The sequence below is a fragment of the Rhinatrema bivittatum genome, chromosome 12 (assembly GCF_901001135.1).
Source record: "Rhinatrema bivittatum chromosome 12, aRhiBiv1.1, whole genome shotgun sequence".
In the NCBI taxonomy this organism is placed as follows: Eukaryota; Metazoa; Chordata; class Amphibia; order Gymnophiona; family Rhinatrematidae; genus Rhinatrema; species Rhinatrema bivittatum.
In genome coordinates, this window is record NC_042626.1 from 86,041,226 (window position 1) to 86,113,314 (window position 72,089).

Genomic DNA, 72,089 nt, shown 5'->3' on the forward strand with positions numbered 1-72,089 from the left:
TTTTTCTTCTCCCCTGCCGTTGAAGCAGGGAGCTATGCTGGATATGCGTGACGTATAAGTCTTCTCCCATGCCGTTGAAGCAGAGAGCCATGCTGGATGTGCATCGAAAGTGAAGTATCAGGCCCATTTGGTTTGGGGTAGTAACCGCCGTAACAAGCCAGCTACTCCCCGCTTTGTGAGTGCGAACCCTCTTTTCTTCTCCCCTGCCGTTGAATCAGAGAACTATGCTGTATATGCATTGAAAGTGAAGTATCAGGCTTATTTGATTTGGGGTAGTAACCGCCGTAACAAGCCAGCTACTCCCCTCTTTGTGAGTGTGAATCCTTTTTTCCACATTTCCTCTTGCTGTTGAAGCTTAGAGCGATGTTGGAGTCAAGCCTGTGTATGTTTATTTAATAAGGGTATTGACTCCAGGCAGTAGCCATCATTCTGGCGAGTCACCCATTCTTCATTGGCAGCCTCTTGACTTTATGGATCCACAGTGTTTATCCCACGCCCCTTTGAAGTCCTTCACAGTTCTGGTCTTCACCACATCCTCCGGAAGGGCATTCCAGGCATCCACCACCCTCTCCGTGAAGAAATACTTCCTGACATTGGTTCTGAATCTTCCTCCCTGGAGCTTCAAATCGTGACCCCTGGTTCTGCTGATTTTTTTCCTTAGGAAAAGGTTTGTCGTTGTCTTTTGATTATTAACACCTTTCAAGTATCTGAAAGTCTGTATCATATCACCTCTGCTCCTCCTTTCCTCCAGGGTGTACATATTTAGATTCTTCAATCTCTCCTCGTACGTCATCCGATGAAGATCCTCCACCTTCCTGGTCGCCCTTCTCTGTACCTCCTCCATCTTGTCTTTGTCTTTTTGAAGGTACGGTCTCCAGAACTGAACACAGTACTCCAGGTGAGGCCTCACCAAGGACCTGTACAAGGGAATAATCACTTCCCTTTTCTTACTCGATATTCCTCTCTCTATGCAGCCCAGCATTCTTCTGGCTTTAGCTATCGCCTTGTCGCATTGTTTCGCCGACTTCAGATCATTAGACACCATCACCCCAAGGTCCCTCTCCTGCTCCGTGCACATCAGCCTTTCCCCCCCCATTAAATACAGTTCATTTGGATTTCCACAATAATGAAGGAGTTCAAAAGAGCAAAACTTCTGGGGAGGAAAGGAGGGGAGGGGAGAGGCAGGTAAGAGGAAAGTTATTGTGGGGTTTCTTAGGTGAAAGTTATTGTAGATGTTTCTTAGGTGCCAACAATAATGTTTCTAGTACTATAGAAAACAGGTGGTAGTTGTACTCTAGTTCATCCTCTGTGTTCCCATAGTTTACAGAGGCACTGTGTAAACTATAAAGTCAACATAGGTTGATATTGTAGATTTGGACTTGAGTAGTAGTTTTCTTATTCCTGAGAGCACTTCAAGTTCCTTTGTTATCAGCTGAAGTGCATAAGTGCAGTTAATAGCTTCTGGGTATTCACTAGATGCCAACGGAACCACCACACTCTAGGGGCCAACCCATGTCAGGGAGCCCTTTCCTGCGCAAAGGAAAGGGAATTCTCCCCGCCGACCCATGCTGAACTAGAACTGCTGTTCACATGGAAATCTCCTCCGCTTCGGCCTATCTCTTAGTACCCGTTGACCCATGTTGAACTAGAAATGCTGTTCACATGAAAACCTCCTCCACATCGACTCGCCACACTTGAAGGCTCGTGCTCCACTCTAGGGGCCAACCCATTCTAGGGAGCCCTTTCCTGCGCAAAGGAAAGGGAAGTCTCCCCGGGTGCAGCCAGCCTATCTCTTAGCGCCCTCTGACCCATGTTGAACCGCTGTTCATATGTAAACCTCCTCCGCCTTTAATATTCTCATTTGTATATCTGCTACATCCACTAGATTTTAAAAGACCAACGAGAGCTCACTAGACGCCAATGGAAACACCCCACTCTAGGGGTGAACCCATTCTAGGGAGCCCTTTACTGTGCAAAGGAAAGGGAACTCTCCCCGGGGCCAGCCTGTCTTGCCCCTATCAACTTTCTGCCACTCTGCCTTGCTGCCATACACCAAATGACTCACTCAACTCCTTGTGTTGTTCTTGCCACTATCATGGTTCCTCAGAGTGTTGGTGCTAGTCTTTCTGCTTGCTATGTTCCCCGTTCATTGTGCTGTAGGATGTTGATGCCATTTGTCTTGCCACTTTGCCTGTCGTGCTGCCTTCCAGGGTTCATACAACTGTTATTGGTGCTCTCTTTTGAAGCTATGGAAAAAAATCAGCAGAACCAGGGGTCACGAGCTGAGGCTCCGGGGAGGAAGACTAAGAACCAATGTCAGGAAGTATTTCTTCACGGAAAGGGTGGTGGATGCCTGGAATGCCCTTCCGGAGGAAGTGGTGAAGTCTAAAACTGTGAAGGACTTCAAAGGGGAGTGGGATAAACACTGTGGATCCATCAAGTCTAGTGGGCATAAATAGAGAGGAGGCAGCAAACACTGCACGGAGCGGCAGTAGCCACAGAGGCACTCACAGAGCGGGATGCCAGTGGCCAGTGGTTGGTGTTCCACCTTCATGGAGCGGAAGGATGGAGGGCTGCCATCTCAAAAAAATTAAAAAAAAAACAAACAAGCAAACAAAACGGGTGGGTAAGGGGCAGGGGTGTGGCCTGCTGGTTGCGGCGGTTGCTACCCCTGATTGAGCTGGATGTTCACTAGGATGGCGCTGCTCTCTGCATTGGTGGAGGGGTGGAAGGGAATTGGGGCCGGAGGGTGCTGGAAGCCAATAGAAATGGGTGGGAGGGAGAAAAAAGGGGGGAAAAATGGATAAACTGCATAGCTTGCTGGGGAGACTGGATGGGCCGTTGGTCTTCTTCTGCCGTCACTTCTATGTTTCTATGTTTCTATGCTTTGCACCTCTGCTAAAGCACTCTTGCCACTCCTGGTACCCCTTTGCCCCTTTACAGTGCCTTAGGCTACTCATGCCACTTTGGTGCCACTTTGCCACAGTCTAAGTACCTTTGAGCTCTTTTCTCGTTTTGATGATTGCTCCCCAGAAGTTTCATCAGAATTGATAAGAAAACTCCAATTCTGCAGCCAAAAATAGGCTGCAAATACTTCCCCCATTGACTTTAATAGGGAAACGGACAACGAATAAAACTTAACGAATTGGTTTTTCCCCCTATGAAATGAATGCAATGAATTTGGGTCCCGGTGAAACAAAAACTGAATCGAAACAAATTTTTTCCTTCTGCACATCCCTATTCCACGCCTTGAAAGAAGCCTTCTATACCGGTCCATGTCTACATCATCCGGATCCTAACCATCCCTTCATCGTCAAAGTCAACGCATCCGCCATTGGAGCAGGAGAGGTCTTGAGTCAATACTCCACTAAAGGAACCTTAGTACCATGCTCCTTCTATTCACATAAATTCTCCTCCACTGAACAAAATTATACTATAGGGGACCATTAACTCCTAGCAGTGAAACTAGCCCTCCAGGAATGGCACCCCTGGCTGGAAGGGGCACAACACATTCACAATATTTACTGACCATAAGAATCTAGAGCACCTAAAGGAGGCCCAGTTACTTAACCCCAGACAAGCCCGCTGGGCTCTGTTCTTTGAACGCTTCAACTTCGAGCTCTGATATCGCCCGGCAGCTAAGAACCTCTGGGCAGATGCACTCTCGCTCCGTCGAGCCAGAAGATACACCCGAGACTCCTAGGCACATCATCGATCCAGCTTGCATATCGATTGCAGTCACCACCACGGTACCATCCGGGAAGACGGTGGTCTCCTGTCATCTCCGGGCGTGCATGCTCCATTGGATCTACGATTCTAAGCTGGCCGGTCATCCCGGTCGAGCCCGGACTCTCGAGATGCTTCGAAGGCACTATTGGTGGCCTAGTATGATAAAGGACTCCCGCGAATACGTGGACTCCTGTCAAGTTTGCGCGCAGCAAAACCCCCCGACTGGCCGCCCATAGGGCCTCCTCCAACCTCTTCCTGTGCCCACCGAACCCTGGCCAAGTCTCTCCACTGCTTTTATTGTGGACCTGCCTCCATCAAAAGGAAATACTGTAATCTGGATCATTATTGACCGCTTCTCAAAAATGGCCCACTTTGTCCCATTACCTGGCCTCCCCTCAACTCCAGAACTCGCTAGGCTCTTCTTAACCATTGTATTTCGTCTGCATGGACTAGAAATGCATGGTCTGCATGCACAAGAAATTGTTTCCGAGCGAGGGCCTCAATTTGCTGCTAAATATTGGAGATCCCTTTGTAAAATGTTCAATATTACATTAAACTTAACCTCAGTCTATCATCCGCAAGTAAATGGCAAAGCCGAAAGGACAAATCGTTCCTTGAAAACATTCCTGTGATCATATGTCAACAACCAGCAAGATAACTGGGCTGACCTACTGCCATTGACCGAACTATCCCATAACACCCACATCGCCTCTGCCACTGATGACTCACCATTTGCAGTAGTCTTTGGCCACCAACCACGCCTACCCCTACCGGTTCCACTCAGTGTACCTTCACCTACAGCCCACTCTACAGCACAAACTATATGCAGGCTCTGGAACCAAGTAAAAGAGAGACTAAGCCGAGCGAGCCAAACGTTTTACGGATGTCCATCATCAGGCCGCACTGCTGTTCCGGCCAGGCCAGAAAGTCGGACTGAGTACAAAGCATATTTGACTACGACTGCTGTCTCAACGGCTAGCCCCCAGATTCATCAGTCCGTTCCCTATCCTTTGACGCATTGGAGCAGTCACTTACCAGCTACAACTCCCTGCCTCCATGGGAATCCACAACACATTCCACGTGTCATTACTTAAGCCTTTAGTCCTATCCTGGCCTTCCCAAAGACCGCCTCCTCCTAATCATTTATTTATTTATTTATTTATTTATTTTTAGATTTTTATATACCGGTGTTCCTATATGAAATAAAGATCACATCGGTTTACATTGAAACAGAACATGAAAATTGCCAAAAGGCATTACATAGAACAAGGTTATGAAACTTGGAACAGAGTACATAAGTTCAAAATTTAACAATAACGTTGTAACATTGATGACCAAAAGATAAAGGAAAGAAAAAGACTTAAACAATTAAGTTGACAGGTCTTATTGAGCATAAAAATTATAACGTATAAGTGAGAAAGTCTCAAGTGTCCTGCAGCAAGAGATTAGATACCGAAGTAGGTAGTGGTATGGAAAATGGGGGTTTGTGAAGAAGATATGCTCTTGCTGGTTGGAGGGGAAAAAATGATGATCATGGTCCTGGAAAAGCTTGGCTAAAGAGCCAGGTTTTAAGTTTTTTTTTGAATGAAGAGTGGCAGAGCTCAAGCCGAATGTCTGGTGGGAGCGCATTCCATTGAATGGGGCCTGCTGTAGATATGGCACGTTTATAATGCGAGGATTTTGTTGAAGGTACATAGAGTGTGCCTTTATATGCTCCTCTGATGGGTCTAGAGGAGGAGTGAGGGCGTAGTTGGTTACATAATTGAAGAGGAGAGATATTGTGAATGCATTTATGAATTACGGTGAGTACTTTATATAGGATCCTTTGCTTTATAGGCAGCCAGTGGAGGAGCTTGAGAATGGGGGTGATGTGATCTCTTTTATTCGTATTGGTAAGGATTCTGGCTGCAGAGTTCTGTAGCATTTGGAGGGGTTTGATGGATGAATATGGAAGGCCAAAGAGAAGCGAATTGCAATAGTCGACTTTTGATAGAATAATGGCTTGTAGGACCATCCGAAAATCATTGAAATAAAGAAGAGGCTTCAATTTTTTTAAGACTTGTAACTTATAAAAACAGTCTTTGGTGGTTGTGCTTATGAATTTTTTAAAATTGAGCTGATTGTCTAGCATGATACCTAGATCTCGAACATGTGGTGAGTGATTTAATATGGGAGTGGATGAGTTGAGTAGGTCAGCTGGGTTTAGAAGTTTGATGTTGATGTCTTGATTGATGATTAGGATCTCAGTTTTGTTATTGTTAAGAATGAGGCAAAGGCTGGAGAGAAGATGATTGATCTGTTGCAAACAATTGTTCCAGTGAGTCAAGGTTTTTTGTAAGGATTCTGAGATTGGGATGAGTATCTGGATGTCATCCGCGTAGAGATAGTGAGTTAGGTTTAGTTTAGTAAGTAGATGACATAGAGGTAAGAGGTAAATGTTGAAGAGGGTAGGGGAAAGGGAGGAACCCTGAGGGACCCCCCGGTTGGAAGGGATCGGTTGTGATTCTTTGTTGTTAATCTTTACTTTGAATTGTCTATTTGCTAAGAAGGATTTGAACCAGCTGAAGACTGTTCCTTTAATGCCTATATCTGCCAGACATTTTAATAGAGATGAATGATTGACAGTGTCAAAGGCTGCAGAGAGATCTAGTAGTATCAAAAGATGTGGTTGTTTTTTGTCCATATTAGATAGAATAGAATCGGTAAGAGAGATAAGGAGAGATTCAGTGCTTAACGAATTCCGAAAGCCATACTGGGAAGATACAAGAATGTTGTTTTCTTCCAAATATTCAGATAGTTGTTTACTGACTATCTTTTCCATAAGTTTGGCAATCAATGGCAGATTAGCTATTGGGCGGAAGTTAGCTGGATCTGTGGTTGGAAGGTTAGGTTTTTTAAGTAGAGGTTTGAGAATGGCTAATTTAAGTTGGTCAGGAACTAGACCCTGGGAGAGAGAGCAGTTAATGATGTCTGCAATTGGTTTTGATATGGAGTTTCTTATTGCGATGAGAAGGTTAGTAGGAATTGTGTCTAAGGGATGAGATGACGGTTTCATTTTTTTAAGTATGTTTTCTATCTCAAGTGCTGAAGTGGTCTCGAAAGTTTCCAGCGTTGTATTTAGTTGAGGTGAGGTAATGTGAGGGAATGGGGGATATGAAAAAGATGATGAGAAAGAGATAGTCAGTTTGTCAATTTTATCCTTAAAGTATTCTGCTAGTTCTGATGCTTTGTTGAGTGCTTGATCATCAGGAATGGTAGGAGGTGATGGTTTAGTGAGAGCTGAAACGTAGGAGAAAAGTGCTTTTGAATCAAATATGAAATGATGTTTTTTTTTTTAGAAAAAATCTCTCTTTGTTCTCAGTATGGTGATCCTATAAGCATTGAGGGAGGTTTTATAAATAGCTAATGTTGTGGGGGATGGGTTTCTCCTCCAAGTGTGTTCTTTATTTCTTAGCTCTTGTTTAAGCAGCTTCAGTTCTGGGGTGAACCAGGGTTTCCTGTTGTCTGGCGAAGGTTGTACTACTTTTGTGATGGAAGGGCAGGTAATGTCTGCAATCTTTTTGGTGATGTTGCACCATGAGGTGGTGGCTGTAGATGCGTTGGAGAGATCGAGATGTAATAATTCATTAGTGAACTGATTGATGAGAAGGTCTGTAGAACAAGGTTTCCTGAATTGAATAGTGTTTTTTGGGAACGAAAGTGGAGGATGTTGTGAAAGCTTGAAGGTCGTGTTGATGATTTGATGGTCCGACCAAGGGACAGGTGAACATGTGATTGTATTTGTGTTTGAGATGCACTGATTAATGAAAATAAGGTCTAAAGTGTGACCTGCTTTGTGGGTAGGGGTTTTTATAATTTGTGTGAAGCCCATGTAGTTGAGAGCTGAGAGTAGGGTAACACAATTTGGGGATTGTGGTGAAGCATCGACATGTAAGTTGAAATCACCCAGTAAGATGGCAGGTTTGTCTGGGTTGAAGTATTTGGCAGAGAGTTCAATGACTGGTGAAGGGTCAGAATCTAAAGATCCTGGTGGAGCGTAGATTAGGCCAATTTGTAAATGATCAGATTTAAAGAAAGAGAGCTCTAATTTTGATGTGGTATATGAATGTTGTAAAGTTATTCTTAGACCTTTCTTGGCTGCGAGAAGCAGACCTCCTCCCTTTCTTTTGGGTCTAGGTATGGAGAAAAAATCATAAAGCTGAGTTGGTAGTTGATTTAACAGAGCTAAATCTGAAGGTTTAAACCACGTTTCTGTGATTGCACAGATATCTGGGTTTACTTCAGTAAGGTAGTCGTTTAAGATATGAGTTTTTTTTGAAAGTGATTGAGCATTGAATAGAGTAAGAGATAACAGAGAAAGGCCGAGGAATTGTGTGATTGGTGAAATCATTATTGGAATTAGCCTTTGATGACGGTTGTAGTGTTGTGGGAGAGGCTTAGTTTGATGTTTACGTTGATTCTTGATGATTGGTATGGAGTATTCACCATGGCAAACATGGTGATGTATAGGGATAGGGAAACCAAGAAGCATGTTGATCTGTTTGTGTGGTATAGAGAGAATATTAGAGGCTTACTCGAGTGCTCCAAAGAAGATGAAGATTCAAGGGCCAGTAAACTGGTTTATTATTGACTCGAAGCTGGCTTTAGGAGCAGGGAACACTATCTGTTGAGGTTACAGGGTTTGTGGTGATTTTGGATTTCAATTTCAATTTGTTTTCCTGTTGATGAATAAAGCTTGGGATCTATTCGCGTCTCCCTTACACGAATCAGCTGACTTGAATCTTGTTGCCAATGTAATTTATAGATTTAAAGATGAGATGCTGAATTCTAATCAAGGTAAGAAAGGAGAATTAAGCAGATAATGAAATAGAGTATGATCTCAGGGGCTGCACGAAGGGGCGCACAAAGGGGCAAGCCCCTTTGTCGCGCGCCAAAGGCGCGCGACGCCGGAGAGATGTCAAATTTAAAAACCCTCTCGTCTCCCCGATTGGATGGTAAGTCTGGAGGGAGGGTCTTAGCTGTTGTGCTGTGATGCTGTCTGTGCGATCGCGGATCAGGCTCGCCGGGGGGGAAGGGAACAAAAAGGCCTTACCCCGACGGGTCTGGGCGCCGATCGCGCAGGCCTTCCTCTTGCAGCGGCAGCAGAAGCGGCAGCGGTAGCGTCAGCAGCAGCGGCGGCCTCAGGTTGTTATTGTCAGCGGCGCCGGAGAGAGGTGAAATTTAAAATCCCTCTCGTCTCCCCGATTGGATGGTAAGTCTGGAGATAGGGTCTTAGCTGTTGTGCTGTGATGCTGTCTGTGCGATCGCGGATCAGGCTCGCCGGGGGGAAGGGAACAAAAAGGCCTTACCCCGACGGGTCTGGGCGCCGATCGCGCAGGCCTTCCTCTTGCAGCGGCAGCAGAAGCGGCAGCGGTAGCGTCAGCAGCAGCGGCGGCCTCAGGTTGTTATTGTCAGCGGCGCCGGAGAGAGGTGAAATTTAAAATCCCTCTCGTCTCCCCGATTGGATGGTAAGTCTGGAGGGAGGGTCTTAGCTGTTGTGCTGTGATGCTGTCTGTGCGATCGCGGATCAGGCTCGCCGGGGGGAAGGGAACAAAAAGGCCTTACCCCGACGGGTCTGGGCGCCGATCGCGCAGGCCTTCCTCTTGCAGCGGCAGCAGAAGCGGCAGCGGTAGCGTCAGCAGCAGCGGCGGCCTCAGGTTGTTATTGTCAGCGGCGCCGGAGAGAGGTGAAATTTAAAATCCCTCTCGTCTCCCCGATTGGATGGTAAGTCTGGAGGGAGGGTCTTAGCTGTTGTGCTGTGATGCTGTCTGTGCGATCGCGGATCAGGCTCGCCGGGGGGAAGGGAACAAAAAGGCCTTACCCCGACGGGTCTGGGCGCCGATCGCGCAGGCCTTCCTCTTGCAGCGGCAGCAGAAGCGGCAGCGGTAGCGTCAGCAGCAGCGGCGGCCTCAGGTTGTTATTGTCAGCGGCGCCGGAGAGAGGTGAAATTTAAAATCCCTCTCGTCTCCCCGATTGGATGGTAAGTCTGGAGGGAGGGTCTTAGCTGTTGTGCTGTGATGCTGTCTGTGCGATCGCGGATCAGGCTCGCCGGGGGGAAGGGAACAAAAAGGCCTTACCCCGACGGGTCTGGGCGCCGATCGCGCAGGCCTTCCTCTTGCAGCGGCAGCAGAAGCGGCAGCGGTAGCGTCAGCAGCAGCGGCGGCCTCAGGTTGTTATTGTCAGCGGCGCCGGAGAGAGGTGAAATTTAAAATCCCTCTCGTCTCCCCGATTGGATGGTAAGTCTGGAGGGAGGGTCTTAGCTGTTGTGCTGTGATGCTGTCTGTGCGATCGCGGATCAGGCTCGCCGGGGGAAGGGAACAAAAAGGCCTTACCCCGACGGGTCTGGGCGCCGATCGCGCAGGCCTTCCTCTTGCAGCGGCAGCAGAAGCGGCAGCGGTAGCGTCAGCAGCAGCGGCGGCCTCAGGTTGTTATTGTCAGCGGCGCCGGAGAGAGGTGAAATTTAAAATCCCTCTCGTCTCCCCGATTGGATGGTAAGTCTGGAGGGAGGGTCTTAGCTGTTGTGCTGTGATGCTGTCTGTGCGATCGCGGATCAGGCTCGCCGGGGGGAAGGGAACAAAAAGGCCTTACCCCGACGGGTCTGGGCGCCGATCGCGCAGGCCTTCCTCTTGCAGCGGCAGCAGAAGCGGCAGCGGTAGCGTCAGCAGCAGCGGCGGCCTCAGGTTGTTATTGTCAGCGGCGCCGGAGAGAGGTGAAATTTAAAATCCCTCTCGTCTCCCCGATTGGATGGTAAGTCTGGAGGGAGGGTCTTAGCTGTTGTGCTGTGATGCTGTCTGTGCGATCGCGGATCAGGCTCGCCGGGGGGAAGGGAACAAAAAGGCCTTACCCCGACGGGTCTGGGCGCCGATCGCGCAGGCCTTCCTCTTGCAGCGGCAGCAGAAGCGGCAGCGGTAGCGTCAGCAGCAGCGGCGGCCTCAGGTTGTTATTGTCAGCGGCGCCGGAGAGAGGTGAAATTTAAAATCCCTCTCGTCTCCCCGATTGGATGGTAAGTCTGGAGGGAGGGTCTTAGCTGTTGTGCTGTGATGCTGTCTGTGCGATCGCGGATCAGGCTCGCCGGGGGGAAGGGAACAAAAAGGCCTTACCCCGACGGGTCTGGGCGCCGATCGCGCAGGCCTTCCTCTTGCAGCGGCAGCAGAAGCGGCAGCGGTAGCGTCAGCAGCAGCGGCGGCCTCAGGTTGTTATTGTCAGCGGCGCCGGAGAGAGGTGAAATTTAAAATCCCTCTCGTCTCCCCGATTGGATGGTAAGTCTGGAGGGAGGGTCTTAGCTGTTGTGCTGTGATGCTGTCTGTGCGATCGCGGATCAGGCTCGCCGGGGGGAAGGGAACAAAAAGGCCTTACCCCGACGGGTCTGGGCGCCGATCGCGCAGGCCTTCCTCTTGCAGCGGCAGCAGAAGCGGCAGCGGTAGCGTCAGCAGCAGCGGCGGCCTCAGGTTGTTATTGTCAGCGGCGCCGGAGAGAGGTGAAATTTAAAATCCCTCTCGTCTCCCCGATTGGATGGTAAGTCTGGAGGGAGGGTCTTAGCTGTTGTGCTGTGATGCTGTCTGTGCGATCGCGGATCAGGCTCGCCGGGGGGAAGGGAACAAAAAGGCCTTACCCCGACGGGTCTGGGCGCCGATCGCGCAGGCCTTCCTCTTGCAGCGGCAGCAGAAGCGGCAGCGGTAGCGTCAGCAGCAGCGGCGGCCTCAGGTTGTTATTGTCAGCGGCGCCGGAGAGAGGTGAAATTTAAAATCCCTCTCGTCTCCCCGATTGGATGGTAAGTCTGGAGGGAGGGTCTTAGCTGTTGTGCTGTGATGCTGTCTGTGCGATCGCGGATCAGGCTCGCCGGGGGGAAGGGAACAAAAAGGCCTTACCCCGACGGGTCTGGGCGCCGATCGCGCAGGCCTTCCTCTTGCAGCGGCAGCAGAAGCGGCAGCGGTAGCGTCAGCAGCAGCGGCGGCCTCAGGTTGTTATTGTCAGCGGCGCCGGAGAGAGGTGAAATTTAAAATCCCTCTCGTCTCCCCGATTGGATGGTAAGTCTGGAGGGAGGGTCTTAGCTGTTGTGCTGTGATGCTGTCTGTGCGATCGCGGATCAGGCTCGCCGGGGGGAAGGGAACAAAAAGGCCTTACCCCGACGGGTCTGGGCGCCGATCGCGCAGGCCTTCCTCTTGCAGCGGCAGCACAAGCGGCAGCGGTAGCGTCAGCAGCAGCGGCGGCCTCAGGTTGTTATTGTCAGCGGCGCCGGAGAGAGGTGAAATTTAAAATCCCTCTCGTCTCCCCGATTGGATGGTAAGTCTGGAGGGAGGGTCTTAGCTGTTGTGCTGTGATGCTGTCTGTGCGATCGCGGATCAGGCTCGCCGGGGGGAAGGGAACAAAAAGGCCTTACCCCGACGGGTCTGGGCGCCGATCGCGCAGGCCTTCCTCTTGCAGCGGCAGCAGAAGCGGCAGCGGTAGCGTCAGCAGCAGCGGCGGCCTCAGGTTGTTATTGTCAGCGGCGCCGGAGAGAGGTGAAATTTAAAATCCCTCTCGTCTCCCCGATTGGATGGTAAGTCTGGAGGGAGGGTCTTAGCTGTTGTGCTGTGATGCTGTCTGTGCGATCGCGGATCAGGCTCGCCGGGGGGGAAGGGAACAAAAAGGCCTTACCCCGACGGGTCTGGGCGCCGATCGCGCAGGCCTTCCTCTTGCAGCGGCAGCAGAAGCGGCAGCGGTAGCGTCAGCAGCAGCGGCGGCCTCAGGTTGTTATTGTCAGCGGCGCCGGAGAGAGGTGAAATTTAAAATCCCTCTCGTCTCCCCGATTGGATGGTAAGTCTGGAGGGAGGGTCTTAGCTGTTGTGCTGTGATGCTGTCTGTGCGATCGCGGATCAGGCTCGCCGGGGGGAGGGAACAAAAAGGCCTTACCCCGACGGGTCTGGGCGCCGATCGCGCAGGCCTTCCTCTTGCAGCGGCAGCAGAAGCGGCAGCGGTAGCGTCAGCAGCAGCGGCGGCCTCAGGTTGTTATTGTCAGCGGCGCCGGAGAGAGGTGAAATTTAAAATCCCTCTCGTCTCCCCGATTGGATGGTAAGTCTGGAGGGAGGGTCTTAGCTGTTGTGCTGTGATGCTGTCTGTGCGATCGCGGATCAGGCTCGCCAGGGGGAAGGGAACAAAAAGGCCTTACCCCGACGGGTCTGGGCGCCGATCGCGCAGGCCTTCCTCTTGCAGCGGCAGCAGAAGCGGCAGCGGTAGCGTCAGCAGCAGCGGCGGCCTCAGGTTGTTATTGTCAGCGGCGCCGGAGGGAGGTGAAATTTAAAATTTATTTATTTATTTATTTATTTATTAACTTTTATTTACCGACATTCGTGAAGCACATCATGCCGGTTTACAAAGAACTCAGGCGGGAAATACAATGAAACAATATAACAATATAACAATATAACAATAACACATTAATAACAGAACCAAAAATCTGCAATACAACGAGAACCAAAGGATCAATGATAACGGGGGGAGGAAGGGGGAGGGAGCAATGGAGGAGGATAGGCAGGGGGCAGGTTATGGGGAGGGAGGGAGGGTATTCACTAGGATATAGTTTATTTAAGGGGAAACTGGAGGGATACCTCCAGTTTCCCCTTAAATAAACTATATTTAAAGAAATAAACTATATTTAAAGAAACTATATTTAAAGAAATAAACTATATTTAAAGAAACTGGAGGAATCCCTCTCGTCTCCCCGATTGGATGGTAAGTCTGGAGGGAGGGTCTTAGCTGTTGTGCTGTGATGCTGTCTGTGCGATCGCGGATCAGGCTCGCCAGGGGGAAGGGAACAAAAAGGCCTTACCCCGACGGGTCTGGGCGCCGATCGCGCAGGCCTTCCTCTTGCAGCGGCAGCAGAAGCGGCAGCGGTAGCGTCAGCAGCAGCGGCGGCCTCAGGTTGTTATTGTCAGCGGCGCCGGAGAGAGGTGAAATTTAAAATCCCTCTCGTCTCCCCGATTGGATGGTAAGTCTGGAGGGAGGGTCTTAGCTGTTGTGCTGTGATGCTGTCTGTGCGATCGCGGATCAGGCTCGCCGGGGGGAAGGGAACAAAAAGGCCTTACCCCGACGGGTCTGGGCGCCGATCGCGCAGGCCTTCCTCTTGCAGCGGCAGCAGAAGCGGCAGCGGTAGCGTCAGCAGCAGCGGCGGCCTCAGGTTGTTATTGTCAGCGGCGCCGGAGAGAGGTGAAATTTAAAATCCCTCTCGTCTCCCCGATTGGATGGTAAGTCTGGAGGGAGGGTCTTAGCTGTTGTGCTGTGATGCTGTCTGTGCGATCGCGGATCAGGCTCGCCAGGGGGAAGGGAACAAAAAGGCCTTACCCCGACGGGTCTGGGCGCCGATCGCGCAGGCCTTCCTCTTGCAGCGGCAGCAGAAGCGGCAGCGGTAGCGTCAGCAGCAGCGGCGGCCTCAGGTTGTTATTGTCAGCGGCGCCGGAGAGAGGTGAAATTTAAAATCCCTCTCGTCTCCCCGATTGGATGGTAAGTCTGGAGGGAGGGTCTTAGCTGTTGTGCTGTGATGCTGTCTGTGCGATCGCGGATCAGGCTCGCCGGGGGGAAGGGATCAAAAAGGCCTTACCCCGACGGGTCTGGGCGCCGATCGCGCAGGCCTTCCTCTTGCAGCGGCAGCAGAAGCGGCAGCGGTAGCGTCAGCAGCAGCGGCGGCCTCAGGTTGTTATTGTCAGCGGCGCCGGAGAGAGGTGAAATTTAAAATTTATTTATTTATTTATTTATTTATTAACTTTTATTTACCGACATTCGTGAAGCACATCATGCCGGTTTACAAAGAACTCAGGCGGGAAATACAATGAAACAATATAACAATATAACAATATAACAATAACACATTAATAACAGAACCAAAAATCTGCAATACAACGAGAACCAAAGGATCAATGATAACGGGGGGAGGAAGGGGGAGGGAGCAATGGAGGAGGATAGGCAGGGGGCAGGTTATGGGGAGGGAGGGAGGGTATTCACTAGGATATAGTTTATTTAAGGGGAAACTGGAGGGATACCTCCAGTTTCCCCTTAAATAAACTATATTTAAAGAAATAAACTATATTTAAAGAAACTATATTTAAAGAAATAAACTATATTTAAAGAAACTGGAGGAATCCCTCTCGTCTCCCCGATTGGATGGTAAGTCTGGAGGGAGGGTCTTAGCTGTTGTGCTGTGATGCTGTCTGTGCGATCGCGGATCAGGCTCGCCAGGGGGAAGGGAACAAAAAGGCCTTACCCCGACGGGTCTGGGCGCCGATCGCGCAGGCCTTCCTCTTGCAGCGGCAGCAGAAGCGGCAGCGGTAGCGTCAGCAGCAGCGGCGGCCTCAGGTTGTTATTGTCAGCGGCGCCGGAGAGAGGTGAAATTTAAAATCCCTCTCGTCTCCCCGATTGGATGGTAAGTCTGGAGGGAGGGTCTTAGCTGTTGTGCTGTGATGCTGTCTGTGCGATCGCGGATCAGGCTCGCCGGGGGGAAGGGAACAAAAAGGCCTTACCCCGACGGGTCTGGGCGCCGATCGCGCAGGCCTTCCTCTTGCAGCGGCAGCAGAAGCGGCAGCGGTAGCGTCAGCAGCAGCGGCGGCCTCAGGTTGTTATTGTCAGCGGCGCCGGAGAGAGGTGAAATTTAAAATCCCTCTCGTCTCCCCGATTGGATGGTAAGTCTGGAGGGAGGGTCTTAGCTGTTGTGCTGTGATGCTGTCTGTGCGATCGCGGATCAGGCTCGCCAGGGGGAAGGGAACAAAAAGGCCTTACCCCGACGGGTCTGGGCGCCAATCGCGCAGGCCTTCCTCTTGCAGCGGCAGCAGAAGCGGCAGCGGTAGCGTCAGCAGCAGCGGCGGCCTCAGGTTGTTATTGTCAGCGGCGCCGGAGAGAGGTGAAATTTAAAATTTATTTATTTATTTATTTATTTATTAACTTTTATTTACCGACATTCGTGAAGCACATCATGCCGGTTTACAAAGAACTCAGGCGGGAAATACAATGAAACAATATAACAATATAACAATATAACAATAACACATTAATAACAGAACCAAAAATCTGCAATACAACGAGAACCAAAGGATCAATGATAACGGGGGGGAGGAAGGGGGAGGGAGCAATGGAGGAGGATAGGCAGGGGGCAGGTTATGGGGAGGGAGGGAGGGTATTCACTAGGATATAGTTTATTTAAGGGGAAACTGGAGGGATACCTCCAGTTTCCCCTTAAATAAACTATATTTAAAGAAATAAACTATATTTAAAGAAACTATATTTAAAGAAATAAACTATATTTAAAGAAACTGGAGGAATCCCTCTCGTCTCCCCGATTGGATGGTAAGTCTGGAGGGAGGGTCTTAGCTGTTGTGCTGTGATGCTGTCTGTGCGATCGCGGATCAGGCTCGCCAGGGGGAAGGGAACAAAAAGGCCTTACCCCGACGGGTCTGGGCGCCGATCGCGCAGGCCTTCCTCTTGCAGCGGCAGCAGAAGCGGCAGCGGTAGCGTCAGCAGCAGCGGCGGCCTCAGGTTGTTATTGTCAGCGGCGCCGGAGAGAGGTGAAATTTAAAATCCCTCTCGTCTCCCCGATTGGATGGTAAGTCTGGAGGGAGGGTCTTAGCTGTTGTGCTGTGATGCTGTCTGTGCGATCGCGGATCAGGCTCGCCGGGGGGAAGGGAACAAAAAGGCCTTACCCCGACGGGTCTGGGCGCCGATCGCGCAGGCCTTCCTCTTGCAGCGGCAGCAGAAGCGGCAGCGGTAGCGTCAGCAGCAGCGGCGGCCTCAGGTTGTTATTGTCAGCGGCGCCGGAGGGAGGTGAAATTTAAAATTTATTTATTTATTTATTTATTTATTAACTTTTATTTACCGACATTCGAGAAGCACATCATGCCGGTTTACAAAGAACTCAGGCGGGAAATACAATGAAACAATATAACAATATAACAATATAACAATAACACATTAATAACAGAACCAAAAATCTGCAATACAACGAGAACCAAAGGATCAATGATAACGGGGGGGAGGAAGGGGGAGGGAGCAATGGAGGAGGATAGGCAGGGGGCAGGTTATGGGGAGGGAGGGAGGGTATTCACTAGGATATAGTTTATTTAAGGGGAAACTGGAGGGATACCTCCAGTTTCCCCTTAAATAAACTATATTTAAAGAAATAAACTATATTTAAAGAAACTATATTTAAAGAAATAAACTATATTTAAAGAAACTGGAGGAATCCCTCTCGACTCCCCGATTGGATGGTAAGTCTGGAGGGAGGGTCTTAGCTGTTGTGCTGTGATGCTGTCTGTGCGATCGCGGATCAGGCTCGCCAGGGGGAAGGGAACAAAAAGGCCTTACCCCGACGGGTCTGGGCGCCGATCGCGCAGGCCTTCCTCTTGCAGCGGCAGCAGAAGCGGCAGCGGTAGCGTCAGCAGCAGCGGCGGCCTCAGGTTGTTATTGTCAGCGGCGCCGGAGAGAGGTGAAATTTAAAATCCCTCTCGTCTCCCCGATTGGATGGTAAGTCTGGAGGGAGGGTCTTAGCTGTTGTGCTGTGATGCTGTCTGTGCGATCGCGGATCAGGCTCGCCGGGGGGAAGGGAACAAAAAGGCCTTACCCCGACGGGTCTGGGCGCCGATCGCGCAGGCCTTCCTCTTGCAGCGGCAGCAGAAGCGGCAGCGGTAGCGTCAGCAGCAGCGGCGGCCTCAGGTTGTTATTGTCAGCGGCGCCGGAGAGAGGTGAAATTTAAAATCCCTCTCGTCTCCCCGATTGGATGGTAAGTCTGGAGGGAGGGTCTTAGCTGTTGTGCTGTGATGCTGTCTGTGCGATCGCGGATCAGGCTCGCCAGGGGGAAGGGAACAAAAAGGCCTTACCCCGACGGGTCTGGGCGCCGATCGCGCAGGCCTTCCTCTTGCAGCGGCAGCAGAAGCGGCAGCGGTAGCGTCAGCAGCAGCGGCGGCCTCAGGTTGTTATTGTCAGCGGCGCCGGAGAGGAGGTGAAATTTAAAATTTATTTATTTATTTATTTATTTATTAACTTTTATTTACCGACATTCGTGAAGCACATCATGCCGGTTTACAAAGAACTCAGGCGGGAAATACAATGAAACAATATAACAATATAACAATAACACATTAATAACAGAACCAAAAATCTGCAATACAACGAGAACCAAAGGATCAATGATAACGGGGGGAGGAAGGGGGAGGGAGCAATGGAGGAGGATAGGCAGGGGGCAGGTTATGGGGAGGGAGGGAGGGTATTCACTAGGATATAGTTTATTTAAGGGGAAACTGGAGGGATACCTCCAGTTTCCCCTTAAATAAACTATATTTAAAGAAATAAACTATATTTAAAGAAACTATATTTAAAGAAATAAACTATATTTAAAGAAACTGGAGGAATCCCTCTCGTCTCCCCGATTGGATGGTAAGTCTGGAGGGAGGGTCTTAGCTGTTGTGCTGTGATGCTGTCTGTGCGATCGCGGATCAGGCTCGCCAGGGGGAAGGGAACAAAAAGGCCTTACCCCGACGGGTCTGGGCGCCGATCGCGCAGGCCTTCCTCTTGCAGCGGCAGCAGAAGCGGCAGCGGTAGCGTCAGCAGCAGCGGCGGCCTCAGGTTGTTATTGTCAGCGGCGCCGGAGAGAGGTGAAATTTAAAATCCCTCTCGTCTCCCCGATTGGATGGTAAGTCTGGAGGGAGGGTCTTAGCTGTTGTGCTGTGATGCTGTCTGTGCGATCGCGGATCAGGCTCGCCGGGGGGAAGGGAACAAAAAGGCCTTACCCCGACGGGTCTGGGCGCCGATCGCGCAGGCCTTCCTCTTGCAGCGGCAGCAGAAGCGGCAGCGGTAGCGTCAGCAGCAGCGGCGGCCTCAGGTTGTTATTGTCAGCGGCGCCGGAGAGAGGTGAAATTTAAAATGTATTTATTTATTTATTTATTTATTAACTTTTATTTACCGACATTCGTGAAGCACATCATGCCGGTTTACAAAGAACTCAGGCGGGAAATACAATGAAACAATATAACAATATAACAATATAACAATAACACATTAATAACAGAACCAAAAATCTGCAATACAACGAGAACCAAAGGATCAATGATAACGGGGGGAGGAAGGGGGAGGGAGCAATGGAGGAGGATAGGCAGGGGGCAGGTTATGGGGAGGGAGGGAGGGTATTCACTAGGATATAGTTTATTTAAGGGGAAACTGGAGGGATACCTCCAGTTTCCCCTTAAATAAACTATATTTAAAGAAATAAACTATATTTAAAGAAACTATATTTAAAGAAATAAACTATATTTAAAGAAACTGGAGGAATCCCTCTCGTCTCCCCGATTGGATGGTAAGTCTGGAGGGAGGGTCTTAGCTGTTGTGCTGTGATGCTGTCTGTGCGATCGCGGATCAGGCTCGCCAGGGGGAAGGGAACAAAAAGGCCTTACCCCGACGGGTCTGGGCGCCGATCGCGCAGGCCTTCCTCTTGCAGCGGCAGCAGAAGCGGCAGCGGTAGCGTCAGCAGCAGCGGCGGCCTCAGGTTGTTATTGTCAGCGGCGCCGGAGAGAGGTGAAATTTAAAATCCCTCTCGTCTCCCCGATTGGATGGTAAGTCTGGAGGGAGGGTCTTAGCTGTTGTGCTGTGATGCTGTCTGTGCGATCGCAGATCAGGCTCGCCGGGGGGAAGGGAACAAAAAGGCCTTACCCCGACGGGTCTGGGCGCCGATCGCGCAGGCCTTCCTCTTGCAGCGGCAGCAGAAGCGGCAGCGGTAGCGTCAGCAGCAGCGGCGGCCTCAGGTTGTTATTGTCAGCGGCGCCGGAGAGAGGTGAAATTTAAAATCCCTCTCGTCTCCCCGATTGGATGGTAAGTCTGGAGGGAGGGTCTTAGCTGTTGTGCTGTGATGCTGTCTGTGCGATCGCGGATCAGGCTCGCCGGGGGGAAGGGAACAAAAAGGCCTTACCCCGACGGGTCTGGGCGCCGATCGCGCAGGCCTTCCTCTTGCAGCGGCAGCAGAAGCGGCAGCGGTAGCGTCAGCAGCAGCGGCGGCCTCAGGTTGTTATTGTCAGCGGCGCCGGAGAGAGGTGAAATTTAAAATCCCTCTCGTCTCCCCGATTGGTTGGTAAGTCTGGTGGGAGGGTCTTAGCTGTTGTGCTGTGATGCTGTCTGTGCGATCGCGGATCAGGCTCGCCGGGGGGAAGGGAACAAAAAGGCCTTACCCCGACGGGTCTGGGCGCCGATCGCGCAGGCCTTCCTCTTGCAGCGGCAGCAGAAGCGGCAGCGGTAGCGTCAGCAGCAGCGGCGGCCTCAGGTTGTTATCATCATACGGCGGAACCTGAAAACACCCTGTAGCTGAAGGAGATCCTTGATGTTCGATGCCGCCGTGGTCATTGGGAGTACATCTTGTCATGGGAGGGTTTCGGTCCAGAAGAAAACTCTTGGGAACCCTCTCACAACATCTTTGATAAAGAGTTACTTCAAGGATTCCATCGAGATCACCCAGAGAAACCTAGACTGTTAAGGCGGAGGCCTAGAAGGAGGGGGTACTGTTGTGCATCCCGGCCGCCTTGCGCTGCCTTCCACTAGTGCTGGTCTGGCTGCTGCCACCAATCCCCGACGTCCCCGTCGCTCACCATGGCCTTCCTCAGCATCCTCGTCCCTGCAGGCCTCTCAGCAGAGCTCCCGACGGGGCTCCACATCTTCGGCAGCCTTGGCCCCGCCCCTAGGCACGCGCTGCCAACGTCCAGTCTTTTAAAAGGGCAAGCGTGGGAAAACCAAGGGAGGTGCATGTGGATGACATTACAAGAGCCCTGTATATAAAGGCAGGGCTCAAACCCCTGATCCCTGCCTTGACAATCGGGTCAACACCATTGGTGTGCTAGTTTGCCTTTGTGTTCCAGTGTTCTCCTGTTCCAGTGTCTCCTGTTCCAGTGTTTCCATATTCCTGGGTCTTCCATTCCCAGTGGCTCTGTGTGTTCCTGTATCCTTCTCAGTTAGTACCTATTCGGACTGACCTTTAGTACTGACCTCTACCTATCTGACCATTCTCTTGCCTGCCGCCTGGAACTGACCACTGCCTGCCTGACTATTCTCGTGTATGCCGCCTGGAACTGACCCTCGCTTGCCTTGACTACGCCCGGACTGACTCTGGTATTGACCCCTGCTTTGGCTGACTTCTCCTGGACTGACACTCTGGCTCTGACCCTTGCACTTCACTCAGACACTCTCTTCTGGCCTACTGTGACCATTCAACCAACCTGTTGGAAACCAACCACGGCTTCCACTTGGTTAGACCCATAGGTGTGCCTGTCTCGCTTGGAGAACCTTCTTGAACTGTTGCCTCCCTGAGGTCTCCGGAGCTTCCAGTTCGGGTCTAGCCCATCCACTCTGCATCAGCTGCACACCCTTGCTCGTGGTCCGCTACATCTCCGGGAGACCACCAGAGGCCCACCTAAGCCCAGGCGGTCCGGGTACCCAAGGGCACAACCTGCGGAAACCCCTAACTGTTATTGGTGAAGCTCCAGTTAGCCTCTGTCTCCTTGTGTGCTCCCCCTCCTGGTGGCAGGCGCTCTCTGGGTCTGACCAGAGGGCTGTACTAATCCTGCAGCAGGCCAAGGGTCCACCTCCAGCGCAACACTCACCTCTTTCAGCCCTTTTTGCATCCTCTCAGCTGATCCTCTCTTACACCCAAACCCTTCTTATAACTCTCATCTGATCCTCATTCATACCTTCCCTTTCATCTCATCCCTTCCACACTTTCATCCCCCACCCTTTATCATCTTCCAAACACCTCCTCCTTTTCAATCCTTCTCTCACATCACTCCAGATGATCCCCTCTCCCCCAGCTCCTCTCTTACATCCTCCAGTCAGTTTTACTGTATTTCATCTCTCTTTCATCCTGCACAGTAATCCCTCCCAGCTGATCCAACCCTCAAACCTCTCCTACAATTTATCCCTCCTTTCAAACAGCCCCCTGCATCAGGGCGAGCAGCAACAGTTTTCTTTGTGCCCTGGGGCAAAGGTGGAAGACAGTTAGTGGGAAGAGAAGGCAGGCTGATGATGATAGGCAATATTTTTCGCTTAGGTAGATTCCCAACCCATGCACAGTCAGCTTTATCCTCCCCTCGTGATTGGTCCTGAGCTCAACAGTAATTTGCAAGTAACAGCAGCATTAATGATTAAAGTCAGCGTGGGGTCTGTGAACCAGTGTGAGATCACAAGTCCTGCGGTGGCCCCAATCCTTCATTGCACAGAAATTCATGTGATGGTGGAACTACTGCAGGACCTGTGTGCTGGCTTACAGGTCTCACACTAACTTCCACTACTAATGCAGCGGCTTCTGGTGCCTGAAGAGCAATGCCATTTGAGGCGCTTGTGACCCCAGCTAAAGATTTTGGGGTCCCAACCCACAGTTGCCCAACCCACGAAGCCCTGAGTTAGAGCAACAGGCTGAGAACCAATGAAATCCTGCTTATCACATTGATACTCTTTGTGACCTTAAGCAAGTCACTTAATCCTCCATTGACTCAAAACACTAAATTAGATTTCAAACCTTCTGAGTCAGGAACCTGCTTACCGTTTTGAATTGTACCTCATTTCGAGCACAAGTTTGGAAAGGTGAGTTATTCATTCTAAAATCCAAATTCACCATTTCAACTTCAAGCCTTATCATGTTATTATAAATATTAAAAAAAAATCTTACAAGGCCAACTTCAGATCCAACACCCAGGTCCCTTCAATGTCTTATTACCAAATTTTCTAACAATCCATATAGCTGCCAAAAAGATTATTTTCTACTATCATTTACTTTGCCATTGTGTTAACGAGTTAAGCTATGGGTTGTATTGGTAACCACAGGCTTGGAGAATTACTAGAGAACACAGTGTTGAACATTTGGGATAAGGATTTTTAAAATTCCCCTGATGAAGCCCATATTAATGAGGGCGAAACAAAGAATTCTTTGGGAAGTAGAAACTATGTTTAGATGGTGCTCTATATGAATAACAAAATGGGAATCACGCTTAGATGACTGTCTATATGTAATAAGGAGTAAATAAATATACATTTGGATGAAGAAACATTTAAAATGGATTCATAGGAAGATAAAAGCATCCCTATTCCCTCATGTATCCTGTACAAAACTCTTACTATTATCCATAAAGCACTATACCACCACAACTCCAGCTGGCTTGAAGATCCCCTGTGCTTCATCCTTCACAATCACCCCACTAGAACTTCCCTCAAAGCTACCCTACACACCCCTTCCCTCAAGAATGCTCATCTCACCTCCAGCAGAGAGCGAGCCCTTTCTGTGGCTGGTCCCTCCCGCTGGAATGCTCTCCCCTCGGAACTCCGCTCTGAGCCCTGCCAATACAAATTTAGAAAAAAGCTAAAGATCTGGCTCTTTAAGCAGGCCTTCCCAGCATAAGGCCTCCAGCTCCCTCTCCTCCCCCCCCCCCCCCCCCCCCCCCATTTTATCATTTTACATTATTTATTTTCTCCCCGTATTGTTGTCTCTAACTAACCCCTTTTATGTTATCATTATGTTTAATGTTATGTGATTACTGTTTTCTCTTTTCCTTATTAGTTAATCAGATAATCTATATTTATTGTTATTTGCACCCCCCCCCCCCTTTGCCATGTTTGCTGTATTTCTCTTAGTTCTTTGTAAACCGATATGATGTACCCTCGAATGTTGGTATAAAAAAGTTGTTAAATAAATATATATATATATATATGCTTAATGTGCATTCATTGAAAGTGGATGTTTGAAGACTATGTTAAGGAATTCATATTTTTAAATTGTTAATTATGTTTGATTAATTGTATACTTTTGTAAGTTACATATATTAATTGTGAGTAGATGTATATTGACACAGGATATTTTAAAGGAGTGTATGAGTGAGTATGTATGGGATTAAACTGAGTGAAGGTGAGGATAGGTAGTTTTTAACATGTTTAGGTAGGATATTTGATTAGGAATATTTTTGTATATTTATTGTATTTTTCAATTAGTTATATCATATCTGTATTTTCTCTTTATATGTATGTATAGTATTGTCTATGAGAAAAATTAATCAGGACCTTTATTGTATCTGTTACCATGTAGAACAGTATCCTACATCCTGGCCCTTTCCTGGGTCCTTTCCTTTCTACTCCATTCTCAAGTCCTTGAGCCTACCAAAGGAACTCAAGCTTTTGAGCTCCCTCCTTCATGACCCCTCTCTGGGTTGTCTTTCTCCTTCATTTCCCCCCCCCCCCCCCCCACACACACACACACACAGCTCGGATACTCTCCCTTCCTCCTGGGTCTACTCCTACAGTCCCTCCTGCACCCATGGCTCCTTCCAGGGTATTCTCTAGCCTTCCCATCCCTTCATCTCCATTCAGTGCTCCTGGTTCCAGTGGAGACAATAAAGACCTTTATGCACAGCACTCACAGGCCCTACAGTAGCATTGTCCCTTGTCTGGGTTTCCTTGGTAAATGGAAGCCTATGCAGTAAAAGAGGGTGGATCTACAACAGGGCCTGTGAGAACAGGCCATTTACTGATTTTATATGCTATAGCTGTGCACAAATGTTCTATTACAGCTGTCACTGGGCCCAATACCAGGCTCTGCCTATTTTGGACAAGAAAGGACACCTGTGGTATGGGGGCATGGGGTATTTGAACTGGTTGCTCCATAACACCAGATTTGACTCTCCCCCCATGCTTTGTACAGTGTTGCTTTCTTCCTCTCCATTCCTTTCCCCCCTCTTCCCTTTCCATCTGTCCCATTTTTCTTCTTCCTCCATCATCTCCTTCTCCTTCCAAAGAGGCCGCAATTGCTTGCTCCTACCTAGAAAACTCCGGGGTAAGGCAGAAGCAGATTTCCTGATTTGGCAGTCCCTTATTTACTTGTGTGGTGGTAGTGTGGGAAGCAAAGTGGCAAAAACAGCCACTACAACAAAAGCAGCAGCAATGGGGAAAATGGTGCAAAATAGACTACCACAGTGGCAATAATGTGGAAATGGGACAATATAGACAAACACAGTAGCAGCAGCCAACAAGTAAGCTCATGCTTCTGCAGGTGGTGATCCTCTCCCTTCACAGCGACCAGCACCCAGGCAAAAGCTATAATTCCTAAATTCTGCTGTGGTAAGGCTTCTGAGAAGGAGGAATATTCCTACATGCAGAATCTGTGAACCGCCTGCCACCGGGGAGAATCACAGTGGAGGAAGGAGTTAACATGCAATTCCGGGGCTAGTTCAAAGAACAGCAAAGAGTTCTTCCAAGAGCCGCATGTGGCTCGTGAGATGTTGGTTGGCTACCTCTGCAGTAGGATGATAGTTTGTATTCATCATTACAGCAGTTGTAATGTTATCTTCCTGTATAAATAGCAAAGGCATGTGATATTAGGAAGTCAATTTCTCTGATATAAATTTGGTAAAGGTTGAACAGAAAGTACTTGGGTAAATCTTCAAATCAGAAAATCTTGTAAAGGATTATTCCTCCAGTAGAGTCTGAGCTCCTTATTTCTGTTGATGTCTAACTTCAAAATAGATCTTTGAGCAGATGAAGCTCTTGTGGGCACAGGTGGTGGTAGTGTACTAAAAATCATTTGACAGGTCTCAAGTGAAGCAGGACGAATTGCATACTGAATGCCTACAACAACATCAGCAGATGGGAGAGCTAGAATGTAAAGAACTGAATGAAGAGGTAGATATAATTGTCATCTCAGAGACCTAGTGGAAGAAGGATAACTAATGGGACACTGATGCCAGGGTAAAAATTATATTGCAATTATAAGATGGATAACAGGGGGAGGAGGAATAGCCTAGTGGTTAGAGCAGTGGACTATGAACCAGGAGACCAGGGTTTGAGTCCTGCTGTTGCTCCTTGTGACCTTGGGCAAGTCACTTTACCCTCCATTGCCTCAGGTACAAAAACTTAGATTGTAAGTCCTCTGGGGATAGAGAAATACCTACAGTACCTGAATATAAACCAGTGTGATATCTCAATTGAGATCAAATGTCGGTATATAAAAAGAAAAAAAAAATGTTACGCTTGCCGGTGCGGCCCTCTCACCTCTCACCTCTCTGCACAAGCTTCAGGCTCCAGCTCCTCGTCGCTCCTCCGGCCCTGCTCTGCTTCCCAGTACCTCCACCCGGGATGCCTCCATCAGTCTGGACTCTGCGGGGTTTACGGAGAGACGCCACCAGCAGTGCCGTGCCCCTCCCTAGGCACACGCGCACCAGTGAAACCTTTAAAGGGCCCGCAGTGCGAACCTGGCCGTGGACCCGGATATTGACATCAGTCCTCTCAACATATAAAAGCTCAGACAGCCTTTGCTCAGGTTGCCTTTGCAACAGGTCGCCTTGGTCTCCTGTTCCGGTTTCCAAGTTCTAGTTGCCTTGCGCTTGCCTTGTTCCTGTGATTCCTAGTCCCTGTTCTTCGTTTTCATCTCATCTGTCTACTGGATCGACTACCTGGTTCTGACCTTCGCTATGCCTGACTTCACCTCCCTTCTCCAAGCCTGACCTCCACTTCGCCTGACCTCGCCTGCCTTCTCCAAGCATGATCTCTGCTACGCCTGACCACACCTGCCTTCTCCGTGCCTTAACCATTGCTACGTCTCACCACGCCTGCCTTATCCATGCTTTGATCATTGCTATGTCTGACCAAGCCTGCCTTCTCCGTGCCTTGACCATTGCTATGAATTACTTCGCCTCAGACTTTCTTGAGTCCAGAGTTCTATGTTGCTTGCTACACCTCCCAAGTGCCGCCAGCTTCCATTCTACCTTGACAGTGACACCTCTGTCCCTATCCTCTGGACACAGACTATTAAGGCTTTGGCCTTCTTTTGCTCAGGCACCTTCAGTTCCTGTTCCACATCCCGTCTAGGATAGGACCATGCCACCTGCTGGCTGCTGTCTTTGGGTTGAACCATCTCCTTCCTATACTCAACCTTGAGGCCCGCCTAAGTCCTGCCGGCCCTGGTATCCGAAGGCTCAACCTGAGGGGAAAGTGGGCTGGTATAGGTGAAGCTCCAGTGGCCTCCAGTTTCAGCCCACTCTGCCTGCTGATGGTGGGGACCCATCAGCAGGCAGAGTGGGCTACTGATGGGTCCCTATGGGTTGCGTCAACCCCACCTCAACCTATGGGTTGCGTCAACCCCACCTCAGCCCAAGGATCCACTTCCTATGCAACATAATATTGATGGAGAGATGGTGCTCTATGTTAAAGAGAACATTGATTCAAACAGGATAAAAGTTAAAAAATAAAGAGACAGAACAGCTTTTAAACTAGAACACTGACGGCAGAAGAGAGAAGACGCCGAACATTAGGGTTGTGTTTGTATTGTATCTGGGAGGCTGTGCTGAGTCGAGGCAAGTTCGGGCCTGCTAGGCCGCCCTGCGGCGGCATCTCCACGAGGGAGACGTCGTCGAGATCTGGGTTTGGTCCCGCCCCCCTCGGACGCACACACGAGAGGATTTTGAATGGCTTAGCACCTGGAGGCAACGGACAGCTCCTTTGCTGACGTCAGACACCAGCAAGCTACTTAAGCCGGTGTCTGTCTGTTTAGAATTGCTTTGCAAGAAGTTTTTCTTCAGAGAGTTTTCCTGATCCTGTGACTCCTGATCCTGTGACTCCTGATCCAGTGGTTCCTGATTCTTCTGATCTTGTTCCAGTCCATGGTATATGTTTTGGATTCCTTTGTTGGTTTCCTGGCTTTTGACTTTGGCATCTCTTCGTTTCTCCTGTCTGCTGCCTGCCTCGACTTTCGGATCGTTTTCTCATCACTTCGGTCCTTCGACACATAGGTCCCAGTGGTCCAGGTCCTTAGGGGCTCCTCCTGGGGGGATCTTGGGCTTCCAGGGCGAAGACTTCATCTTCGTTACTCCCACCTAAGTCCCAGTGGTCCAGGTACTCAAGGGCTCCTCTCGGGGGTACCGTGGACTTCCAGGGTGAAGCTTCTTCACAGCATTCAGTCTGCCAGCCGCCAACACGACCTTCTCTTCAGTGGAATCCAACTACTCTTCTCCACAAGGCCGGCCCAAGGGTCCACATTCCTGGTTACAACACTGTGTAGAATTCTGGTCTTCACATCTCAAAAAATATATAGTTGCACTGGAGACGGTACAGAGAAGGGCAACCAAAATGATAAAGGGATGGAACAGCTCCCCTATGAGGAAAGGCTAAAGAGGTTAGGACTGTTCAGCTTGGAGAAGAGATGGCTGAGGGGGGATATGACAGAGGTCTTTAAAATCATGAGAGGTCTAGAATGGATAAATGTGAATCAGTTATTTACTCTTTTGGATAATAGAAGGACTAGGGGGCACTCCATAAAGTTAGCAAGTAGCACATTTAAAACTAATCGGAGAAAATTATTTTTCTCTCAAGCACAATTAAGCTCTGGAATTTGTTGCCAGAGGATGTGGTTTGTGCAGTTAGTATAACTGTGTTTAAAAAAGGATTGGATAAGTTCTTGGAGAAGTCCATTATTTATTTATTTATTTTATTTAGCAGGTTTTCTATACCGACATTAAAGTACACAACATATCGGTTTACATAATAACAATAGGAGGAAATTACAAATGACAGGGGAAGGGGGGAGAGGGACAACTGATAGAGGTCCGAGAACAACGGAAACCTGAACAAGATAAAAGAAGAGGAAGAGGTAACAGGAATAACAGGTTACAATTAAATTTATAGATTACAATTGAATTTACAGATTACAATTAAATTAAATTAAATTAACTGCTATTAATCAAGTTGACTTAGGGAATAGCCACTGCTATTACTGGCATCAGTAGCATGGGATCTACTTAGTATCTGGATATTTGCCAGGTACTTGGGACTAGGATTGGAAACAGGATGCTGGGCTTGATGGACCCTTCATCTGACCCAGTATGGCAATCTCAAAATTGCCATACTGGGTCAGATGAAGGAAACAAAATGCACTGTAAAACCTTTATGGATAGACATGCATGTGAGAAGGGGAATCAAATAGTAGGGGGGGTGTAACATTGTCCACCTGGCCAGAATGAATAGACAGATGATGAAATGCTAACAGAAATCAGGGAAACTAACACATTTAGCAACACAGTAAAAATAAGTGATTTCAATTACTCCAGTATTGACTGGGTAAATGTCATATCAGGACAAGCAAAGGAGGTACAGTTTCTATATGAAATAAATGACTGCTTCATGAGCAGTCACTGTTTATTGTTTGATCAGTTTTTATTATGTATGTGGTTTCTGAGCCACTTGTTAGACCCCATTCCTCCCAGGAATGGACCCTTAAGCGGCATTCACCAGACTCTTAGAATGCCATTGCACGCATCCAGCAGACTCCCGATGCTATGCTCCATTGGTATGCATGCGTTCATGTGCTATATCCATGCCTAGACGGGAATGACCAGGAAGTCACGTCTAGAGAATGTCCATCACCCCCTGTACTTAGGTGCACCTCTCTCGAAGCTTCCTGCCTCAGCAACAGGTCTCAGAGTGCCTTGGAAACAGGATGCTGGGCTTGATGGACCCTTGGTCTGACCCAGCATGGCAATTTCTTATGTTCTCTCTATATGCATTGTCCATTGTCCCCTCTGCTTGTTCCTGCCCTTGGTTTTTCCTTGTCCATTTCCTACTCATTCCTGTTGCCCTTGTTCAGTGTTCTGTGTCTCTCCTTGGTGTTGTGCTGTCTGTTCCTCTCTTGGTTTCCTTGTTGTCTGTCTCTGACCTGATTCCTGGACTCTGACCTTGGCTTGTTTTGGACTATCCTGGATTGCTGCCTGCCTTCACCCGCCATAGGTCCTCTGGTCTATGCTGTTTGGTGCCTGCCTCGACCCTCTACCTGACCTCTGATCTATGTTGTCTGTTGCCTGCCTTGACCCTCCGCCTGACATCCGAGTTCACCACCAGCCCCAACTCCTGCTTGGGCCTTGACTTTTTCACCTTCCTGATGATTCTAGGGACCCACCTAAGACCTACCAGCCATCATAATCCAAGGGCTCAACCTGTGGGGAAGACTGTTGGTAAAGGCAAAGCTCCAGTTGGTCCCACCTCAGGCTTTGACAACCTGATGTAGTGTGCTCACTACCACCCAAGGGTCCATGTCTGCCAACAGTTTGCCAATACCATGGACCTAGTGGATCTGTCAGCCTGACAAGCCTTACCAAGATTGGCATCTTGGGTCCAGTAGCAGCAAGGGATCTTGGATCAGGTTACAGGACTCCTTGAGTGGCTCGCCATTCTTATGGATGCTCGCCATTCTTATGGATGCTCTTGCAGCACCAGTACCAGTGCCAGCCATAGCCAGCTCCTGTAGCAACACCGGTTCTTTTATTACCCCCTCCATCACGCTTCAATGGAGATCTGCACGACTGCAGAAGCTTTATCAACCAGTGCCGTTTGCTCTTTACTCTTCAAGCCACCCTCTTCCCTACAGATAAAACTAAAGTTACACTCATTCTGTCCTTACTAGGGGGCATTGCCTTGGCATGGGCATCCTTCCTTTGGGAATGAGAGGACCTACTACTAAATGACCTAGACCATTTCCTCTGGAACTTTTGTCTGGGGTATGATGAGCCCGGTCGTTCTACCTCTGCTGCCTCCAAATTTCTGCAGATTCGGCAAGGAATTGGCATCATCGGGCAATATGCAGTACAATTCAGAACTCTGGCCTCTGAACTGCAGATGGCCGTGAGACAACAGTCTCACGGCCATCTTCCAGCAACGACTCTCCGAGTCTATTAAAGACGAGTTGGCCGGAAGAGAACCACCCAACATCTTTGAGGATCTGATCCATTTGGCAGTCCGCTTTCAGGAGTGGGCCAGGGAGAGGCTTCACACACGCCTTCCGGTATGCCTAGCTCTGACTTTCCAATGCTCAATTATTCTGCACAGACTTCCTGAATCACGAGAGCCACCAGAAGAACCTATGCAGGGGAACTGCCTCAGGATTTCCCCAGAAAAGCACCAGCACCTTTGACAGAATAACTTATGTCTGTACTGTGTCAGGACAGGGCACTATGTGGCCACCTGTCCCCTCAAGATGGTGAACTCTCAGACCTTGGTCTAGTGGGAGAGGCCACCCTATGTCATTCGTGTACCTCTCCGCAGATTCTACTCCCTATCTATTTTACCTTTGGGAATACAAAGGTACATCTTCGTGCCTTCTTGACTGCTGGGAACTTCATTGAAGAAACCCTAGCATGATAATTACAAATTCCCACTGAGTCTCTGTGGCCAGCCCTTGCAGTCTCATCCATTTCCAGGGACCCTCTGCCAGGGAGGATTATCTGAATCACAGCATCCCTAATGATTAATACCAGCCCTTTTACATCAGGAACAGATTTGTCTCTATGTCATACCCTCGACTGTCAACCAGGTAATCATGGGCCTGCCATGGATGATCCAGCATCGACCCCTTATTGATTGGGGAACCTGCAGTTAACCGGATGGAGTCTCACTTGTCATGAACCCTGCTTATTCAGTGTCCGACCTCCAACTCTTGGCCTACGTCGCTCCGTTCCCACGATACCCAGTCTGCCGGCACCCTACGCTGACTTTGCTGATGTCTTTAGCAAATGGTGGGCTGATATCTTGCCTCCACATCGGGAGGCAAGATATCAGCTCCCTCCCCGAGGGAGGGAGTATCCACTATCAGCCCCTGAGATGAAGACCATGTCACTCTACATCCAAGACAGTCTGGTGAGAGGCTTTATTAGACCTTCGTCCTCCCCAGCTGGGGCAGGGTTCTTCTTCGTGAGGAAAAAAAGACTGTTCCCTGCACCCCTGTATCGACTATTGAGGACTTAATGCTATTACGAAGAAGAATCGATACCCGCTGCCGCTTATCACTGAGTTCTATGAACAATTTAAGGGGGCTCGGATTTTCAATAAACTAGATTTGAGAGGGGCATATATCCTGATCTATATCTAAGAGGGCGACAAATGGAAAACCTCCTTCAACATGCTGGATGGACACAATGAATATTGTAATGAGATACAACCTGCTCTGAGGCTGCAAAAACAGAGTTGTACTAAAAAAGAGAGAACCAACACCGAGTTAAACAGCAGGGGGCATTGAAAGGCTTGAAAAGAACTACAACTCCCAGTTTTATGGATGCACTGTTTGACCTATGGGCCAGAGAAGAGGTGGAGCAGGCAGCTGAATCGAGCAGTAGTGAATCAGACACACCTGAACCCATGGTAATAGAGGAGGAGGGCGTGCCTGAATGGTGGAGGTGGTCTGAAAAGGCCTGTTCTTCAAAGACTGAGGAGGAGATGGAGGTGGCTTCCCTGACAGAGGAGTCCTCAGAATCTGCCATGGAGACAGAGTGAGTGACATTGTTGGGGGGAAGGGTGGTTATAAATTATTAGTAAGAATGCTTTTGCCCTTAAGTTAAGCTGCATGGTGTTTGCTGTTTGTTTGGTTTGGGAAGGCCGCAACCTGCTGCACAACCGAGGGGAGTTGGGGCGGGTTATGCAACTCCCAAGCAGGGTGGTGATTTGGCTGACAAAGCCCGTTGTTGTTGCCCTTCAAGAAAGGGAGTTCTTTTGACCTTTGAGGAGACTGTTAGTAAAAGAACTTGATAAGAGGGACTGAGACATTCTGATTATGCACTGTTTTGTATTTTTACTCGGGTGAAACTTGGCGGGACTCTGAGCCAAGCAGTTCCTGGGTTTAAGGACGGGCCGTCCTGAGGCCAGGAGGCCTGCAGAGAGGCCCTACAGAACTAAAGTAGCTGCTAGGACTAGCAGCTGAGGATACCAGGAGGAAAATGTTTTCTGAATGGGAGACCGCTCAGAGCTGGACAAGCGACTTGGGAGTGACTTTGGAGGTGGACCACGACAATATCTGGATATGCTCTTTGGGTTATGTAACGCCCTCGCAGTTTTTCAAGCCATGGTTAACAAAATATTCCGGGACTTCCTAAACTCTCACATCATCGTGTATTTGAACAACATTCTTGTCTTCTCTAAGACACAGGACTAACATCGAAGACATATGACAAATCCTGTAACGTTTACAGGAACATCAGCTATACGCCAAGCTGGAGAAATGCTCTTTCGATCAGGAAGAGTTACCCTTTCTAAGGTCTATTATCTCTCAGGCAGGATTACACATGGATCTGGATAAGTTAAAGGCCATCCGGGATTGCCACAGCTTGTGGGGCTCAAGGTGCTCCAATGATTCCTCAGTTTTGCAAACTGCTACTATCAGTTCGTCCATGGGTATTTATTTATTTATTTATTTATTTATTGTTTTTGTTATACCGAGTTTCATGATAGGCATCACATCAACCCGGTTTACAAATAACAAGGAGTGTAAAGCATAACGTAACGTAAAAAACAATATTTTCAATAAGAACCTTGAACTTTAAATACAGTGAATCAGAAAAAGGGAGAGGGAAAGTTACAAAAAACAAGGAAAATAAACTTGGGATGGAAGGGGAGAAATTGAACAGCACAATATTTACATTTCAGCCTATTGATACATTAGAATAGCAAGTGAAAAAATAAGACTATGAAACGGTACATAGGTAATCAAATGAATAAATATGACACAGTTGTGAATGGTAATAGTATGATAAATATTCAGCAGGAATTAGTGAGAGAGGGTTTGAGGTTGGTTGATTCGTGTTTACATTCCATTATTGCATACGAGTTAGTGCTAGTGAGAGGAGGTTAGTTAGCACAAGTTAGTGCTAGTGAGAGTGAGGGTACTCCTCACTGGCAGCTTTGCTTACAACCCTGACTAGTAAGAGAGCCAATGCTCATCACTGACTCAGGAGGTGACACAGGCTTTCCAACAATTGAAACAGGAAATCCCCAAGAACCTATGCTTATGACATCCCAATCCCAAGCAGCCCTTCATCATTGAGGTAGATGCCTTCACCCTTGGGGTCGGGGCGGTTCTCTTGCAACATGACGCTAATGGGATGCTGGTTACACACGCATACTTCTCCAAGAAATTCTCATTGGTGGAAAAGAACTACACCATCAAAGACTGCAAATTTTTAGTGATCAAGCTGGCTCTTGAGGAGTGGCGCCATCTTCTGGAGGGGGCCAGACACACTGTGACCATTTTTATGAACTATAAAAATTTGGAGTACTTATCACACACTCAGCGCCTGAACCTGCGTCAAGCCAGATGATCCCTGTTTCTCAGCCAGTTCGATTTCAACTTACATTATCTCTCTGCTGATAAAACTAGGTAGGCAGATGCCCTATCCAGATCCTATGACTCCAATGACCCTCTAGAACCACTGCGTGCTGTTATTGACCTGGCCAAAATCATGATTGCTGCTACCATGATGGTGCTCAAGGGGTTGATGTTGGTGCCCCGGCATTTGTGGGAACGAGTCCTCCGATGGGCCCATGACTCATGACTTAAGGAGCTCCTCTTCCACCCCACTGGGAAAAAGATGTTAAGCGATATGTGGAATTCTGCCTCTCCTGCATGGCAAACAAAAGGTCATGGGCTCAACCCTGGGGTTTGCTTCAACCCTTACCACCCCCTAAAGAACCTTGGAAAAGTCTGGCCACCGACTATATTATTGACCTCCTGTCCTCCAAGGGTAATAACACAATTTGGTTAATTGTGGATCAATTCTCTAAGATGGCACACTTCATTCCTCTACCTGGTTTACAATCAGCCTCAGAACTGGCACAATTATATGTGCTAGGGATGTGAATCGTGTCCTCGATCGTCTTAATGATCGATTTCGGCTGGGAGGGGGAGGGAATCGTATTGTTGCCGTTTGGGGGGGTAAAATATCGTGAAAAATCGTTAAAAATCGTTAAAAATCGAAAAATCGAAAAACCGGCACATTAAAACCCCCTAAAACCCACCCCCGACCCTTTAAATTAAATCCCCCACCCTCCCGAACCCCCCCCAAATAACTTAAATAACCTGCGGGTCCAGCGGCGGTCCGGAACGGCAGCGGTCCGGAATGGGCTCCTGCTCCTGAATCTTGTCGTCTTCAGCCAGCGCCATTTTCCAAAATGGCGCCGAAAAATGGCGGCGGCCATAGACGAAAAAGATTGGACGGCAGGAGGTCCTTCCGGACCCCCGCTGGACTTTTGGCAAGTCTCGTGGGGGTCAGGAGGCCCCCCACAAGCTGGCCAAAAGTTCCTGGAGGTCCAGCGGGGGTCAGGGAGCGATTTCCCGCCGCGAATCGTTTTCGTACGGAAAATGGCGCCGGCAGGAGATCGACTGCAGGAGGTCGTTCAGCGAGGCGCCGGAACCCTCGCTGAACGACCTCCTGCAGTCGATCTCCTGCCGGCGCCATTTTCCGTATGAAAACGATTCGCGGCGGGAAATCGCTCCCTGACCCCCGCTGGACCTCCAGGAACTTTTGGCCAGCTTGTGGGGGGCCTCCTGACCCCCACGAGACTTGCCAAAAGTCCAGCGGGGGTCCGGAAGGACCTCCTGCCGTCCAATCTTTTTCGTCTATGGCCGCCGCCATTTTTCGGCGCCATTTTGGAAAATGGCGCCGGCTGAAGACGACAAGATTCAGGAGCAGGAGCCCGTTCCGGACCGCTGCCGTTCCGGACCGCCGCTGGACCCGCAGGTTATTTAAGTTATTGGGGGGGGGTTCGGGAGGGTGGGGGATTTAATTTAAAGGGTCGGGGGTGGGTTTTAGTGTGCCGGCTCACGATTCTAACGATTTATAACGATAAATCGTTAGAATCTGTATTGTATTGTGTTCCATAACGGTTTAAGACGATATTAAAATTATCGGATGATAATTTTAATCGTCCTAAAACGATTCACATCCCTAATATGTGCATGTGTTTCGTCTGCACAGCTTTCCTCTCCATATCCTATCAGACCACAGTGACCAGTTTATAGAAACATAGAAACATAGAAAATGACGGCAGAAGAAGACCAATCGGTCCATCCAGTCTGCCCAGCAAGCTTCACACTTCTTTTTTCTCATACTTATCTGTTTCTCTTGGCTCTTATTAACCTTAGGTTCTATTTCCCTTTCACCCCCACCATTAATGTAGAGAGCAGTGATGGAGCTGCTTCCAAGTGAAATATTAAGTTTGATTAGTTGGTTAAGCGGCAGCATAGCTCTCTGCCGTTGAAGCAGAGAGCAGTGCTGGATATGCGTGAAGTATTAGTTTTTCTTCTCCCCTGCCGTTGTAGCAGAGAGCTATGCTGGAAATGCATTGAAAGTGAAGTATGCCTTGAAAGTCACATTAACTATCATCTAATATTGAAATGCCAAATAATTGGTAATTGAATAAGCCTAATAATTGGTAATACCTATAGCCCATGAACCCATCCCTGTTTTTTTGTTGTTTTTTTTCTTTTTTTTTAATTTGGAGATGGCAGCCCTCCATTCTTCCGCTCCGTGAAGGTGGAACACCAACCACTGGCCACTGGCATCCCGCTCCGTGAATGCCTCTGTGGCTACTGCCGCTCCGTGCAGTGTTTTGCTGCCTCCTCTTTATACGCTTCCTCTAGACCTGATGGATCCACAGTGTTTATCCCACGCCCCTTTGAAGTCCTTCGCAGTTTTGGACTTCACCACTTCCTCCGGAAGGGCATTCCAGGCATCCACCACTCTCTCCGTGAAGAAATACTTCCTGACATTGGTTCTTAGTCTTCCTCCTTGGAGCCTCAGCTCATGACCTCTGGTTCTGCTGATTTTTTTCTGACGGAAAAGGTTTGTCATTGTCTTTGGATCGTTAAAGTTTTTCAAGTATCTGAAAGTCTGAATCATATCACCCCTGCTCCTACTTTCCTCCAGGGTGTACATATTTAGATTCTTCAATCTCTCCTCGTATGACATCCGATGAAGACCCTCCACCTTTCTGGCCGCCCTTCTCTGCACCGCTTCAATCTTGTCTCTGTCTCTTTGTAGATACGGTCTCCAGAACTGAACACAGTACTCCAGGTGAGGCCTCACCAAGGACCTGTACAAGGGGATAATCACTTCCCTTTTCTTACTCGATATTCCTCTCTCTATGCAGCCTAGCATTCTTCTGGCTTTTGCTATCGCCTTGTCGCATTGTTTCGCAGACTTCATATCATTAGACACTATAACCCCAAGGTCTCTCTCCTGCTCCGTGCACATCAGCCTTTCCCCCCCATCGAATACAGTTCATTAGGATTTCCACTCCCCATATGCATGACTTTGCACTTCTTGGCATTGAATCTCAGCTGCCATATCTTCGACCACTCTTCCAGTTTCCTTAAATCCAGTCTCATTCTCTCCACTCCTTCCGGCGTGTCCACTCTGTTGCAGATCTTAGTGTCGTTCGCAAAAAGACAAATCTTACCTTCTATCCCGTCCACAATGTTGCTCACAAAGATATTGAACAGGACCGGTCCCAACACAGACCCTTGCGGTACACTACTTAAAACCGCTCTCTCTTCAGAGAAAGTTCCATTTACCATCACACATTGTCTTCTGTCCGTCAACCAGATTGCAATCCAGGTCACCACCTCGGCACTCACTCCTAAGCTTCTCGTTTTATTCACCAGTCTCCTATGCGGAACCGTATCAAAAGCTTTGCTGAAATCTAAGTAGATGATATCGAGCGCTCTTCCTCGATCCAATTCCTTGGTTACCCAGTCAAAAAAGTCAATCAGATTTGTCTGACAGGGTCTTCCCCTGGTGAATCCATGCTGCCTCAGTTCCAGTAATTGTCCGGACTGTAGATAGTTCACTATTCTCTCTTTCAACAGTGACTCCATTACTTTTCCCACCACCGAAGTGAGGCTAACCGGTCTGGTTACCAGCCTCCTCTCTGTTCCCACTCTTGTGAAGCGGGACCACCACCGCTCTTCTCCAATCACTCGGCACCACTCCCGTTTCTAGGGATCTATTGAACAGGTCACACAGTGGACCCGCCAGCACATCTCTGAGCTCCCTCAGTATCCTTGGATGAATCCCATCAGATCACATGGCTTTGTCCACTTTCAGATTCTTTAGCTCTTCCCATACATTTTCTACTGTAAAAGGGTTTTCGTCTATTCCACTTCCTTCCAGTTTCTTGTTGTGTAGAGATGGTCCTTCTCCAGGGTATTCTTTAGTGAACACAGAACTGAAGTATTCATTTAATATATCTGCCATTTCTTCATCTCTCTCCACGCATTGATCATTTCCACCTTTCAATTTCACTATACCGTTTTGAACTTTTCTCTTTTCACTGATGTATCTGAAAAATGTTTTGTTACCATTCTTTATCTCCTTGGCAATCCTCTCTTCCGCTTGACTTTTTTCCGACTTGATTAATTTCTTTGTCTCCCTCAGTTGAATCAAATATTGTTCTTTGTGCTCCTCCCTTTGGGATCTTTTATATTTCTTGAATGCTGTTCTTTTAGCCTTAATTTTGTCAGCCACCTCCTTTGAGAACCAGATAGGTTTCATTTTTCTTTTGCTTTTCTTTATACTTCTAACATATAGAGTAGTTGCCTTGGTAATTGCTCCTTTTAGATTGGTCCACTGCTGATCCACATCTCTCTCGTTCTCCCAGCCTTTTAGTTCTTCCTCTAGGTATTTCCCCATTTCTTCAAAGTCCGTGTTTTTGAACTGTAAAACTCGGGTCTTTGTGCTTCTTTTCCATATTCTTTTAGTGATATTAAACCATACCATTTGATGATCACTGGTGCTGAGGTGGGCGCCCACCTGGACATCAGAGACATTATCTCCATTAGTGAGCACTAAGTCTAGTATAGTTCCTTCTCTAGTGGGTTCCATTACCATTTGTTTGAACAAAGTTACTTGCATGGCATCCACTATCGCTCTACTATTTTTAGATTCTGCAGATGGGATTTTCCAGTCTACATCTGGCATATTAAAGTCACCAACGATCACCACTTCTTCCTTCTTTCCTATCTTAAGGATGTCTTCAACCAGGTTTCTGTCCAGCTCTTCCTTTTGGTTTGGAGGCCTGTAAACCACTCCAATATAAATGGACGCTCCGTCATCTTTTTTTAGGTTGACCCATAGTGCTTCTTCATTGCCCCAACTTCCTTGCAGCTCAGATGCTTGGATATTGTTTCTGACATAAAGAGCCACACCACCCCCTTTTCTATCCACTCTGTCCTTCCTTAACAAGTTGTAGCCTGGTATTGCTGTATCCCAATCATGAGATTCTGTGAACCATGTTTCTGTGATAGCAACAATGTCCAAATTTGCCTCTGTCATTGGGGCCTGCAGATCTGGGATTTTATTTCCCAAACTATGAGCATTTGTGGTCATAGCTTTCCAGGTTCTCTCTTTAAGGTTATTGCTTTTCCTGGACTCCTTATGAGACTTTAGTTGAGATTTGTTATTCACTTCACTCTTACCTTTTGCAGTATTGCCACTGATGACAGAGTCATCCATCTCAATTTGCTTTATCCTTTGGTTATGGATCTTAAAATTCTGCATGCAATGTTTTTTTATCAATAAGTTTAACCTGGGACAAGCTGGGTAGAGCAGGACACTTTCTGGAACTTTAATAGTCCTTTAGCTATTAAATGATCCCTCAGCACTTATGTGCCAATATTAAACAGATTATTAAAGAATAGCTATACAATAAGAAAAATGCAGGTATACTGAATCTTTAAACAAACAATTAGCAAGGAATCAAAACAACTAATATACAATACCAGACCTTGAGAAAGGTATAGAGCAGTTCTACTTAACAGAGAGCCCAGAGCACTTTTAGAAGGAATAGAGAAAGGAAACACAGGAGGTTTGTTTTTTGGGGTTTTGGGGGGGTTTTGCCTTTGATACTAGAGGAGCCTGTGTAAAAAATTTGTAATTATCCTAGTCTTTTCCTCAGCCTACCACCCCCAGTCTAATGGGTTAGAAAATGCACCAACCAATCTCTCAAGGCCCTCCTGCACTCATATGTGAACCAATGCCAGGACAATTGGGCTTTGTTGCTTCCTTCAGCAGAGATAAGTCAATAACCACATCAATCGAGCCACAAGGGCTTCCCCCTTCTACTTGGTTTTTGGACGTCATTCTCAGATACCCATGCCGGTGGCAATTCCAGTAAGCTGACCTGCAACTAACCTCAAAGGCAAAGAACTACATGACTTCTGTCAAACTACTCGATAACTTTTGGAGCTGGCTGCCACTGGATTAAAAAATAGGCAGATAAAAAACAAACAATGCCCACCCCTACAATTCTGACCAGGAGAACTGGTATAGTTAAGCATTCATAACTTCAGGTTCTTTATGCTCTCTCTACAATTCACCCCTCATTTTGTGGGACCATTTCCTATGGCACACCAGATAGGAAACATGGCTTATAAGCTTAAATAACCACCTACACTTTGAATCCACAACATATTTCACGTATCCCTCCTGAAACCTGCTAACTTGTCATGGCCATCAAGGATCCTGCCACCGCCTTTGCCCATCATCCTCGAAGACGATATACAATATGAAGTGGCAGAGATCCTAGATGTTAGAAAAGTAAGAAATAAATTGCAATATCTCATCTCTTGAAAGGCCTTGGTCCAGAGAAGAACACCTGAGAGCCTGCAGCCAACATTCAAGCTCCTCAATTGATCCACAAATTTCATCAGTGTTTTCCCTTAAAGCCCTGACCCAGTGAACTGGGGAGGAAGCTTTGCAGGGGGTACTGTTAGATCCCACTCCCAATCACCAGGCTCCTGGAACACCATTGCACGCTACCAGCAGAATCCCAATGCTCCGTGCCTTAAGCACGGGCACGTGTATACATGCACTATATCCGCATCTAGGTGGGAATGACCAGGAAGTTGCATCAAGATGACGTCCATCACTCTTGGGACATACGCATGCCTCTCCTGATGCTTCCTGCCTCAGCAACAGAGCATCTTATTCTCTCTGTGGCGTTATCCATTGTCCCCTCTGTTTGTTCCTGCCCTTTGTTTTTCCTTGGCCATTTCCTTCTCATTCCTGTTGCCCTTGTTCATTGTTCTGTGTCCCGCTTTGGTGTCTTCCTATCTATTCCTCTGTTGGTCTCCTTGTTGGCTGTCTCTGACCTGATTCCTGGACTCTGACCTTGGCTTGTTTTGGACTTCTTTGGATTGCTGCCTGTTCTCTGGTCTATGCAGTCTGCTGCCTGCCTCAACTCCCCCCTCCCCTGCCTGTCCTCTGATCTATGTTGTTTGCTGCCTGCCTCAATCCTCCACCTGATCAACACTCTCTGCTGCCTACCTTGATCTTCCTCCTGATCTCCACTGTCCAATACCAGCCCCAATTCCTGCCTGGTCCTTGACTTTCTCACCTTCCTGACTATTCTAGGGATCCACCTGCCAACCATCAGAATCCAAGGGCTCAACCTGCGGAGGAAACTGTTGATAAAGTCAAAGCTCCAGTTGGTTGTGCCTTGGGGTTCATCCACCTGCTGTAGTTTTCTCACTACCATCCAAGAGTCCTCGTCCACTAACCCCACCACACACTGTGCATAAAGCAGAATATAAGTGAACTAATATAAAGATCCAACAGAAGGGTCACCTATTTTAGACATAATAGTTATTGGAACACATAGTTTGGTGTGAGAGGTAACAGTGTTAGTACCACTTGGCAAAGGTGATCATAACAAGATCATATTTAACTTGATAACTGAAGGGAGGACACTAAGAAAATCTACTATGCTAGCATTTAATTTTCAAAAAGCAGACTATGATAAATTGAGGAAAATACTGAAAGGAGCAACTGCAAAGGTTAAGAATTTATATAAGGCATTAGGGATGTGCAGAAGGAAAAAATTTGTTTCAATTTGTTTTTCATTTCGCAGGGACCAAACGTGTTTCATTAATTTCATACAGGGAAAAACCAATTCGTTTATTAGTTTTATTAGTTTTTCATTTGCCATTAAAGTCAAAGGGGGAAGTATTTGCAGCCTATTTTTGGCTGCAGAATTGGGGTTTTCTTATCAATTCTGATGAAACTTCTGGGGCGCAATCATCAGAATGAGAAAAGAGCTCCAAGTTACTTCGACTGTGGCACAGTGGAACCAAAGTGGCATGAACAGCTTAAGGCACTGTAAAGGGGAAAAGGGCCTGGAGTGGCAAGAGTGTTTTAACAGAGGAGCAAAGCAGCAGCGAAAGTGTCAAACACACACCACAGCTTCAAAAGAGAGCACCGATAGCAGTTGCATGAACCCTCAAAGGCAGCATGACAGGCAAAGTGGCAAGACTTATTGTTATTTGTTTACTTTCTGTATAACTTGTTGTATGTAAAGCCTGTTGCTAATTTATTGTTTACTATAAACCGAGGTGATGTATAACTATACGTACCGCGGTATATAAGAATCTCTAAATAAATAAATAAATAAATAAATAAATAAATAGGACAAGTGGCATCAACATCCTACAGCACAATGAAGGGGGAACATAGCAAGCAGAAAGAGTGTCAGAAAAAAATCACAAGGTGCTGATAAAGGAACAAAGCAGCAGAAAGACTAGCACCAACACACTGAGGACCCACAATAGTGGCAAGAACACCACAAGGAGTAGACTGAGTCGTCTGGTGTATGGCAGCAAGGCAGAGTGTCAGAAATTTGATAGCGGCAAGACAGTCTGGAAGAGCGGAGGTAGTCAGGTCCCTGTGGTTTTGATAGCGGCAAAACAGGCTGGCACCGAGGAGAGTTCTTTTTCCTTTGTGCAGGAAAGGGCTCCCTAGAATGGGTTCAGCTCTAGAGTGGGGTGGTTCCGTTGGCGTCTAGTGAGCTCTCGCTGGTCTTTTAAAATCTGGTGGATGTTGTTATGGGAGTCTCTGTTTAGTGGACCCTTGGGCCGACCTGCTGGAGACTGGGAAAGATGGTCAATGTCTCTAATGAATAACAGGCCGGGAGGCAGATGTTCAGGCAGGACGTAGATGCTCTTCACCCTGGAAGCTGGTACTCCCCCGGGAGGAGCCCGTAGGAGTCCAACCACTGGGACTTAGGTGACTTCACCCTTGGAAGCCGAAGACCCCCGGGAGGAGCCCGTGTGGGCCCGGCCACTGGGACTTAGGCGGGTTGTGGATCAGGACAGGTAACTGGAACCAGACTAGGACAGTAGCAATACTGTAAGTGGGCTCGGGTTCTGGAACCAGGCAGGAACTGAAGCAAGACTCGGGTACTGGAACCAGGCAGGAACCGTAGCAGGATTCAGGTACTAGAACCAGGCAGGAACCGTAGCAAGCAGGCTGGAACCGAGCAGGTACAATAGCAAGCAAGCAGGAACCATCCAGGTACTGTAGCAGGCAGGCGGAAACCAAGCAGGTACTGTAGCAAGCAAGCAGGAACCAGGCAGGTGCTGTAGCAGGCAGGCAGGCAGGAACCAAGCAGGCACTGTAGCAGGCAGGCAGGAACCAAGCAGGTAAGGAGCGAAGCGAGTCACTCCGGGGCACAGCACAACAGGAAACTGGGAGGCTAACCCATTGCAAGGCAAAGACTGGATGACCGCGGCCGGCTTATCAAAGCTGCGGCGTCTGATGTCAGGAGTTGGACGGAGTCACCACTGGCGGGAAACGGCCTAGAAAAGTGCCCAAGTGGCGAGTGCGTGCACGCGCCTAGGAGCCAGGCATCCATGGGAGAGCTCACAGCGGCGCGGCTCCAGCGGGGACGCCACCAAACAGGCCAGAACCACAACAGTACCTCCCCCACTTACGCCCCCTCTTAGCCGGTCCGGGTTTACTTGGGTGGTCCAGATGGAACTACCGTAATAAGTCCTCATCGAGGATGTTACGGGCCAGTTCCCAAGAATTATCCTCGGATCCGCAACCCTCCCAGGCAAGCAAGTATTCCCATCAGCGTTGATGAAACCGGACATCCAAAACTTCACGCACTTGATACGTGACCTCGTCCGGTATTGAAGGATCCGATGGTTTAGGAGCCCGGGAGTGGTACCTGGATAACACAAGAGGCTTCAGCAATGATACATGGAAGACGTCATGTATGCGCAAGGAGGAGGGTAGGCGCAGACGGTATGAGACTGCTCCCACTCGTTCGGCTACTCGAAAAGGCCCACAGAATTTTGGAGCTAGTCTTCTAGACGGAATACGTAGCTGTAGATTTCTGGTGCTAAGCCAGACACGGTCTCCTGGGAGGAAGATGGGTGCTGGCTGACGATGCTTATCTGCCCACTTCTTAGCGGACCAGGTGGCATTACGGATCTTTTCCTGGGTAGAGATCCACAAGGAACGAAGCTGGCGAGTTGAGAGTTGCACTGCCGGGAGTGCACTAGGTTCAGGCGAGGGTAAGGGCAGATGAAGTTGCTTCCCATAAACAACGAGGAACGGGGAACTTCCAGTAGCAGCATGCGTGTGATTATTATACGAGAATTCCGCCCATGGGCGTAGCTTAGCCTAATTATCTTGTCGTTCGTTCACGAAGGCACGAAGAAAGGTCTTTAGGGTTCGATTGGTTTGTTCCATTTGCCCATTACTTTGAGGATGGAACGCTGACGAAAGACTAAGTTGCACATTGAAGCGTTTGCATAGGGCTTTCCAATAACGAGCTGTAAACTGTGGTCCTTGATCGGAGACTATATCCTGTGGAAGACCATGAAGTCTAAAGATATGCTGGGCGAACAGGCCGGCCAGGTCAGGTGCAGAAGGTAGCTTAGGCAAAGGACAAAGTACGCCATCTTGGAAAATCGGTCCACGGTTACCCAAATGACCGAATTACCTCCTGAAGCAGGAAGGTCCACGACGAAATCAGTGGAGATGTGTGTCCAAGGCTCCACCGGGATTGGCAAAGGTTGCAACAGGCCCCTGGGCTTCCCGATGAGCGGCTTTTGAACAGCACAGGTAGGGCAAGAGCCCACAAAAGCTTGGACGTCCTGTCTCACTGTCGGCCACCAGTAGAAACGGTTTAACAAGTCTAAAGTCCCTTTCCAACCAGCATGCACCCCAGTGAGGGAGTCATGGGCCCAAGTGAGAACTGCTCTCCGGAAGCGACATGGAACGACGTACTTCCCTTGGGAGGACACTGAGGTTGCATCAAGACTTACTTTCTCAGGGTCCAATATATATTGGGGTGTATCAGGAGTCTCTTCGACCTCAGAGGAGCGCGAGAGCGCATCAGCTCGAACGTTCTTTGAGCCGGGTCGGTAGCGTAACGTAAAGTCAAACCGGTCAAAAAACAGCGACCACCGGGCTTGTCTTGGATTCAGGCATTGGGCTTGCTTCAAAAATGCTAGGTTTTTGTGATCAGTGTAAATCGTAACCAGATGGTTGGCCCCTTCCAACCACTGTTTCCATTCCTCCAGGGCAAGTTTCACGGCTAGCAACTCCTTGTCACCAACACAGTAGTTGTTCTCGGCCGCGGAGAAGTTCCTTGAGAAATATGAACAGGGCAACAGCTGTCCAGAATCAGAGTACTGACTCAGTACGGCCCCCACGGCCACATTGGAGGCATCAACTTCCACCACGAAGGACCGGCTGGGATCCGGATGGCGAAGGCAGGTGTCTAACAAGAAGGCTTCTTTAAGGGCCTCAAAGGCTTGACAGGCAGAAGCAGGCCTCTCCACTGCGTTAGCCCCCTTTCGAGTGAGGGCAGTGAACGGGGCCACAACACGAGAGTAATTAGGAATAAAGTGACGGTAGAAATTGGAAAAGCCGAGGAAGCTTTAACACCCCTTGGCCGGGGCCAATTCTTAATAGCCGCCACTTTCTCAGGATCCATTCGAAAGCCAGCTGCAGAGTCTATGTAGCCTAGGAACGGCAGGGACGTCTTCTCAAAGCTACATTTTTCCAGCTTCGTGTACAGACCATGCTCCCTAAGTATCTGGAGCACTTGATGGACATGCTGACGGTGCGATGACAGATCCTGGGAGTAGATTAACACATCATCGAGGTAAACAATTACGCAGGTGTTCAGAAGGTCCCGCAAAACCTCATTCATCAGGTGCTGGAACACCACCGGGGCATTACATAAGTCGAAAGGCATCACGAGGTACGCGTAATACCTGTCTTGGGTATTAAATGCGGTTTTCCACTCATCTCCGGGACGAATTCTGACTAAATTGTATGCTCCTCGCAAGTCCAACTTTGTGAAAACCTTAGCTCCTTGAAGCCTAAAAGGAGCTCTGGGAGTAACGGGAGCGGGTAGCGGTCTCACTTGGTAATAGAATTTAGGCCTCGATAGTCTATGCACGGCCTCAGTGAGCCGTCTTTCTTGCTGACAAAAAAGAAACCTGCCCCTGCAGGCGACTTGGACGGGCGGATAAAGCCCTTGGCCAGATTCTCCGAAATGTACTCTGACATGGCCCGGGTCTCAGGTATGGATAAGGGATACTATGCCCCCCCCCCTTCCTCGGGGGGGCATAGTACCAGGTAGCAAGTCTATAGCACAGTCATACGGATGATGCTGCAGAAGGATCTCCACCTTGGTCTTGGAGAATACATCCATAAAGTCGTCATAAGATGCAGGAGGACCCATGGCCGCATGCATCAGGGAAAGTGCGGGAGTCTTAGGCACTTTCAAACAATTAGCTAGGCAAAAAGGACTCCATTTGACAATCTGTAGCGTATCCCACTGAATCGTGGGTGAGTGTTTCTGTAACCATGGCAACCCTAGCACCACAGGGTGGACAGCCTTCTCCAACACTAGGAAGGCTCTCTCCTCCGAATGGATCACCCCGGTGCGGACCGTAATGTGTGCTGTGGACATCTGGACAGGTCCTGGAAGAAGCGTCCCCTGGATAGAGGTAATTCGTAACGGGACCTCCCGTCTATGCGTAGGGAGACTAAGTCCTGCAGGATGAAATTACCTCCGGCTCCGGAATCCAGGAACGCCATCATCTCAAAGGAGCCTCCAGAATATTCCAAGGTAACAGGGACGGTACATTGAGGAGCTGTAGCACAGCCTAGGAGGAGCTCCTCCCGACCTCCTAGGCTTTGGTGTTTTCCGCACGCTCCTGGCAGCGTGCCAAGAAGTGGCCCTTTTGGCTACAATACAAGCACAACTTCAACAAACGACGACGTTGCCTTTCTTCAGCAGAAAGCGGGGCCCATCCCAGCTGTATAGGTTTGCAGGTGGGAGCGTCTGGATGAGAAATCTTGGGCGAGGGCACAGGTCTCGGCCCACGAACCGGACTATGATGAGAGGAGCGATACTCCTTGGCCCATTGTTGTAAGTGGCGGTCAATGCGGGCAGCCATCTCAATCAAGGCATTGAGGTCCTCCGGCAGATCTCGAGCAGCAATTTCATCCTTTATGCGTCCTGAGAGGCCTTCCAGGAAGATGGCCTTAAGACTACCATCTTGCCAACCTACTTCTTGGGCTAAAGTCCGAAACTCCATTGCATAATCTGCCAAGGAGCAAGCCCCCTGATGAAGTTGCAGCAGGTCAGACGTAGCTGTGGTTACTCGGGCGGGCTCATCAAAGGCCTGGCGAATGTTCGTGATGAACTGTTGTAAGTCCGTTAGCGAAGGGTCATTGTTTTCCCAGAGGGGAGAAGCCCAAATTAAGGCTTTCCCATCAAGCAGGGACAGGATATATGCCACTTTCACCGCATCCGAGGGAAACTGCCAAGGCAACAAGGAGAACCGTACAAAACATTGGTTCAAGAAGCCGCGGCAGGTCCTTAAATCACCAGCGTAACGAGAGGGTGCCGGTAGCTGAGTCACAGATGAGCTGTGACCCTCGGGGGCCCTGCCAGCGGAAGGCAAGGACTCCAGGTGTTGCGGTTCCTACCGCTTCCCTCCGCTTAGGGCTCAAACCCGCCTACCTCCGTTTCAAGAATCACCGCATTCCGCCCGCTCTGGACCCTGGGGGCTGCTCTCACTCCATGTGGCGGCCGCCATTACGTGCCTGCTTCTCGTCAGCCTCGCGCGTGCGTGAGGACGCCCGTCTTGAGCGCTCAACTCCCGGAAGCCTGGCCCCGCCCATGCTGCTGACGTCACGCCTGAGCCCCGATATAACCGGCGTCCAAACTCTCTCTCATTGCCTTGCAACGAGGTTCACAACTCCATAGTTGGTCTTAGTTGCGTTCCTGGTGATCTCTACGTTCCTGCTTCCGACTCCGGCTTGCCTCTGACTCCGCTTCTGCCTGCTGCCTGCCTCTGACTCCGGTTTGCCTCTGACTCTGCTTCAGCCTACAGCCCATGGGCGGGGCCAGGCTTCCGGGAGTTGAGCGCTCAAGTCTCCGGTTACCACCGACTCTGCTTCAGCCTACAGCCTGCTTCAGCCTCCGGTTTGTTACCGACTCTGCTTCAGCCTACAGCCTACTTCAGCCTCTGGTTCGCTACCGACTACGCTGCCGCTCGCTGCCCTGCCTTCAGCCGGCCCTCGGCCCTGTACAGCCAGTCCCCTGCTTCCCGGGTACCTCAGACTTCCGAATCTTCCTGTTTGCTCTGGTCCCGGTCTAAGCCTAACTCAACCACTGAACTTTCAGTCTCTGTTCCCAGTCCCAAGGTCCCAGTGCCCTACGGGCTCCTCCCGGGGGGTTCCTGGATGAACACCTCCTGCCTGTAGCTCCGCCTCCTGGCCTACCCTGTCACCCTAAGTAGGCCAGCCCAAGGGTCCACTATCTCGCCAGCAGTATCCAACTGCAACAGTTTGCAAGGCCATGGACTCGGCGGAGGTCCCAAGCCTGCAGGCCATTCCGGGGATGGCACAACGCCTCCAGCAGCAACAGCACTGTATTGATACACTTGCTGCCACCGTGGAACAGCTGGTCTCCCTCATGGAGGCCCCTCCTCCGGCACCAGCACCCAGTTCAGCTTCAGTGACTCTGTTACCCACGCCGACCCGGTATGCCGGGGATATCAAGACTTGCCGTGGCTTTTTAAATCAGTGCTACGTGTGTTTTGCCCTCCTGCCTGCACAGTTTCCCTCAGACGCAGTTAAAGTGGCCTATATATTCTCGCTACTGGATGGTAAGGCCCTTGACTGGGCTTCACCCATGTGGGAGCATCAGGACCCCTTGCTACAGAACCTGCGGGAATTTGTTCTCAACTTTCGCCTCGCTTTTGATGATCCTGCACGCCAGACCACCGCAGCCGCGGAGCTCTTGCACCTCAGGCAAGGGACACGCTCGGTGGCTGATTACACCATTGACTTTCGCACGCTAGCCATGGAAGTTGGCTGGCGAGATGATTGCCTTAGGGGAATCTTCCTGGAGGGGCTTGCTAGTTGCATCAAGGATGAGTTGGCAGGCCGGGACCTCCCGGAGGACTTAAATGACTTAATTAACATTGCTGGCAGGGTGGATCGTCGCCTGCAGCAATGGGACAAGGAGACCCGCTCCTACCATAAGGCATCACCACAATCGTCCACCGCCTCCAGAACCCCGGCTCCTAAGGTCCTCCCGGCCTCTGTCAGCAGCGGAGAACCCATGCAATTGGGTAGATCTCCGTTGACTCCCGAAGAAAGGAGGAGGCGCCGCTTGCTGGGCCTCTGTCTCTACTGCGGAGGCAAGGGGCACTTCCTTGCCAATTGCCCGGAACGTCCGGGAAACGACCGTGCCTAGGTTATACCGAGGAGCTACACCTAGGCTCTACAGGATCAGCTCCTCTATGTACCTTGCCAGTGACTCTGAAATACCCCGGTGGGGAGCTCCAGATCCGCGCCTTCATCGACTCTGGTGCTGAGGGGAATTTTATTGTGGCCGACCTGGTGAATCAGCTGTTTCTTCCCACGCTACAGAAAGTTCCTCCACTGCGGATTTCCTCTATCCGGGGCACCCTGCTCCCTGATGTCATCACCTGCTCCACAGCCCTCTTGACTCTCCAGACAGGCTTGTTTCATTCGGAGGAGATCTCCTTGCTAGTCTTGGAACGAGCTGTGCACCCCCTGGTTCTTGGACTACCCTGGTTGCGACAGCATTCGCCCGTTATTCAGTGGGATAACTTTCAGCTAACCCAATGGAGTCCCTTTTGTTTTGAACATTGTCTACGTTTCCCACGTCCACTGAAAACCTTGCACCTCTGCTCCTTGCTTCTGCTGCCCGAGCCATATCGAGACTTCGCTGACGTCTTCTCCAAAAAAATGGCAGAAATACTTCCCCAACACCGGCCTTTTGATTGCCCAATTGACTTGTTGCCGGGCACTACACCTCCCCGTGGCCGGGTGTACCCTTTGTCTTTGCCTGAGACTACTGCTATGTCTCAGTATGTGACTGAGAACCTTGCCAAGGGCTTCATTCGTCCTTCTCGCTCGCCCGCCGGAGCCAGCTTCTTCTTTGTGGCCAAAAAGGATGGCTCTCTCCGTCCATGTATAGACTATCATGGCTTGAATGCCATCACTAAGCGAGACCAGTATCCGCTTCCTTTGATCCCTGAGCTTTTGGACCGCCTTCAGGGAGCACGCATCTTCACCAAGCTAGACCTCCAAGGGGCCTATAACCTTGTTCGCATTCGCCCCGGGGATGAGTGGAAGATGGCCTTTAATACCAGGGATGGGCATTACGAGTACCTGGTAATGCCCTTTGGACTCTGCAACGCCCCAGCCATCTTCCAGAACCTCATGAACGAGGTCCTACGCGACATGCTCCACTCCCATGTCATTGTCTACCTCAATGACATGCTCATCTTCTCCAAGGATCTGAAGACTCACCGTCGCCACGTCGCACAAGTCCTACAGGCTCTCCGAGACAATCACCTGTACGCCAAGCTTGAAAAATGCGTTTTCGAAGCCGAGGCCTTGCCCTTCCTTGGGTATATCATCTCCTCCACAGGATTCCGTATGAACCCCAAAAAAGTAGCTGCCATAACTAGGTGGCCTCAACCCAAGGGTCTCAAGGCCCTCCAGAGATTCTTGGGCTTTGCTAGCTTTTATAGACATTTTATTCCAAAGTACTCGCATCGGGTCGCTCCCCTTACTGCCCTGACCCGCAAGGGAGCCAACGCCAAAAACTGGCCTGACGCTGCGGTAGCAGCTTTCACCGACTTGAAAGAGGCGTTCCTCACGGACACCTGTCTCCGTCACCCCGATCCCGCCAGACCTTTCATTGTCGAGGTCGACGCCTCCAGCATTGCCGTCAGAGCGGTCCTCAGTCAACACTCCGATTCCGGACAGCTCCTGCCATGTTCTTACTTCTCCAGGAAGTTCTCCCCACTGAGATTAATTACTCCATCGGCGACAAGGAGCTGTTGGCGATCAAACTCGCCTTTGAAGGATGGAGGCAATGGCTCGAGGGGGCCCGACACACGACCACCGTATACACGGATCACAAAAACTTAGAGTTTTTGTCCCAGGCTCAACGACTAAACCCTCGCCAAGCCCGCTGGGCCCTGTTCTTCAGCCGCTTTGATTTCGTTTTACAATACCGGCCGGTGGCCAAGAATCTCCAAGCTGATGCTCTCTCTCGGACCTCCTTGTCCGAAGAAGATCAAGAACCTCCACAGTATATCCTCGACCCTAGTAAAGTTTGTCTGTCCGCCCTAACGGTCCTCTCCCAAGACAGGACCGTGGTCCCCCGACGAGACCGTTTAAAGACGCTACGCTGGGCTCATGACTCCCTCACTGGAGGGCACGCAGGACGTGAAAGAACCCTGGAATTCCTTAACCGCTTCTATTGGAGGCCCAACATCCGACAAGATGTACGCACTTACGTTGGTTCCTGTCCTACCTGTGCCCGTCAAAAGCCCAGTCCTGGACCGCCGTGCGGTCTCCTACAGCCTCTGCCTGTCCCCACCGAGCCCTGAACAAATTTAGCTACAGACTTCATGGTGGACTTGCCCCCGTCTCGCGGTCAAACGGTTATCTGGGTTACCGTCGACCGCTTCTCTAAAATGGTGCACCTTGTTCCGTTGACCAAGTTGCCCTCTGCACCCGAACTAGCTCTCCTCTTTGTCCCACAGGACATCGTTTCAGACCAGGGACCCCAGTTTGTTGCACGCTACTGGAGGGCTCTCTGCAAGTGCTTCAAGGTAAAGCTCAGCTTCTCTACAGCTTTCCACCCACAGAGTAACGGACAGTCCGAAAGGATGACTTGGTCTCTGAAAACCTACTTTCGAGCCTTTGCCAATGAAAAACAAGACAACAGGTCAGAACTACTGCCCTGGGCTGAGTTTGCCTATAACAATCAAGCTCATGCAGCCACCGGGCTCTCACCATTCCAGCTAGTCTACGGGAAACAGCTGAGACCTCCACTTCCTCTCGCTATTCCCAGCGCCTCTCCAGCCGCCCAGCTGACGGCGCTCCAGCTACAGACCTTGTGGCAGAAGACCCAGAACAAACTGCTCCGCTCAGCCTCTTCCACCAAACAGGCGGCTGACCGCCACCATCGACCGGCTCCTACCTATCAGCCAGGAGTCCGGGTCTGGCTTAGCACCAAGAACATCCGCCTCCGTCTCCCCTCACGAAGGTTTGCGCCCAGGTTCTGTGGACCATTCCAGGTTGCCGAAAGAGTGGGGTCAGTTTCGTATCGGCTGAGGTTGCCATCCTCTCTTCGAGTCCACAATATTTTCCACGTGTCCTTGCTTAAGCCCGTAGTCCTCTCTCGCTATCACCGCAAACCTCCGGATCCTTCTTCCACTACCATCGACGATGATCCCACTTACCAGGTACACGAGGTCCTGGACGTGCGCTTCTACAACTGCCGGTGGGAATATCTACTTGCATGGGAAGGTTGCAGCGATGAGGACAACACCTGGGAACCCAGCCGCAACATCCTGGACAAGTCCTTGTTGCAGCAGTTCCATTGTGACCACCTGGAGAAACCCGGTCCTCTCAAGAGGGGCCGTAAAGGGGGGGTACTGTTGCGGTCCCTACAGCTTCCCTCCGCTTAGGGCTCAAACCCGCCTACCTCCGTTTCAAGAATCACCGCATTCCGCCCGCTCTGGACCCCGGGGGCTGCTCTCACTCCACGTGGCGGCCGCCATTACGTGCCTGCTTCTCGTCTGTCTCTCGCACGCGAGGACGCCCGTCTTGAGCGCTCAACTCCCGGAAGCCTGGCCCCGCCTGTGCTGCTGACGTCACGCCTGAGCCCCGATATAACCGGTGTCCAAACTCTCTCTCATCGCCTTGCAACGAGGTTCACAACTCCATAGTTGGTCTTAGTTGCATTCCTGGTGATCTCTACGTTCCTGCTTCCGACTCCGGCTTGCCTCTGACTCCGCTTCTGCCTGCTGTCTGCCTCTGACTCCAGTTTGCCTCTGACTCCGCTTCTGCCTGTTGCCTGCCTCTGATTCCGGTTTGCCTCTGACTCCACTTCTGCCTGCTGCCTGCATCTGACTCCGGTTTGCCTCTGACTCTGCTTCAGCCTACAGCCTGCTTCAGCCTCAGGTTTGTTACCGACTCTGCTTCAGCCTACAGCCTGCTTCAAGTCTCCGGTTACCACTAGGGATGTGAATCGTTTTTCAACGATTAAAATTATCGTCCGATAATGTTTATATCGTCTTAAATCGTTATAGAACACGATACAATAGAAATTCTAACGATTTATCGTTAAAAATCGTTAAATCGTGTTAGTGCGCACTAACTCGAGTTAGTGCGCACTAACTCCCCGTTAGTGCGCACTAACTCGATTTAGTGCGCACTAACTGAAAATGATACAAATAAACACTTTCCAGGTCACTGAAGGTCAGTTAGGAATGAATATGTGTTCCTATTGGCTGGCTGCCCTCTTATCTATTGATATTACCAAGGTTACCACTGAGGTGATGGTTGGGGGGATGGGAAATGGAACTGGAAACTAACGAACACCAACAGAAAATGAAACAAAGTGTTCACACTTCCCAGGTCAGTAAAGGTCACTTAGGAATGAATATGTATGTATGTATTCCTATTGGCTGGCTGTGCTCTTATCTATTGATGTTACCAATATGGTTGGGGGGATGTGAAATGGAAACAGTTGGAAGCTTGACAAAAAAAGTAATGTAATGATCAGCACTCACGTGACTAGAACTTGTTTGTTTATTATTTTTGTTAGCAGGCACCTGAAATGCTAGTGCATGTTGAATTTGCCAATCACTGTGCATTTTAGAAAGGTGGTCCTGGCTGGAACTGTACACAGTTCAAATATATGTAATTGATTGTTGGTAAGTGTATTTTTTAAGTAGCCACACTGGCACCAGTATGTTTACTTTTCCTCCTACTTAACTCACTAGCTCAGCTTTGTAAGAAGGGCTTCTCTGCTTGTGTGTTGTTTTTGTTTGGTGTGAGGAGAGCAGAAACATCAGATCTTTATTCAATCTACTACAGTCATCTCTTACAGTGCCCTATCCCTATTAATACCAGGAGTGTTGTGATCTTCCTGCACACAGTGCCCTAACCCTGATACCAGTCTGAGACAGCTCCCTCCCTGCATTACTAGTGAGAGGCTGGCTTCACAGACAGGGGGGAGCTGCCTGACCCTCACTCCTGACTTCCCCCATGTCCCAGCTAGTGAATGGTGTGTGGGTGAGGGGGGGGGGGGGGAGGATGGTGAAGTCTGAGACAGCTCCCTCCCTGCATTACTAGTGATAGGCTGGCTTCACAGACAGGGGGGAGCTGCCTGACCCTCACTCCTGACTTCCCCCATGTCCCAGCTAGTGAATGGTGTGTGGGTGAGGGGGGGGGGGGGGGAGGATGGTGGAGTCTGAGACAGCTCCCTCCCTGCATTACTAGTGAGAGGCTGGCTTCACAGACAGGGGGGAGCTGCCTGACCCTCACTCCTGACTTCCCCCATGTCCCAGCTAGTGAATGGTGTGTGGGTGAGGGGGGGGGGTGGATGGTGAAGTCTGAGACAGCTCCCTCCCTGCATTACTAGTGAGAGGCTGGCTTCACAGACAGGGGGGAGCTGCCTGACCCTCACTCCTGACTTCCCCCATGTCCCAGCTAGTGAATGGTGTGTGGGTGAGGGGGGGGGGTGGATGGTGAAGTCTGAGACAGCTCCCTCCCTGCATTACTAGTGAGAGGCTGGCTTCACAGACAGGGGGGAGCTGCCTGTCCCTCACTCCTGACTTCCCCCATGTCCCAGCTAGTGAATGGTGTGTGGGTGAGGGGGGGGGGGGGGGGGTGGATGGTGAAGTCTGAGACAGCTCCCTCCCTGCATTACTAGTGAGAGGCTGGCTTCACAGACAGGGGGGAGCTGCCTGACCCTCACTCCTCCGGGGTATTGTGATCTTCCTGCACACAGTGCCCTATCCCTGATACCAGGGGTGTTGTGATCTTCCTGCATGCAGTGCCCTATCCCTATTAATACCAGGAGTGTTGTGATCTTCCTGCATGCAGTGCCCTATCCCTATTAATACCAGGAGTGTTGTGATCTTCCTGCATGCAGTGCCCTATCCCTGATATCGGGATGTGTGCAAGAAGATCATAACACCCCCGGTATCAGGAATAGGGCACTGCGTGCAGGAAGATCACAACACCCCCAGTATCAGGAATAGGGCAATGTGTGCAGGAAGATCACAACACCCCTGGTATTAATAGGGATAGGGCACTGTGTGCAGGAAGATCACAATACCCCTGGTTAGGGCACAAGTTCTAGTCACATTGACTGATCACATTACTTGTTTTGTCAAGCTACCAACTGTTTCCATTTCCCATCCCCCATATACTGTCAGTAGGAAACTTGGTAACATGAATAAATAAGAGGGCAGCCAATAGGAATACATATTCATTCCTAAACTGACCTTAACTGACGTGAAAAGTGTCAAATTGTATCATTTTCAGTTAGTGCGCACTAACTCCCAGTTAGTGCGCACTAACTCGAGTTAGTGCGCACTAATCGGAAAAAACGATTTTTAACGATTTTTTAACTAAAAAATCGTGCCTAAGACGATTTTCTTGCCCTGCCACACGATTTCTATCGTTAAGACGATATGGAAAACGATTCACATCCCTAGTTACCACCGACTCTGCTTCAGCCTACAGCCTGCTTCAGCCTCCGGTTTGCTACAGACTCCGCTGCCGCCCGCTGCCCTGCCTTCAGCTGGCCCTCGGCCCTGTACAGCTGGTCCCCTGCTTCCCGGGAACCTCAGACTTCCGAATCTTCCTGTTTGCTCTGGTCCCGGATGTAAGCCTAGCTCAACCACTGGACTTTCAGTCTCTGTTCCCAGTCCCGAGGTCCCAGTGCCCTACGGGCTCCTCCCGGGGGGTTCCTGGTTCCCAGGTGAACACCTCCTGCCTGTAGCTCCCCTGTCACCCTAAGTAGGCCAACCCAAGGGTCCACTATCTCACCAGCAGTATCCAACTGAAACACCAGGCACGAGGATAGCCATTCCACCGTGGCTGCCAAGGTATCTATGCAGCTCTGGTGCTGTAGCATCTGCCGGGCCATCCCGGGCAGATCCGAGGGAGCGGGTGCATCCGCCAAGTCCATGGCCTTGCAATCTGTTATGGGAGTCTCTGTTTAGTGGACCCTTGGGCCGACTTGCTGGAGACTGGGGAAAATGGTCAATGTCTCTAATGAGTAGCAGGCCGGGAGGCAGATGTTCAGGCAGGACGTAGATGCACTTCACCCTGGAAGCTGGTACTCCCCTGGGAGGAGCCCGTATGAGCCCAACCGCTGGGACTTAGGTGGCTTTACCCTTGGAAGCCAAAGCCCCCCCCTGGGAGGAGCCCGTAGGGGCCCGGCTGCTGGGACTTAGGCGGGTTGTGGATCAGGACAGGTAACTGGAACCAGACTAGGACAGTAGCAACATTGTAAGTGGGCTCGGGTTCTGGAACCAGACAGGAACTGTAGCAAGACTCGGGTACTGGAACCAGGCAGGAACCGTAGCAGGATTCGGATACTGGAACCAGGCAGGATCCGTAGCAGGATTCGGGTACTGGAACCAGGCAGGATCCGTGGCAGGCAGGCTGGAACCGAGCAGGTGCTGTAGCAAGCATGCAGGAACCAGGCAGGTGCTGTAGCAGGCAGGCAGGAACCAAGCAGGTAATGAAGCAGGAACAAAGCGAAGCGAGTCACTCCAGGGCACAGCGCAACAGGAAACCAGGAGGCTAACCCGTTGCAAGGCAAAGACTGGATGACCGCGGCCGGATTATCAAGGCCACGGCATCTGACATCAGGAGTTGGGGGGAGTCACCACTGGCGGGAAACGGCCTAGAAAAGCGCCCAAGTGGCGCGCGCGCCTAGAAGCCAGGCGTCCAAGGGAGAGCTCGCAGCGGTGCGGCCCCAGCGGGGACGCCGCTAAACAGGCTGCCAACCAGGCCTCTGGAAGCGGGAGCAGGTCCGGGAGCCCGGAGGTAAAGGCCTGGCCGCGGTGCTCGCGGCGAGAACCGCAACAGTTGTAGCAGATATACAAATGAGAATTTTGAAGGCCGAGGGGGAGGAGATTTCCATTTATTTATTTATTTAGTGCTTTTCTGTACCGACATTCATGATACAGATCATATCATATTGGTTTACATGGAACAAGGGTAAAGAACGTTAACATAACCCAGAAGATAGCGAAAGTTACAATAAAACAGGGGTAGTTGAACTGGGAAGAAGAGGAGCCAGTGGCAGAGGAAGCTCTGAACTAAACAATATCAATACAACAATATTTACAATAGCGGTAAAAGGGCTGCGATGATTAGAGGGCCTTGGAGTGTGCCTGTAGCTGGGGAGGTCCCAGATTAAGGGAAGGCTCGTTGAAATAGCCAAGTTTTCAGTTTTTTTCTGAATGTCAAAAGACATTCCATGTGAACAGTGGTTCAACATGGGTCAGAGAGTGTTAATAGATAGGCTACACCTGGGGAGAGTTCCCTTTCCTTTGTGCAGGAAAGGGCTCCCTGGAATGTGTTGGCCCCTAGAATGGAGCACAAGCCTTCAAAATGTGTCAAGTCGATGTGGAGGAGGTTTCCATGTGAACAGCAGTTCTGGTTCAACATGGGTCAACAGCCAATAAGAGAGAGGTTGGCTTCACCCGGGGAGAGTTCCCTTTCCTTTGCACAGGAAAGGGCTCCCTGGAATGGATTGGCCCCTAGAGTGGAGCATGAGCCTTCAAAGTGTGGCGAGTCGACGTGGAGGAGGTTTCCATGTGAACAGCAGTTCTGGTTCAACATGGGTCAAAGGCAATAAGAGAGAGGCTGGCTACACCCAGGGAGAGTTCCCTTTCCTTTGCGCAGGAAAGGGCTCCATGAAATTAGTTGGTCCCGAAAGTGTGGTGGTTCCATTGACGTCTAGTGAATACCCAGAAGCTATTAACTGCTTATGCACTTCAGCTGATGAAAAAGGAACTTGAAGAGCTCTCAGAAATAAGAAAACTGCCACTCAAGTCCAAATCTACAATATCAACCTATGCTGACTTTGTTCCCTATACAGTGCCTCTGTAAACTATGGGAACAAAGAGGATGAACTAGATTGCAACTACCACCAGTTTTCTATAGTACTAGAAACATTAATGTTGGCACCTAGGAAAGATTTAGGGAAAATGTCCCGTTTTTTATGTTCTTACATTCCAAATGTTACAAAACAGGAAAAAGAATATTCTGTAAAGAAGTGATGCACAAATACATGAAAATGAAATTAGAAATACTATAACTAAACTCAGACAGGCACAGCATTTGAGTTCACGTCCTTGTAGTGACATAAGGGCTGGACAGACAGGCACAGCGTTTGAGGTCAGGCCCTTGTAGTGATGTAAGGGCTGGATAGTGGACAGACAGGCACAGCGGTTGAGGTCAGGCCCTTGTAGTGATGTAAGGGCTGGATAGTGGACAGACAGGCACAGCGGTTGAGGTCAGGTACATGTGCTGATATTCTCTGGAGCATATGAGGCAGTTGGTGGACATGACAGATATCGCTGAGCCACTTTGGCTAGATGTGGCCAGACAGAGGACTCGTGTGCCCAATTTGCCAGCGGATCTGTCTGCATGTCCTCCATGGGCTCTGAGGGATACCGTGTCACTGACATTTGTGCTGGTGTCTCCTCTGCTTCATTGCCTAATCTGTCTCTGCCTATGGCAGGACTTTTACTAACAGCAGGTCCTTCACAAATATGAGACAATCGGATTGTAGGGCGAGTTTCCCTTTCACACGGGGATCACAGACTGTGGTGAGCATGTATGTGTGGTCTTTGTTAAAGGTCTTATTCTCTCTTGCACCTGCTTCTGCAAAATGTCCAGACAATGCAGCACCTCTGTTGTCATTCCCTCTTCCTGTTTAAAGCCCTCCATATTTTCCTCCAGAAAATTAACTATAGATATGATGTCAGCCAAGGTAGTACTTCTGGAACTCAGCTCCTCCATGGCATCCTTGAAGTGCTGTAGGAATTTTACCAGCTGACTCATGACTAACCAATCATGATGCCCTAGGGGACTCTGCTGACCTATGTCCATTCCCGCAGAAAGTTCATGAAGGGGAGTGTCTGCTGCTCCACTAACTTCTGCAGCATTATATAGGCGGAATTCCACCGGATGCCAATATCTTGAATGAGACGCTTGTGAGGCATCTCCAAATTAGTCTGCTTTTGTCAGAAAACCTGCCCCGCCTTCACACTTCTGTGGAAGTGCGCTGCTGTGTTCCTGCACTTGTAAATTAATGTATGTAGGTATTCATTCTCTTGGTGATTGGACTCCAACCCCAGAGCTGACTTCACTACCAGGTGCAGAGTGTGTGCAAATCATCGGATGTTCTCAAAGCGCCCGTCGCATATTACCTTTACCATGTTTGCACCATTGTCTGTGACAAAGAACCCTGCCTGAAGATTCCTGTCTCGCTGGTGTAGCTGCCAGCCCACCAGCATCTGTCTGATGCATACTAGAATATTGGTTGAGGTATGGGCCTAGTCCGTCATGTGGGTGTGCAGTAAAGCCAACCTCTACCCTGATACTTGTTCACTAATAGAGCTGCTGTCTGCCCCTGCCTCAGCTAGGTCCCACCAGTGTGCTGTCAGGGAGATGTAAGAGCGTGCAGCATTCATGGCGGTCCAGATATCGCAGATGAAATGCACACTCCCTTCTGCCTTAGCTAGCAGCGCTTGGTTGCGACTGCGACACTGGTTGTACAGGCTGGGGATCACCTTTCTGCTAAATGTGATTGTGGAGGAGACTTTGTAATTTGAAACTAAGATCTTCAGCAAATGCTTGAAACCCACATTCTCCACTACCTGCAAGGGCTGGTCATCAAGGGCAATCATTTCCCCAATGCTCCTGGTTACAACTTTTGAGACTGCCTGCCTCCTTCCCTGTGATAGCATTACCGAACACCACCCCATTTCCTCCATGGTGGGTTGTCGCTTCTGACACTTGGCAGGGGCTGATGGCCTGCCACCTGACTGCTAGAAGGGGCTGAGGGTGTGGGGTGACTCTGCTCCTTTTCTTTTTTTTTTTTTATTTATCAATTTTACAAATTTAATTCAAGAATACTTGAAATGAAACATTTACACTTCACATATTTTAGTAGTCCAACAATTTGGTCAACTTCTTAATTACAGAAGTAATATATTTATCTAACATTTAGTAACTCATATTCTATTCCATAAGTTCAAATCAATGAAGTGTATTATAGCCCACAAAATGGATCCAAGAATCTCACAACCTAAAGAAATTATAATTAAACATTAATTCTAGCATAGGGGAAGTTACATTCTTATTCATAGACCTTTTAATTCGCCACTAGAAGTTTGCATCAAGTCACAGGAGAGGAGGACACTATAGGGCTCTTTCTACTAGAAATAAAAGCTGTTAGTTGAGAGGGTTGAAAAAACAAAGGAATTTCCTTGAAATTTAACCAAGCACTTGCATGGGAACTTTAACAAAAACATCCCTCCCAATTCTAACACTTGTGATTTTAACAAAAGAAATTGCTGATGACGTTTCTGCATCATTCTCGCTAGGTCAGGAAATATCTGAACTTTAATACCTAGGAAATTCTCATTACGGTGGGAAAAATACTTTTTAAAAACCCATTCTCTATCTGATTGAAACAGGAAGACCACCATCAATGTAGATGGGACTACTACATTTTCTTCCGACTGTTCAAGCAGCTCAGAAATATTCATAGTTGGTGTTGTTTCCCTAGGAGCTAATATCTGAAAATTATCCAGGTTACTTTCAATAATTCTCTTTGGTGGTATATAAAAGACCTTAGATATTATTGGAAGAGTCTCATCAGCAATTTTTAGATTTTCTATCATATACTTCCTCCAGAGATCTTTAGCAGGCATATATGATATTTTAGGAAAATTAATACATCTCATGTGTCTAGCACGCATCTGATTGTCCAAATTTTCCACTTTCTGTTGTAGTATCTGATTTTCTTTTATTAAGTTGCATTGAAGATTATTTAAACTGTCCGTTTTTACTTCCATTGCATGTGTCTTTTCCTTATTTTCCCCCAGGTCTTTTTCAACAGTCAACATTCTAGTTTCTAACTTTTCCACTGCCTTTACAGTTGAGAGAATCTGTCTTTGAATATTATTATTAGTTTCTTTTATTGCTTCCCAAATCGTTTGCAAGGTAAAATCTTGTGGTCTTACCAGCTGGCATACTTGGGCCACATTTTCAGTAGCTTCCCCACTGTTTGCAGATATTCCTTCTCTTTCTTCTTGTGAAAGTCGCTCTGGCGTCTCTTCTCTCACCGCTTGTTGCAGCTCCACTTCAGGCATTTCTCCCGTCCCAGAACCCGGATGTAATCGTGTGGGGAGACTAACCTCCGGCAGCGTGGGCTCTAGAGAGGATTCCCCTGAGGCAACAACACTCTGTACCCCTGGTTCCTCTCGACGCTGCACGGCATGTCTCTCAGCAGGGTTCCCGGGTGGGCGTCTATCCTCCGGCGAGAATACCAAAAACTGCTCAGGGCTGCTCTCGGACACCTCTTCCCTCCGAGATTCAGCCAGCGAGCTCCTGCCAGGAGTTTCAACTCCCCGGCGGATGTGAGCGTCCATGGGACCCAGGACCGCGTGGGTCGAGGGGGCTCTAGAGCTAGCCTCTCCCTCGCTCTCTTCTTGCGGCCCGAATGCAGCATCAGTCAACGGTGAGGAAATTTGGAGAGAGACGCTCACATACGTCTTACCTCTCCGCCATCTTGGATCGACTCTGCTCCTTTTCAACCACTTTATGCTGCCTGGAAAAAGGGGTCCCCTGACTAGTACTGCCACCATCCCCAGATGGTTGGGTGTTGCTTCTGCATATGATGCATCATGCCAAAATTAGTTAGATGTCCCATTTGCTTGCCTCTGCTAATAGCCCTGGCACAGTAATTACACTGAGCAAAATGTGGGTCCTACATCACTTTAAAGTGGCTCCAGATCACAGATTTCTTTCGTGATCCCTTCTCTATAGCCTTTGGGGTGGATGCTGGCACTGGAGTTGAAGTAGTGGGTGCACCCTGAGAACAATGCCAGGGGCATCAATCACACTCTGTGCCTGCGCTGACTGCTCTTCCTCCTCATCATCAGTTTCATCTTTCCCCTGCAGCACTGAAGTGGAAGCTAAGACAGAAGTAACTAATCCTCCTAAACCTTCATCTATTACGTCTTCCATTTCTGATGATGAGAATCCCACACAAGATGATTCTTCATCTGAATCAGAAGCAAACAGTGCCTGCGCTACATTTTCAACGCTAAGTCGAGTCTGCTGTTGTATTGCTGCTTTTGGGTCTCACCCTTTTGTCTTGCATGACTCCGTCTCCCCTTCCCTCACCTCCAAAACTACAGGGTCAGAAACAGGTGGTGGCGGTGCATCATCTTTAAATTTCAGTTTTTTCCGGATGGAACTGCCTGCCCCTCCAGAGATTTTAGACTGGAACAGCTCCCTTTTTAACTTTAATGGGGGACTGGCACTGCCTTTTGAAGTGCCTCCTCTGCCAGTCCTAATCACTCATCTCCCTTTCCCTTACATCATGTATTTAATGTCACTGCCTACTAGGGATGTCAATTAAAATAATTATTTCTTTATTCGTGAATGAACACCTCTGTACCAATATATGTGAGTCTGGAAAACTGCCCACAGACGCACAGTGCAGTGCCTTCTTGTACACTACAACTGAGACCTCTGTATGTGCACACAACAAACTTTTAACTCCAAAAGAGGCCTACTTGGGATTTGGCTTAAAAGAGCATTGCTGTACCAATATAATGGGCCGATACAGTAAAGTGCGCTCTGGCGGAGCGCACTGTTAGCTTGTCTTTGGCCGCGCATTTTCGACGCACTATTTTTACCCCTTATACAGTAAGGGGTATAAGCGTGTCGAACACTCACAGCCGACCCCCCCCCCCCCCCCCCGGAAACTAATAGTGCCCGCAACATGCAAATGCATATCATAGCGATATTAATTCGGAGGCCCCAAAAATAAAAAAAATTAAACATCTGCCCGCAGCCCGTGGGTTGGAAGACAGATGCTCAATTTTGCCGGCGTCCTTTTTCAGAACCCGTAGCTTACAGCAGGTTCGAGAACTGACGCCGGTAAAATTGAACATCGGCTGTCAAACCCGCTGACAGCCGCTGCTTCTGTCAAAAAGGAGGCGCTAGGGACGTGCTAGTGTCTCTAGCATCTCCTTTTACCGTGGGCCATAATTTGCATGCGGGCCGATACTGAATCGCGCGCCCAGGACACTGGCCTGGGCGCGTATCGGGAGAGCAGGCACTCGCCGGCTCTCCCGTGCTTCTTTCTGTATCGACCTGTATGTGAGTCTGGAAAACTGTCCACAGACGCATGGTGTAGTGCCTTGATGTACACTACAACTGAGACCACTGTATGGGCACACAACAAACTTTTAACTCCAAAAGAGGCCTACTGGGGATTTGGCTTAAAAGAGCACTGATACCAATATATGTGAGTCTGGAAAACTGCCCACAGATGCAGTGCAGTGTCTTGATGTACACTATAACTGAGACTGCTCTGTGTGCACAAAAAATAAACAGCAGAGAAAAGACTTGATTGGAAGCCTGAGAAAGCATAATTCATAGTGATGCTGCTTCTTGTTTGAAAATACTAACTCACACTATCTCCCACTCATATCCTGCCTGTGCCTGCACCAGCCTACCCCAGGGGGGTAAGATAAGCAGCAAAATGCCACTGCTGGCAGCTTGTCTCAGAGGGAGAGACACTGAGTTCAATTAAAAAAAAAAAAAAAGTGCGGTCAAAAAAACCTGGCTGGCACTGCATCAAAAACGAAAAAATATCTTTTTCAATGGAAAATTCTATCAAAGTAGCTAGCAATTGAATACATATTTGAGACACTCAGACTAGCTCTGAGTAAAGCCATCTCCCCAGACTACACCCCAAAAGGCAGAGCGTGGCACGCCGCGTGCTAAAAGTATAAATAGTACAGCATCACAGAGCACTGAGTTAGAACGGCGATTGGCTGCATTAGAGAAATGCTTAGCTCTGATAGGTTGCATTCTCGTCTCCTTGCTTACCTGTCTGACCCACTCTATGACAGGGCTGTGAGGTCACTTATGACTCACAGGAAGGGGCTGGTTTTTGCTATGGATACTCCCACATGACCTTCTCCTATTTCAAACGGCCGCTAAGAAATCACTGCGAACCAAAAGATTGAAACTAATATGATATGTTTTATTCTTGGGGGATCAATATGTGTTTCGTGAACCCAGAATCAAACGAACAGGGACTTATGCGTTGCGGATTGCACATTCTTTGAAAATGAATGCACATCCCTATAAGGCATGGACTGTTTAAAACTCCATCTTTGAAGCCCAGACCATATATGTTCCATGCATAAAAAAGGTGGAAGGAAGACCAAATGAATGCCAGTATGATTAAAAGGTAAGGTGAGAGAGGCTATTCTAGTCAAAAGAACATCTTTCAAAACACAGAAAAGGGATCTGAATGAAGAAAACAAATCATATAAGCATTGGCAAGTTAGATACAAAGCATTAATAAGAAGGCAAAGACAGAATTTGAAAAGAAGCTTGAAATTCAAGCTAAAACTCATAATAATTTTTTCAAGTACTTTCAGAGCAAAAGGCCTGTGAGGAAGTCAGATGGACCATTAGGTGATCAAGGGGTAAAAGAGAGGACAAGGGCAAAGCAGAGATCTTTGGTCTTTACTGAGGAAAATGTAAGGCAGATGCCCATGCCTGAAGTGATACTTAATAGTAATGAATCAGAGGAACTGAAACAAATTGCATTGAACTTGGAATATGCAATAGGGCAAATTGACAAACTAAACAGTAGCAAATCACTGGGACCAGATGGTATATATCCCAGAATGCTAAAAGAACTGAAAAATGAGACTGCAGACCTACTATCATTAAAATCAGTTAGTTTCTGAAGATTGGATGGTGGACAACATAACACCAGTGTGATGCACTTGGAGGGGTCTATGGCTGGGGTAGGCCGCAGAACAGACCAGGCTGGAGAATGGTCTGCTTTTTATCAGTTTATTTTCAAAAGTACATAACAGAAGACGAGCAAATGGCTGCTTACCTCAGCAGAGTGACAAGCAACAAAAATGTCCAGAACAAACACAGCATTGGATTACAGCTTCCTTCTTCTCCCTGGGGCTTCTCTATCTCTCTCAGGGCCTCACCTTTGTATCCCTTACCTCAGGGAAACACCCCACCTGAGGATCCCTTTCCTGTCTGTCTTTTTTTTTTTTTTAATTTATTCTTTATTAACTTTTTCAATGATTACATCATGAAAACATTTACAAATATGTATCTCAATATTTCTAAGGCAATTACCCAATAAAAAACTGTTAAATAAAATAATAAATAAAAACAAAACCATAATACTATTGTTATACATATATCATAATTGGGGGAGATTATATAATCAATATTTTAAGGAAAAAAAAAACAGTATTTATTTTAATCCCAATTCCTTTGGGATCAATTTAGATACTTCATACCACAACGGAGATAGGAATTCTATTTTCTTTTTTTCTTTTTTTAAGGACCCTTTACCTCTAAAATTCCAATTTCAGATAAAGATTGAGTTTTATCTAACAGGAATGTCTCTAAGTGAACAGGATCCACAAACCCAAATTTCTTCCCCTTGTAGGTTACATAACAAAAACATGGAAACTTTAAGAAAAAAGTAGCCCCAATAGCCACCACTCGATGTTTCATTGCAAGGAAGGTTTTCCTCCTTGCTTGAGTGGGTCTGGCTACATCGGGGAAGATTTGGATCTTGGATCCACAAAAAGAGACATCCCTGTTAAGGAAAAATTTTCTGAACAGTTTGTCCTTGTCCTGCTCTGAAACAAAAGCAATAAAAAGAGTTGCCCTATTCTCAATTATGTCCAGAGATTCCTCCAAGAAGGTAGAAATTCCCAAACTTGGAGGTTCCCCTGTTACACCATTTGGAATATTCCTCTCCTTTTTTTCCCTAAAATAATATATTTTAGATAGATTAGGAATTTCTTCCTCTTTATACGTTAATACCTCTCTTAGGAATTTCTTAAACATTTCTAACGGGGATAAGAGTCGAGTTATAGGAAAGTTCACAATCCTTAAATTGTTTAACCTTAATAAATTTTCCATACGTTCTAACTCTCTATGCATATTTAAACTATCTCTTATAAACGTATTCTCTGATAATTGTACAACTTGAATTTTTTCTTTCATATCAGATATATCTTTTTCACATTTTAATACTTTCAACCCTTGTTCCTTAATTACTTCAGTATTCACATTGATCACAGCTGACAAGGACCTGTTCATTGCTACGACATTATTATCTAATTTTGAAATTATTCTCCATATATCAGATAAGGTAACATTATCTGGAGGAATATCCGAGATAGTGCTACCTATAGGAACTGGTATAGATTCAACATTTAATACTTTAAGCAAAGGTTTCTCTACCCCTTGGTTTTCTGCTTGGGTTACCAAGCTTACTTCCTACCAGTTCACTCGCCATTTCGAGTTGTGGACTCTTCCTTGGCTGCGGTGGTAAAGTAGGGCCTTCTCCAGGACTAAGGGAAACCAATGAAGAGTTTCCCGATAGTTCCTCAATTTGATCAGTCCTCTGTCGAATGACATGCTGATCCATTGGGCCGGTGCGCTGTTGCTGCACTGGAGATGATGTTAAAGTCTTAGCCTTTCTCTTCTTCCCCATCCACAAGGAGAAGTATGACAAAGGTCAAAGTTCCTGGCCGATCTCCCGAACGAAGCCGGACTAAGCCGCGTGCCCCTTTGGCGCGCGCGGCTTAGGCGACGCGCCGGCGGCGGTGATGCGCCGCGCCGCGTAGAGATTTAAAAAACGTAGCCACGCCCCCTCCTGACGTCAGCAGACGCGTCCATCTAGGCCCAGCTGTAGATGATACCAGGACTCACCCTGGGCGGCGAATCTGTTCAGTTTTCGCCGCAGATGAAATCAGGAATAAATCTCTGCAGCAGGTAACCTCGGGGGGAGATGGCCGACAGCCCACTCCTTCTCCTCTCAATCCCCGAGTCTGGAGCGCGCCACGGAGAGATTTAAAAACCGTAGCCACGCTCCCTCCTGACGTCAGCAGGCGCGTCCGTCTAGGCCCAGCTGTAGATGATACCAGGATTCACCCTGGGCGGCGAATCTGTTCAGTTTTCGCCGCAGATGAAATCAGGAACAAGTCTCTGCAGCAGGTAACCTCGGGGAGAGATGGCCGACAGCCCACTCCTTCTCCTCTCACTCCCCTTTTCCTGTCTGTCTTAAGGTGGACCGGAACAGATAGCTGGAGCCGGTCCGTTAACGCAGTCTGAGGCTTTCTATCATATACTCTATAACAACCAGTCTTTAAAAAAAGTTCCGGAATTATCCAAGAAACTGCAGACTGGTGAGCCTGACATCAGAACTAGTCAAAATGGTTGAAACTATTATAAAGAACAAAATTACTGAATATATAGATAGTCATAGCTTAATGGGACTAAGCCAACTGAATTTAGCCAAGGGAAGTCTTGCCTCACCAATCTGCTACATTTATTTGAAGGCATGAATAAACATGTGGATAAAGGTAAGCCAGTTGTTAGAGTTTATCTGGACTTTCAGAAAGCATTTCACAAAGTAACTTATGAGGAAATTTAAAAGTCATGGGATAGGAGTCCATGTTAAGTTGTGGATTGAGAACTGGTTTAAAGTTAGAAAACAAAGAATAGGGCTAAATTCAGGGCCGGTGGAAACACTAGGTGGACTAGACAGCTGTCTATAGCACCAGAAGTTTGAGAGCAGTGGCCTAAAGCAACCACTGGCTCTGATTAGCATTAGCCCTGCGGGACTAGGTGAAAAACAGCTGGAGCTGGGTCTCGCATAGCCTAAGGGAGCATTGGCTGATCCTGCAAGGAGGTGGAGCAAGGGCAGCTGGGCCCATGCATTGTAAAAGCTGTAGTGTCATGCTGATGGAGCAGCATTTTGTGTGCGTACATAAGAACATAAGTCACAGTCAACATGGATTTACCCCCTAGCAAATCTGCTTCATTTTTTTGAAGGGGTTAATAAACAAGGTGAACCGGTATATGTAGTGTATTTGGATTTTCAGAAGGCATTTGACACGGTCCCTCATGAGAAGCTTCTAAGAAAATTTAAAAAAGTCATGGGATAGGAGGCGATGTCCTTTCGTGGATTACAAACTGGTTAAAAGACAGGAAACAGAGAGTAGGATTAAATGGTCAATTTTCTCAGTGGAAAAGGGTAGTGGAGTGCCTCAGGGATCTGTACTTGGACCGGTGCTTTTCAATATATATATAAATGATCTGGAAAGGAATACGATGAGTGAAGTTATCAAACTTGCGGATGATACAAAATTATTCAGAGTAGTTAAATTACAAGCGGATTGTGATACATTACTAGAGGACCTTGCAAGACTGGAAGATTGGGCATCCAAATGGAAGATGAAATTTAATGTGGACAAGTGCAAGGTGTTGCACATAGGGAAAAATAACCCTTGCTGTAGTTACACGATGTTAGGTTCCGTATTAGGAGCTACCACCCAGGAAAAAGATCTAATCATAGTGGATAATACTTTAAAATCAATGGCTCAGTGTGCTGCAGCAGTCAAAAAAGCGAACAGAATGTTAGGAATTATTAGGAAGGGAATGGTTAATAAAACGGAAAATATCATAATGCCTCTATATCGCTCCATGGTGAGACCGCACCTTGAATACTGTGTACAATTCTAGTCGCCGCATCTAAAAAAAGATTTTCCTAGCGTGTAGCAGATGGACTCAAAACAAATGGGTATAGTGTGCTCATGCTAGCAGTTGGAGACGGATCTGACGTCAGCACGGGTACATATACCCCCACAGGAAATGCCGCAAATCAGTAATTTCCGTCTCCAAAGCAGTTTGGAGCTACCTCACGCTCGCTGAGCGTGTTTCCAAATTCTATCGACTAAATTCCTAGACGAAACCTATTGAAGACAAGCCCTGCACTCCTGTGGTGATACCAGGCGGTCACTCACCCAGTTGAGTTTCCCGAGCTGACTTCCGTGGTCCCTCGGAAGCGAGAGCCTCGGTCCGGTGGCCGGTTCGCGGCAGGGACCTAGCCCCAGAGTGAGAAGGGCTCGGGCGTGGCTTGGCCCCCGAGCGAGACGAGTTCGGGCGCGGCCTAGAGGCAGCCTCGGTCCCGGCGTGGACGTGGCCCCTGAGCGAGACGAGTTCGGGAGCGGCCTAGAGGCAGCGGGCGCATTTCCTTAGGCGCGGCGGTTGAAGGTACTCTCCCCCCGCAGCCGGAGACCGCCCGGGTCGCAGCCGGGAAGCACCGAAGACAAGGTAAGGCGTATATCTTTACTTGGTCTCCGAGGAAGTGTGGATTTGCTGGGCCTGCCTACGAGGCAGCACGCCAAGGAGGTCACCATCTTTGCCTGCCTACTCACCTTCGCCGATAGGCGCACGTTGCTAAGCGCACGCGATAGGCGCACGTTGTTCGTGCACGCGATAGGCGCACGTTGTTAGCGCACACGATAGGTGCACGTTGTTAGCGCACGCGATAGGCGCACGTTGTTCACGCACGTTGTTCGCGCATTGTAAGCCACCCGCGTATAGGCATTTATAAGATAAGACGCCCGTGTATAGGCGCACGTTTATAAGATGCCCGTGTATTGGCGCACGTTTATAAGACGCCCCTGTATAGGCGCACGCTTATAAGACGCCCGTGTATAGGCGCACGTTTATAAGACACCCGTGTATAGGCGCACGCTTCTAAGACGCCCGTGTATAGGCGCACATTTATAAGACGCCGTTCCTAGGCGCATGCTGTTAAGCGCTCTTGTTAGGCGCACTTTATTGGGCGACACCGAATTTCAGGCGAATGGAGCAGAAGAGAGCCCATGCGGCCGCAGGACCGGCACCTCCAGAATCTGGCATGAAAGCTCTAGGCCTCTGCTCAGCATGCAACCTCAGAGCCACACAGAGCGAGGGAGCAGACTCACTATGTGCCCAATGTGAGGAGGCCATGGGAGTTCCAGGACAGGACCGGCCCCGGCCCAGCGGTTCCTCAGGGAGCACACCGGACCGTGGCGAGCAACCAGGGAACCCGAGAGACCTGGTGCCCCTACGGCCAGATCCGGCTTTGCTTTCCTGGGTGGAATTATTCAAGGGGATTCACGCCTTTGTCCAGATGCAGTCTGCTCCTCGAATGGATCTTTCCGTCCCGGTGGATCCGGTACCTGGCCCCTCGAGACCTAGGCGCGGCCACTCACCTCCTGACAGCCCCGATTATGGGGATTCGGATTGCTCCCAGGATAGTGAGGAGCCCCCCCGAGGAGGGTGAACTTCCCTCAGAGATAGAGCCATATCGGACCATGAGGTGCTTCTTTCGGAAAGAGGATCTTTCAGGCCTGGTCTCACAATGCCTATCGGAACTGGCCATTCCAGGCCAGGAGGCCCCAGGGGACCTAAAAAGAACCCCCTGTTAGAGGGCCTGCACCAACCGGCTCACCATTTTCCTCTCCTACAAGCAGCACAGCAGCTAATCGATCTGGAATGGAAGGCACCGGAGGCCTCATTCAAAGGGGGTCAGGCCTTGGCAGGCATGTACCCTCTGGATCCGGCGTCCAAGGAGCTGCTGGTGTGCCCCAGGGTGGACGCCATAGTTAACGCAATAGTGAAGCACACCACCATTCCAGTTGAGGGGGGAGCGGCCCTCAAGGATTCGCATGACCGACACATGGACACCATTCTGAAACAAGCCTTTGAGGTAGCAGCCATGTCCCTACGAATCACGACCTGCTGCACCGTGGTGACGCGTTCCTGTCTATCACAGGCGCGAAACAACACCCAGGGAGCAGACATGGAATTAGCTCTCGCATTTCTTACTGACGCAGCCTCCGACCTCGTCCGTACGGCAGCCAAGGGAGTGTCCTCCTCAGTGGCAGCCAGGAGACAGCTTTGGCTACATAATTGGGCGGCCGACTCGTCCTCCAAAACACAACTCACAAGAATGCCCTTTAAGGGTTCCTTACTGTTCGGCAGCGATCTCGAGAACTGGGCTACTAAATGGGGTGTCTCTCCATTACCCCGTCTACCAGAAGACAGGGCGAGGAGGAGGAGCCAGCGTTCTTTTTCTAGACCATCTAGAGGTAGAAATTCTCAGCGCTTCAACCCTTACAGGACTCGCTATCGAGCGTCTCGTTCCCAGGCCAGGAACCAGCCCTTTTGGACTAAGCACAACAAGAAGAGAACCGGCTCGGGTTCCGGCCTCGGCCGCAACCCACAATGACAATCAGCCGACCCATCCGGGGGTAGCAGCCATAGGGGGCAGGCTAACCCTCTTCTACCGCAGGTGGGTCGAGATCACTTCGGACCAGTGGGTCCTCGCCATCATCCGAGAAGGATATTATCTGGATTTCCTTCGGCTTCCGCCGAACAAGTTTGTGGAATCTCCTTGTTCACCGCTCAGGGCACCGGCACTAGAAGTGACCTTACAGAGGCTCCTGGCCCTAAAAGCCATCATCCCAGTACCTGCAGGAGAGATAAATTCTGGGCATTATTCCATTTATTTCATAGTACCCAAGAAGGAGGGCACTTTCAGGCCCGTCCTGGACCTCAAGTCAGTCAACCGACACCTACGGGTCTCCAGCTTTCGCATGGAAACTCTGCAGTCTGTCAAGAATTCAGTACAGCCAGGGGAGTTTCTCACATCCCTAGATCTGTCGGAAGCCTGGATGGATTGGGATATTTGCATATCCCAATCCATCAGGATCACCAGCGCTATTTACGCTTCAAAGTCCTGAATCAACACTTCCAGTTCCGAGCTTTACCCTTCGGGTTAGCCACCACGCCACGGATATTTATCAAGGTCATAGTAGTAGTGGCAGCGGCACTCAGGAAGGAAGGAATTCTCGTCCACCCCTACCTGGACGATTGGCTGATCAGGGCGAAGTCACCGGAGGAGAGCCACCAGGCAACCAACAGAGTTATAGCTCTTCTGGAAAGCCTCGGATGGGTTGTCAACATAACCAAGAGCTCCCTACAGCCGTCCCAGTCGCTGGAATACCTAGGGGTCCAATTCGACACCCAAGAAGACAAGGTCAGCCTAACCTCCAAGAGAAAGGCAAAACTCCAGAGTCATCTGCAGGTCCTGCTGAGTGCCAGCCGGCCCACAGTTCGGGATTACCTACAGGTCCTCGGCCTCATGGCATCCACTCTGGAGGTGGTGCCATGGGCGCGGGCTCAGATGAGACCACTGCAACGCGCCCTTTT